This window comes from Nicotiana tomentosiformis, chromosome 5 (assembly GCF_000390325.3).
Source record: "Nicotiana tomentosiformis chromosome 5, ASM39032v3, whole genome shotgun sequence".
Classification (NCBI taxonomy): domain Eukaryota; kingdom Viridiplantae; phylum Streptophyta; class Magnoliopsida; order Solanales; family Solanaceae; genus Nicotiana; species Nicotiana tomentosiformis.
In genome coordinates, this window is record NC_090816.1 from 88,178,236 (window position 1) to 88,250,324 (window position 72,089).

General features: G+C 38.3%; 5 protein-coding genes across 8 annotated transcripts; 3 read left to right on the forward strand and 2 right to left on the reverse strand.

Moving 5' to 3' along the window:
• Window positions 1-5,385: 5,385 nt before the first annotated feature.
• On the forward strand, window positions 5,386-8,186 carry LOC104112666 (uncharacterized). Its single transcript, XM_018776545.3, has 2 exons — window positions 5,386-5,545; window positions 7,504-8,186. The coding sequence occupies exons 1-2, from the start codon at window positions 5,470-5,472 to the stop codon at window positions 8,007-8,009; spliced, it is 582 nt and encodes a 193-aa protein (XP_018632061.1). The 5' UTR covers window positions 5,386-5,469; the 3' UTR covers window positions 8,010-8,186.
• A 7,597-nt stretch (window positions 8,187-15,783) lies between these two features.
• LOC104112664 (pentatricopeptide repeat-containing protein At4g22760) lies at window positions 15,784-20,687 on the forward strand. Of its 3 annotated transcripts, none has more exons than XM_070175063.1 (2): window positions 15,784-18,048; window positions 19,712-20,687. In XM_070175063.1, the coding sequence occupies exon 1, from the start codon at window positions 15,841-15,843 to the stop codon at window positions 17,566-17,568; it is 1,728 nt and encodes a 575-aa protein (XP_070031164.1). In that variant the 5' UTR covers window positions 15,784-15,840; the 3' UTR covers window positions 17,569-18,048; window positions 19,712-20,687. The 3 variants fall into 3 exon arrangements, with proteins under 3 accessions (XP_070031164.1, XP_018632056.1, XP_009620944.1); XM_018776540.3 differs by having other exon boundaries at window positions 19,782-20,687; XM_009622649.4 differs by having other exon boundaries at window positions 19,785-20,687.
• A 329-nt stretch (window positions 20,688-21,016) lies between these two features.
• Window positions 21,017-27,734, reverse strand: LOC104112665 (ATPase GET3B-like). 2 transcript variants are annotated; one of them, XM_018776544.3, is made up of 12 exons: window positions 27,473-27,734; window positions 25,869-26,080; window positions 25,682-25,744; window positions 25,393-25,503; window positions 25,069-25,143; window positions 24,903-24,971; window positions 24,765-24,830; window positions 23,982-24,059; window positions 23,797-23,895; window positions 22,580-22,714; window positions 21,822-21,993; window positions 21,017-21,427 (listed from the first exon to the last, which is right to left on the reverse strand). In XM_018776544.3, the coding sequence occupies exons 1-11, from the start codon at window positions 27,630-27,632 to the stop codon at window positions 21,856-21,858; spliced, it is 1,206 nt and encodes a 401-aa protein (XP_018632060.1). In that variant the 5' UTR covers window positions 27,633-27,734; the 3' UTR covers window positions 21,017-21,427; window positions 21,822-21,855. The 2 variants fall into 2 exon arrangements, with proteins under 2 accessions (XP_018632060.1, XP_018632059.1); XM_018776543.3 differs by having other exon boundaries at window positions 21,017-21,436; window positions 27,473-27,733.
• A 17,360-nt stretch (window positions 27,735-45,094) lies between these two features.
• On the reverse strand, window positions 45,095-46,053 carry LOC138892740 (uncharacterized). The gene is made up of 3 exons (XM_070176476.1): window positions 46,036-46,053; window positions 45,524-45,955; window positions 45,095-45,478 (listed from the first exon to the last, which is right to left on the reverse strand). Exons 1-3 carry the CDS (start codon window positions 46,051-46,053, stop codon window positions 45,095-45,097), a joined length of 834 nt encoding a protein of 277 aa, XP_070032577.1.
• A 15,716-nt stretch (window positions 46,054-61,769) lies between these two features.
• LOC138892741 (uncharacterized) lies at window positions 61,770-63,447 on the forward strand. Its single transcript, XM_070176477.1, has 3 exons — window positions 61,770-62,011; window positions 62,832-63,126; window positions 63,223-63,447. The coding sequence occupies exons 1-3, from the start codon at window positions 61,770-61,772 to the stop codon at window positions 63,445-63,447; spliced, it is 762 nt and encodes a 253-aa protein (XP_070032578.1).
• Window positions 63,448-72,089: the final 8,642 nt, after the last annotated feature.

The window sequence follows — 72,089 nt, forward strand, 5'->3', positions numbered from 1 at the left end:
AAAATACATCCCTATACTCCTTGAGTAACTCAATATAATTGCTTTCTTCATCGACTGCTGGTAAAGCACTTAGATAAGTGGGCCTCGGTTCTTCGTCAGTGCCAAGGTTTACTTATTTCAAAGCATCAACTGTTGTCTTTACCCCTTCTTCAAGTTCAGGTGGATCATCCTTTGTATCTTCATTTTCTTGAGGGTCCCCCTCGTTGAAGGATATATGATAACACAGTGAAACATTCTCCAATTTCTCGTCATCCTCCATTAGAGATGAAACACCATGCTCGCCTTGTGCAATAACATAATATGAAGAACCCACACTTTCTTCATCTTCATCACGTTCCTTACTGTAGACCATAGTATATGGCTTTACCTTCAGTACCTCATCACATGAAACCACGAGTTTTTTCTGTCGCCTCATCCTAGAAGGAACCAGACTTTGGAAATCCTTAGAGATCTTCTTGATTCTAGGCGAAATGGGTGTTCTTGTATTTCAAAAATTTCTCTAAAAATTGTTTTCCTTCTTTAATGGAACCAATCTCTCAAATACGGAAGTCCTCACAGTTGATTTTCCAAGTTGATCAAAGACAAAATATCTGGTAGAAGCGGTAGATTCATCTTCTATAATGATATAATTTTTGCTTGCCCTTTTTACGGAGATGCACACTGGTGAGGGTTGTTTATATCCCAAACCTTCATGTGGTTGACTCATAGTAGCTTTTGATGGGAGCTTCCCTAACTTTGACGGCTCATTGGGATTGTATCCATCCTTTGTAAATAACTTGTAAACATTGGGATCAAAACCTTCACCCGTATGCTTCGTAATGAGTGCTATATCTTATGGAAAATTCTGAGACACAGACTTTCTAAGTAGCTTTGAGGACAACTTTGGCGCCTCAATCTGTTTGATCGGAAGAGTTAACCCATTTAGCATGTTTGTTTGGAGATTGGATGATTCAACTTCCTATTTCTTCTTTTTAGGGACATAGTGGAGCACATAAGTTACTTTCTTGCCATAAGACACAATATCCCCTCTATAAGATTTATTCGAGTTAGGGTGTACCTCCTCAGCAACAACTTTGGCTTTACCAGCAGTCACCTCTGCTCTTTTAGTCATGGACTCGTCATTTTTGCTCTTTATGACATCATCAGATTTTAGCTCCTTCACAATGTGGTTATTCAAGTAGAAATTTGCATCGGCGAAGTGTGACTCAACCTCGGTGAATGGCTTGTCATCAGCAACTATCTTCCTCTCGACTTCACCCTCGTAGCACTTCAAGCATTGATGGTAGGTATATAGAACCACTTTATTCTCATATATCCAAGGCCTCCCAAGCAAGACGTTGTATGAAGTCTTCACATCGATCACATGCAGCCATGCACTTGATTACATATCTTCAATGGTGATTCCCAACCTGCTCGCACCTATGGCTATTTTCCCCCCTTGGTTGAATCCTTGAATCATCAAATGACTTTTCGAGAGTTCGTTCAAAGGAATGCCAAGTTCTTTCATAGTTCAAATAGGCAAGATGTTCACTGAGGATCTTCTGTCAACCAAAATTCGGTTTACCCTTTCATCACGCATATAACCAATCTAGTATAATGGGGAGTGTCACCTAGTAGAAGATTGTCATTTGTGAACGTAACCTTTTCCTGGAAAGCATTAAATTCTTGAGGAATGGACTCGATGAGCTTTTCTGAATATGGTGCCAACAGTAGTTCATCACTCTTTTCTTCCTCTTTATCAGCATTGCAATAAGCGGCCTCAATACCATCATGGGAAATCTTCGTGCGGAACCAACTTGGCAAGAACTCCTCCAAGGTCACTGGATGTCGTGACTTTTGAGGATGGTGCACCTCCATATTTTCTTTCTTCAAATGCTTAACTAGATTCTGTTTCCTTGGTCGTTTTACCATCATTTTCCTTGTTGGTTGTTCTATTGATTCTTTTTGTGGGCTTATTTTGTGGCGCCTACGACGAGCCTCCAACGTCCAACCTTCGTCATCATCAGGCTGATCTACGTCGACTTTGTAATTCTCCAATAATTCTTCATCTTTGATTTTTTTTAAACTGCATAGCTCATCTGGACTGAATGAGCCAAAGGTGATAGAGACTTGGTTTGTACTTGCCTTCTCATCTTTAAGCACAATCTTCTTTTCACGAGCCAAGTCCATAACTTTGTTCTTAAAAATGAAGCACTTCTCAAGAGGTGACTCACAAGTCGATGAAATTTACAGTAATTTGGGTTATTTGTTTTCCCAGCTTCGTTTGTCTACTTCATTTTCGGAATCTCAATGAGCTTTAACTTGAGGAGTTCTTCAAAAATTGCAGGCACATTAGAATCCATAAACATGTACTCCTTCTCTTGCATTTCTTTTAGAGTCAACTTTCCACTTGGCTTATCTTGAAAAAAAGTGGATTTCGTACTCTGCTTCTTGCTCACCTTCATTGCGAACTTCACAGGTGACATGTTGGAATTCATAGCTTCTTTCCTTTCATAATTGGGTACAAACTTGCTCCATTTCCTGACTTCTTGGTTGTCATTCCCTTTGCGAGGCTCATAGATGGGCAACCTTTCATTTCCAGCGGAGGCCATGCTCAATTCCATGTCATGGGCACGAGTTGCAAGTTCTTCAAATGTGTTATACTTGATACCTTGCAAGATGTAGTGTAATCCCCAATGCATGCCTTGGATGCACATCTCTATGCCAGAAGATTCACTAAGCCTGTCTTTGTAGTTGAAGCTTGTATTCCTCCAACGATTGATGAAGTCGATCAAAGTAAGTTCACCCTTTTGTTGCCGAGTATTTGTAAGTTCCACCATGATCACAATGCGCTTTGTGCTATAAAAGCGATTGTGGAACTCTTGCTCTAGTTGATCCCATCTATCAATTGATTTGGCCTCGAGGTCTGTATACCGATAAAAAACATTTCTTTTTAGCAAGCAGACAAACTACTTGACGAGGTAACCTCCATAAGTCCCAATATTATTGCATGTCTCAACGAAGTGTGCCACATGTTACTTTGGATTGCCTTCGCCATCAAACTGTTGGAACTTTGGAGGTTGATAGCCAACAAGCATCTTCAACATATAGATCCTTGCAGTGTACGGCTTTGCGTATACAAGGGAGGACTGGGAAGCAACTTTATACTTATTTTTATAGTCCCTTCAATGAACTCCTTTAGTTGATCGATTGGGATCATCCCTTCAGATGAGACAGGGATAGCCTTAGAGGATGCTACGTGTCTTGGGGGAGGGTCATTCTCTGGAACTTATGGAAGCTTGCCAGGTGTATGGTTGGACTCTTCTTCCATCAAGATTCTCACTCTATTTGTCAACTTGTCAATTCTAGCATCTTGACTTTGCATGCACTTGGTCAAGCCAGCAATTGCTTCTGTCAAGTTTGCCAACTGCTCCTCCATAGATGAAGCATTTTTCACCATTTCTTGAGTTTGTTAACTTCACTTTCAATCATGGGAATCAAGTCTGGCCAAAAGTGCCTTTGAGATTGCTTAACAAGACGACCATTCCTGACTGCAAGGTGATGGTGCGACTGCTTTGTTGACTTCCTTTGCCTACATTGTTCCATCGACTAGAGGTTGTTCACCTTGGAGATCTGATGCTGTTATGAGTACGATGGGGCATGGATGGCAGCCTTCCAGCCACTGGACCCTACCTCCGACTGACTTATTTCTAGGGTGGGCCAGGTTGTTAAACAGAAAAGATACCTCGTCCCGAGGTCCCCACCGACATCTCCGAACTTCGTAACATTGTTGTTAACCGCCACGTTCCGATTCAGGAATATTAACCCGATTCCATTTAGGAGTACGCGCGAAATATGCTATCTGTCGGGGTTCCCCTGCCCTTAGGATCGACTAACCCATGTGCAAGTACCGTTCACATGGAACCTTTCCCCTCTTAGGCCTTCAAAGTTCTCATTTGAATATTTGCTACTACCACCAAGATCTGCACCGACGGCTGCTCCACCTAGGCTCACGCCCAAGATTTTGCAGTGACCGCCAAGCCCTTATACTCATCGGGGCCTGGCACTTGGCCCGACGGCCGGGTGTTGGTCGCGCGCTTAAGCTCCATCCATTTTTTGGGCTAATTGATTCGGCAGGTGAGTTGTTACACACTCCTTAGCGGATTTTGACTTCCATGACCACCGACCTACTATCTTAATCGACCAACACCCTTTGTGGGATCTAGGTAAGCGCGCAATTTGGCACCGTAACCCGGCTTTCGGTTCATCCCGTATCGCCAGTTCTGCTTATTAAAAATGGCCCACTTGGAGCTCTTGATTCTGTGGTGTGTCTCAACAAAGTAGCCGCACCATCCCACTAGGCATTCCAGAATTTGTAAACAATAAATTTGCGTCAAAAAAATAATCGAGATCGAAAAATATTGCAACAATCATAATATTTGATTTCAAATAGTTTGAGTGTTATAATCTTTATGATTCCTCTGATTACAAAAGTAAATAAATTCAAGGGCCTTTGAGCTTGATCTTGAATCTATGTTTGTTGTCACAAACGATGATCTTGAATTCAACTAGCTCGAACTTTGATTTGAACTCGTACTCCTTAAACCTTGATTTGTTCTTCGTTATTGAGCTTGGACTTGATTTCTTGAACTTGAACTTGATTGCTTGAAACTTGTAGAGAAATTTGCGGCGTTTGATCCACGAGCTCTTTCTTGATTCCTGTTATAACTTCTGGTGTCTTTTCTGAATTATAAAGACCCCTATTTATAATTGTGGAAGAGAAGAGTTGTGATAAGAATAGACTCTTTCCAACCAATCAGATTGAAATGTGACAAGACCGCATTTAATTAGCCAAAACATGTCACGTGCACATGTGGCACAGTTTCATTGGCCTTTTAATTTGACTTGGCATGTCTTGTCATTTTGACACGTGGCATGATCCTATTGGCTCTTCGGTTTGACTTGGTGTGCCACGTCATTTGACATGTGGCACCAATCTAGACCTCTAGGAAGATGACATCTCGGGCTTAATTTGTATTAACGAACCGCAAACGTCTTATTGCTTAAATTCTAGGGAAAAATAATTTTATCGTCTCCTTTGATCAAAATGGAATGGATCAAGAATCAAGATGGGTTAAGGAGTGGTCATAACCCAACCCTCTCCAAACTAAAACATCATTTTCTTTTTTCTTCTTTGTGTAATGTGAATTGCTAAAATATAATGTGTTTATATACTTGAAATAAAATTATATCATGCGTTATAAATATTTATACATTCTTTTTCCTTGTATTTTTTCAAAACTCTCTAATGAGTATTCAGTCCAAATTGACCCAACTTAGATTACACCCACTATTATAACCCTTATATGAAAAGTTTACAGTACACATATTACTGCCGTAAAAAATTGACACCCAATTTTAATTGTATGCAGTGACTTGACTTGTAAATTAAGAAATCTAGAAAACCCTGAACAAAGGAAAGAAATTGCGATGGCGGCTCGGCAAATGCAGAGGCGAATTCTGAGTCTTCTCGCTACTAAGCAACCTCAAACCTACATCTCTAAAGGTATGCGTCCCCTCTATATTTTACACAGAGCCCCAATTCTTGGACTATAGCATAGTTTGGGAACCTGTAATAATTTGCATATATCTTCTCATTCTTTACTCCAATATTCTTCGCAATTAATATACGCCCAGAAAGATTATATTTTTTTCTTTATATTTTTGAATATGACATGATAGCCTGAGCTAGGGAGGTATAGATGCAAAGGGCAATCAATTTGAGGTATCGTTTGAATTCATGCTTTGATGTCTTAATTATTCTATGATTGAGGTTTTGGATGTCTGAAACTGAAAACCAATGTTATTAAAAGCCCTTTAAAAGAACCCAAGGTTCATGGGTCTTGAAGCAAAAGGGAAGAAGTGAAGCGCACAATTTAGGGAAATTTACCAAACATATATACGTTTAGTACTATAATAACCAAATGGTAATTAAAACAATTTATCTCAGCATTCCGTATACAATAATACTGATATTAATCCAACTCATCAAAGCTGATATTTAAAGAATCATTGTTTGAAAGCGCACACGTCTCTGTAGCTTCATGCTTCATTGCTTTAAGCGACAAAGTGATAGTTTCTAATAACACTGGTGAAAGCATCGGGGATTTGGATTTGAAGAGAAGTGTAGAACTTAGTTTTATGGATGATTTCTGAATTGCAAATAATTTGAGATAGTGTCGATTTAGCAATCTGGAAGAGTCAGGGTACTTGAGATTGCCTAGGGGTTAAGCTCGAAGGCATCGATATTCTTCACCCAACCTTCTAGATACGATCACACTCCCCAACTACCACAAGTATCCATTCTTCAGTCTTCTTCTCATATGCAAGATAAAATGAATTCGTGTGATATGCGCACTGTAAAATCAAACCTGAGCTTCGTGAGAAGATATCCTGAGATATTGAAGAGTTTTGACTATCTTGTTATACATCCAGCATCCAAATTAAAGTTTCCTTATTGCTTTTCCTCTGCGCTTGCTTAGAGAACTTGAAATATCTGTTGAAATTTAGTTCTAGTCAAAATAAGGCACATGTGCTTTAAGAAAGTATAACACATAGGAAGCACTTGGGAAGGCAACTCAATGTTAAACTTGGGGAGTTTCTCTATCCATAGTTGGTCTGTTAATCTGTCAAGAAACTTTGAGAGTGACCTATGATTTAGCGGTGATTTTTTGATTAGCTGTTGTTTGAAATGTCATGTGCATTCAATTCATGATTTTTGGGGTTATTTCTGAGGGAAGTAGCCTCGTATAATCTGGAGAATTCCATGTGGCCTTTTTTCAGCTATGTGAGATTGTCTAATAGTTGTCATATGTGAAGGGAGAGGAGTTTCGTTATTCTTTTTCTTCTCAGAATGGTAATTGCTGTAGTTGCTCTTGGTCAGATTTTGTGTTCACGGATCTGAAAGAATGCAGTATTGACAATCATAAAGTTTCACAAGCCATTAAGTTGTATATCTTATAAAAAAAAAGCATCACTAAGTTGTATATGATTGTGAATCAGTGAAACGAAATACCACCCTGCTATCTGGTGAAAGGACATGCTTCTTTTGGCCCGGGGCTATTTAGGAAGTGGGGTAACTGTTCTGGCTATGAGCATTGAAGGAGAGTGAGGAAAGCTACTTTTTCTCTAAAAGAGTTTGCCTTTCCTACTTTTTTTAAATAGTTGTGAATACTGCTGTTTGTTCTAATGATTGATATAGTAACTAGAGTAACATGGCCTTTTCTTTTCAAGTTACAAAGAATCACCCAAGTATTGGTATTTTCTTATATAAACTTCTGTTTCTCTCTCACGCTCTCTCCCTCTCGCTCTGATATTATGAAGAACATCAGGCTATTCCTCTTTTGGGGGAAGGGCCCCCTAAACTTGCATTAAGCAGTTTACTACAATGGCTTTGGGACAAACTTCTCTTATATCAGAAGTTGTTTGTTATTGAGGTTCTACCGTGTTTCTTAATTATTCCAGGATCAGGATGGCATTCTGTTTCTCCTGCAAGGTCATTTTTTGGCACAGACGAAATATGTTCAAGAAGGTGCTTTCAAACAGTTGCAGAAACCACCAAGCAGGCTGTTGGAGTAGGGGAAGTTAGTAAAAATTGTGATTCTGCTGCTACAGCTGTCTCTAGTATCAAGAATGAGACCACATACAACAAGTATACTGTGCAATCTAATCTGAAAATCTCCCCAAGGCATGATATGGTGATGGTCTTCACATGCAAAGTATGCGAGACCAGAACAATGAAAACAACTTGCCGTGAGTCATACGAGAAAGGTGTAGTGGTGGCGAGATGTGATGGTTGTAACAACTTACACCTGATGGCTGATCGACTGGGGTGGTTCGGAGAACCTGGTAGCGTGGAAGACTTCCTGGCTGCTCGTGGAGAGGTAGTGAAAAAGGGTTGTGCTGAAACATTAAGTTTCACACCCGAAGATCTGGCGGGGAAGAACCTGGAAGAAATTGGGGAGAAGTAGAATCCAAATTTTAGATTTAGGGTGTGTTTGGAAAGCACTGTGTAATTACTAGGCAGTGTAAAGATGGCTAGAATTGAAAGCTGATTCTGTAATAAAGTCGAGCAACCCATCTTTAAGCTTAAATTTCGTCTATACTTCGATTTATAAGGAATAGAATGGAGAATTTATTGACTTTCAGTTTCAGTTCTATGGTCAGGTGATTGCTCTATATGTAGGAAGATACTGTTACGATTTTTGTGCTCAGCGGGAGGAGGAGAGGAAAGCACATGGTTTTAAGTTTACATAAGTACCAAATGATATATTTTTTTTTTCTTCAAATGAGATACTTTTAAAGTTACACAAATGTCATGGCATAATTTAGATCGCAAGTTTTAAATTTTTTTATTTTTTCCCTTAACATTATGCTCAGTCTAGTATTGCCATATTGAGTGAAGCAGAGGGAGAGTATCAAATGTCATATTTTTTTACTCTATTTCTTAATAATCATTTATATTAAAAACGAATGGAATTTAAAACAAGATAAAATATTTACTAAAGCAAGTGAAATAGGGAAGTAGTAGTTGAAAAGTTTAAAATTTTATATGGTAGAAAAAATTTAATCTCAATATTCTAATGAGCTCTAAGCTAAGTGACCTTGGTGTATGCGCGATTAGGAAGGTCCGTCATGATCTTATCATATTAAAGACGGAGGAAGTGATTTTTAACTAATGTCAATCTTCTACATAAATTATGGCACACTTTCTATGTGTCCCCGGTCTACCAGCTAAACAGCTTAGCTTAGAGCACAGCGTGTTTGCTATCACATTGGCTGGCTGGTGCATTGGCCATTACTTCTACATTTTTCACTTCACCTAATAAAGGGCTTCAATTTACTTCACCAAAAGTTTAAATTAGCCACAAAAGTTGTACTGATTGGCGGTTAAGGACAAAAATCTATAATAACCTTAATCCAGTTCCGGCTACCGGGGAAGCTGCTAAAACAATTGCTTTAAACTCCCAAGAATTGAAGAGCCCCAAAATTTTCAATATATATAACATATTAAATTATTAATAAAAGATACTAGATTTTATACTTTTTTCTGTAATGTGATAAATGTTATTCAAATAAATGAATATATGCAATTTGATGACGATTTTGATATCGAAGAACAAAGTCTCTTATAGTATCTTTTAGAATTGACTATTTCTTATAAAGAACTGATTGAGCCATTTGTCACTTCAAAATAGACTTGAACAATGTATGCAAATTATACTCACATCTATCTAATAATGCAAATTCGAGATTTTTAAATTGTGAGAATTTATAAAAATATTATCTTAATCGTCAATGTATGTTTCTCAAAAAAAAAATTTATCTAAGCTTTAGTGAGTCTAAGTTACCAAATATTTGCAATGGTGAGAACTGGTAGGTAAATGAATGAATAACCAATATACGTACAAGATGGTTGGTATACTATCCATACAAAAATAAATATAAAAATAATATATTAAATTTCATTAAATAAATTTAAGGCGTCAATACTTATTGGCGTTTGACTTTAGGCCACCAATATTGTCGAGTTGCTCCTGCCTTCGTCTTGACCCCAAATTCCTCAAACTGAATATACTGAATCACCCACCCTGCTACTATTCTCCATGGAATTGACGACGATACCTCCAAACTCCTTATTCCAATAGACTGTTTTAAAGATTTTCTTTTGGATCTTTTCGTTTTCTTCTTTCTTGGTAATTTCTTGGAACGATGCCAGTGAATGATGTGCTTGAGTATCCAAAAGAATAATTGAAACCAACTCGAAATTTTCTTGGAGGGATTTTATTGGTGATGTGAAGCAATTGGTTATCGACCCACAAGATTAGCTCATGGAATGGAATAGAAACCATTGTTTCCTAAGTGCACCATTGCTTATTTATTAGTACTAGCTTTTTACAAATAGGTTCTTGTTTGTACTTATCCTAGATATTTCATATCGTATGATATATTATATTATATTAAATTATATTATATTATATTAAATTATATCCTTTTGAGACATGCTTTCTTTGCTGGTTCAGTAAGACTTTTGCAGGCAGCTTAAAGTTGGTTATTCCTTGTATGAGGTAAAATTGATGAATTACATATGAACTCTTGTCGAGTTGACACGTGAAAGTAAAGATAAGTAAGATATGAGTCAGTGAATAGTTGACACCGATTACAAACATGTGACTGGTATTGAATAAATTCGAAGGCATTGGCACTAGGGGACGAAGATGTGAAAGGAAGATATCGGTTGGAAAATATAATATTCAATGAGCAACCGTTACACAGAATTTTTGCAATAACGCACAACCATTAAATAACCATCAAGAGGGATTTTATTTATATTAAAGAGGAGCTTGATTTGGATATCTTATCTCCCTAAATTGAGCTATAAATAGGAGAATTTGTATTCATTGTTGGATACGAAAAATCATCTGTACAAAAAATGCAAAATCTGCTCTTATTCTATTAAACAACATTCTCTCTTTTTGTTCTTCATATTGCTCTTGTTATTGCTACCGGAGAAACTGAGCCCACAGTCAGGTTTGTATTTTCTTCAAGTTTGTTTAATTAATTTATTTCTGTTCTTAGTTATTTATATCCTTGGATCAAATTCACGTGTCTATAAATCACGTTATAAATTTAACTGTACCATTTTACGGATAAACAGTTTGGCGCCCATCGTGGGGCATAGACAATTGTGTTATTACTTTGATCCATTCATCTGTTACTAACAGATTTTGACACTTTTCTTTAGTCAAAGAAAAATCAGATATGGCAACTAACGATGTGAACAACTCTTTCAATGTTGGAACAAACAACGAGCGTGAGGATATATTCCAGCGTCATGATTCAACCAGTGAAACTCGTAACGAAGGAGATGAGACAACTCCGGTATGCGAAGAACGAAATCCTCGGCATGTGAGAAGTCCAACTCCTGATGGATGATGAACTTGTCGTTGAAACGGTAAAAGTTTTGAGAGCGCAACAAAGGAAAATCATGAATCATCTCTCAAAACAAGACCGTGTAATGACGGAGCAGAAGCAAGCACTTTTGGTTGCTTCCAATAATTCCAATGGAGGGGTTCGAGCCCCTCCCGACATGCCTGCAAATCAAATAGCACAAAGAACCGATAACGTCACCTCGAGGGAGGAGTTTAGTTTTAATGAAAATCAAGCAGGTGGTGCAGGTAGTGGATCCGAAAAAAATGACAATACAAATAATCCTTTCAAAATCGAGCTCGTGATATTCATGAGGGAAATGAATAAACGAATGGATCAAAATGCTAAAGAATTTTATGCTCGGATGGATCAGATCCCGGGAGCACCACTAATATATTAAAGGGGCCTGATTCAAAGAAATATACACAGTTACCGTTCAAACCAAGTGCGGCCCCGGAGTTGATTCCAAAAAGATTCAAGATTACCGATATTCTGAAGTATGATGGAACTTCCGATCCACAAGAGCATATCACAACTTACACTACGTCTGTGAAGGGAAATGATTTGGCCCCCCATGAGTTGAATCCGTCCTACTAAAAATATTTGGCGAAACTCTAACAAAGGGTGCTTTAACATGGTACTCTCTTTTATCTGAGCATTCGATTGACTCTTTTGAAATACTTGTAGGTTCTTTCATTAAAGCTCATGCTGGGGCGAGGAAAGTCCAAGCTAGGAAAACAGACATATTCAGAATTGCTCAAGGAGAATCTAAATTATGGCGAGAGTTCATAATCCGATTTCAAAAGGAGAGGATGTTGTTGCCGGCAGTACCGGATGAGTGGGCAGCTGAAGCATTCACCAAAGGTCTCAATCCAGGAGTTCCGATATCTCCAGAAAATTGAAGGAAAGCCTGTTGGAGTTTCGGGCAACCACATGGGCAGATGTCCATAATCGTTATGAATCTAAAATCAGAATTGAAGATGATTAATTGAGTTCTCGGTGTCTTCCAAAGGTCGCAATCATGATCGGAATCATGAAAACTTCAAAACTGATTTTGATGTTGACCAAAGGTCTTCTAAGAGTCGTGTTTAGCCTCACGAAAGGACGGATGGGTGTGGAAATAAAGGTTTGCAGTCATCGGACATGTTTGTATCAGATAGAAGAGTGGATCGTGGTTGGAGTAACAAAACTTTGCAAGATAAGGAACCTTTAGGGTCTAGGGATTCAGGATATCCTCGGTTGTCGGATTACAAGTTCAACATTATCTTGGTAGAATTTGTTTCCGCTATGAGAAACATCAAGAAGGCAAGATTTCCGAAACCAATTCGGTCAGATCCTAGTCACAGGGATCCTAATCTATAGTGTGAATTCCACAGGACGCATGGCCACAGGACTGAAGACTGTCGGCATCTTCGTGAAGAGGTTGCAACGTTAGTGAAGAATGGTCATCTTAGATAATTTCTAAGTAATCGGGCCAAGAAAAATTATGGGAGGAATCGAGGTGCTGTGGAACCAGCCAAACCGGCTGCAGGGTCTCCTCGTCTAACAATAAGTATGATCATTGATGGTGTTGAAGTAAATGGAGTGACATTTTCGGCAGCAAAGAAGATAAAGATATCTGTAACTCATGGCAAGAGGATACGAGAAGCATCAGAATATGATGAAATCACCTTTACGGAAGAAGATGTTGATGGCCTTCTTTTACCATACAATGATGCTCTGGTAATATCACTTAATATTTTATATTTTAAAATTAAGCGTGTGTTGGTTGATACAGGTAGTTCAACTAATATCATCCAGTTGAGAGTTTTGGAACAAGAAAAGTTAACCAGGAACATAATTCTAGCAACAAAGCTTCTGGCCGGGTTAAATTTAACAAGTGTAATAACTCGAGGGGAGATTTTATTACCCACGCATCTCGAAGGCGTGATGAATACCACCTTGTTCAAGGTGGTGGATGACGATATGGGATATAACGGGATCCTTGGTAGGCCATGAATTCATGAAATAAAGGTTGTGCCATCAACATATCATCAGTTGGTAAAGTTCCCAATGCCAGAGAGGATCAAGCAGATCAGAGGTGATCAACCTGCAACAAGGAAAATTAATGTAGTAACTCCATCCAGCAGCAAGGCGGAGGAACAAGTAAATAATAACTACAAGATTCGGTGCCTGCTCCCATTCCGATTGAAGGTGATGGGGAAGAGGACAATCAGATTTTTATCAGGTACCTAGATCTTTCCAGGTACTGAAAGAAATGGATGTGACGAAGTCAACCGTAGAAGAGCTCGAATAAGTTGCTTTGTTCGCAGAATTCGTGGAAAGAAAGTTCCATTTGGGAATGGGGTTCAACCTCGAACTAAGACTTAAGATTATTGATTTTTTTTAAATTAACATTTATTGTTTTGCATGATTTCATAAAGATATGACAAGTATTCCGTTGGAAGTAGCTTTTCACAAGTTAAGTTTGGACCCTAACTTTCCTCCGGTAAAACAGAAGAAATGGCTAATAGCTGAGGTCAGGAACAAGTTTGTTAAAGAAAAGGTAACAGTTACTGAATATATGTTCAATTCGGGAGGTAAATTATCCTGATTGGCTAGCTAACGTAGTAATTGTTCCTAAAAATAGCCCCGGTAAGACACTATTCGGGCTTGAGTAGGTTTATTAGTGCATCATTAGTTTGGGAACTATAAAAATAGCCCTGGTAAGACACAAGAACGCGAGTATACTAGAAACTTAAGTTGTGTGGCACCACAGGAATAGGGCCTAGAAAATCGGGTTGGGTGGTACTTCTTCAAGAATCAGAATTATGTCAGAGTCCTTGGTATTCCCCAAAAAGAAAAGCAAGAAAGAAGAGTTTTTTCATTAAAAAAAAATTAAAGAAGGTTTTAGAAAGGAAACATGAGATGTTTTCTTCAACCGTTGATAATACATTTTTATTTAGAATAATACATGATCATGCATGCATAATTCTTTCAGAGTCTCATTCTAGCTTTAATGGGGGGATTGTCTTACTTATTGAGTGCCGCTATAGTGTACTAACGTTTCATTATTTTCTTTGGAACCTATATTGGCGTATGTCAATGTAGGCACAGGTTTTACAGATAAGCATGCTAAGAGCTAAGACCTCTTTCCATTCCAGCAGACTTTTGGCGAGCTTAGTTATAGGATATGGAGTTCATTACTTTGATTCCAGCCCTCTAATTTAATTTCATTATTTGTAGTTGAGGATTATATTATTGTTATTACTTTTTTTTTGCTTTCTGGTTATCATGTTGTTAGTGTTATCTGTCTGACTTCCTTTGATGTTACTGCTCCACTGTCCTTTACCATCGTCGTGACCCGATGGTCTATCGGAAATAACTCCTCTACTCCTCCGGAGTAGGGGTAAGGTTTGCGTACACACTACCCTTCCCAGATCCCACTTGTGGAATTCAACTGGGTCATTATTGTTGTTGTTGTTGTTGTTGTTGTTGTTGTTGTTTAGTTGAGGATTATCCAGTGAGTTATATCCCCCAATCCGCTCATATCCTTTAGAGGTTTTGTAGACATTTCAGAGTGAAAATTTAAAGTTAGATGTTTTATTGTTTTATCAAATGTTTGAAATTTTACGTTGCATTTATAAAGAATGTTTTCAAAGAAGTTTGTTTTATTTTTGAAGAAACAATAGAGGCTTTCTATATTTAAATGTTCTACCAGCATAATAAAATAGAAACAATAGACTAGAAGGTTCGCTTGGTCAAGTTAATGCACTGAGTGTTGGTTATGACTCAGTCAAAAATCAGGTAGTGATAATATTGTTGTAAAAATATTATTTACTTATATGATGATTTAAGTAGTTTAATTCGAAGTTATAAAATATTTTTATTGTTGAAGAGTATACAATCTTTCTTTCTTTCTTTTTTTAAGAAATTTTTGTACTTTTTTATTTTTTCTGCAAACTTTAATATTGTCTAAACCAAAGCGAAAAATATAAAATTCACTATTAAAAATTTTTGGGACTTCAACTTTTTGAGGGCCTAAATCAAGGCTTTATTAGCTCCCCCCTTAAGCCACCCATCCATCCATGATATTTTTAATCAAATTTTCTAGAATCTCAAATAAGATAAGACAATAAATGACAAGAACATTAAAGATAGCGAACGTGTCATTCAGTTATCAAATGTGAATGAAGTTAGTTGAACAACACGTTCGGGAGGCTGTGGTCTCAACATAACATGTGGTCTCAACATAACCTGTGGTCTAAAAACTAAAATATATTAAAAGATCCTTAAACTTCTTTTATAAAATTTACATAATAATGAAACACTAAAAATCATACATGGCCTTGATCTAGTCGTGAGAGCGTAATGCATTATGCGTGGGTTAGGAACACGTGATGATATTGAACTCTCTCTTGTACAAAATATGATACGAAATGAAAATGGTAAATTGGTGAGCCCGTAATTCATTGAGTTTTGTACCTTCGACACTTGACTAAGGGATTTCTTAGTTAAAAAATAAGAGACATAAAACTTTCTTTCTGATGTATGGATCAATCAAATGTGATAAAAAATAATTGCTAATTTAGAAAACTTAAGTTGAAATTAGAAAGTAAAATCGTGAGAAATATAAAAAAAAGGTTATACCTAGAGGAAGAAAAAATAGAATTGAAAGGTAAATATATTGTTTAATTTAATGAAAGAGAAAAATTTATCATATTAACTAACTCAATCCTATCTCTACCAACTTTTTAAAAAATATTAAAATTTGAATTTTTATTAATAAATATATATTATATAATAATATAGTAGTACTTCAAACCAAAGCTTAAATATTTGGGAATCTTAGAGGCAAGGACTTCACCTGCCTTACCCTAGAGCCGCCCTTGAATGCTGGCCTCTAAAGTTACTACCTTATTGGCTAAGCCTCTGTCTGTTAATCAAACAAAGCAAATCCATGCTGCAATACTTGTTAACGGTCTGTTGAATCTTGAGTCCTCACTAGTTCAGCACATAATTAACTCTACAAGCGATTACTCTTGGAATACCTCGCGGTATATTAAGCTAATCCTCAACCATGTGCAAAATTTAGATGTCTTCTCAGTTGCTTCCACCATCCGCTTCTTTTCTCGGCATTGTCAGTTCAGGGACGCCATTGATTTATATGGAAAGTTGCAGAGATGTGGGGTTAGTCCCAACACTTTTGCTGTATCATCTGCTTTAAAGGCTTGTGCTAGGATTTTGTACAGGTCTGGTGGGACATCTATTCATGCACAAGTTTACAAGTATGGCTTCTGTAATGCTGTCTATGTGCAGACAGCTCTAGTAGATTTTTATTCAAAAGTGGGTAATATGGACTTTGCCCATAATATCTTTAGGGAGATGGTCGGGAAAAATATAGTATCATGGAATTCAATACTAGGTGGATATGTAAAATCTGGTGACTTAGCAAAGGCACAAAGGGTTTTTGATGAAATGCCAGAGAAAGATGTCATTTCTTGGAACATAATCATTTCTGGGTATGCGAGGGTGGGGAATATGGAGCAAGCATATGCATTATTTCGAGAGATGCCAGAGAGAAGTCCTGCCTCATGGAATGCGATGATCAGCGGATATGTAGATTGTAGGAATGTAGAATTAGCTCGCAGTTTTTTTGAGGCAATGGACCAAAAGAATAATGTTTCATATATCATATTGATTTCTGGATACTCAAAGCGTGGAGATGTTGAATCAGCTGAGGAACTCTGTGGACGATTAAAGAAGAAAGACCATCTCGTATATAATGCCATGATAGCTTGTTATGCTCAAAACAGCCAGGCAAAAGAAGCTCTGCAGCTGTTCAATGAAATGCTTCAGTTAGATTTACAACCTGATAAAATGACCTTGGCAAGTGCACTTTCTGCTTGTTCTCAGCTGGGAGATCTAAAGTTTGGTTCTTGGATTGAGTCTTTCTTGAATGAAACTGGAATTCAAATGGATGACTACTTGGTTACCAGTTTGATCGACCTGTATGCAAAATGTGGAAGTGTCGATAAAGCTTACAAGCTTTTTCACGGCTTGAAAAAGAAGGATTTGGTAGCATATACTGCAATGATACTGGGATGTGGAATAAATGGTAGGGCTAATGATGCTATCAAATTGTTTGATGAGATGATGAATGCTGAAATTAACCCAAACATAGTCACAGTCACAGGGATATTGACTGCCTACAGTCACATTGGTATGGTAGAAGAAGCATACCGTTGCTTTATCTCCTTGCAAAAGTATGGACTTTCTCCCACAGTTGATCATTACGCTATAGTAGTTGACCTTTTAAGTAGGGCAGGGCGGTTAGAAGAAGCACATGGGTTGATCAAAAGCATGCCAATGCGGCCTCATGCTGGTGTCTGGGGAGCATTGCTTCTCGGTTGCAGTTTGCATAACAACTTAGAGCTTGGGGAGACTGCAGCCAGGCATTGTATTGAGTTGGAACCTGAGAGTTCGGGCTATCTTTCTCTTCTAGCAAATATCTATGCTTCTTCGGGAAGGTGGGATGATGCTGAGAGGTTGAGAAAAGGGGTTGAAGAGAAGGGATATGGCAAGCTGCCTGGTTGCAGTTGGATGGAAATAAAAGCTTAGAATGTCTTCTTTGCAAGGACATGATTCCAACTGTAGTACTTTGCTCATACTGTTAACAGTTTTCATCTTTTGCAGTTTCAATTCAAGATGAATGCTTTTGCACCCAAGGGTGTGGCCTAGTGGTCAATGAAGTGGGTGAGAGCCATGAGGTCTCAGGTTCAAATCCCAGCGGAGGCAAATACTAGATGATTTCTTCCCATCTATCCAAGCCTTGATGGATAGAGTTACCTGATACCTGATGCTGGTGGGAGGTGTCAGGTATCCCGTGGAATTAGTCGAGGTGTGCGCAAGCTGGTCCGGACACCACGGTTATCAAAAAAAAAAAAAAATTCAAGATGAATGCTTTTATGCAGCCTCTTCATTTTGGCCCTTACTGACTGCCTATCATATCCAGCTTCATAATTTTGGCTGTTAATGACTGGTTAAGATGTCTTTCCTTCCACCATGAAATAACTTGATTGAGATGACTGTTAATTGGAGGTATGTTTCTGATATATAGATCTTGAATTTGCATTTTTGATGTCCAAACTAGAATAGCTCAAATTTGCGGAGTTCAAATAACATGAGTGTCTAGTGATACTTTTGCCTCATAGATCTGCTTCACTGAATTTGATAGAACTCACTGGTTTAACCTGCACTTATCTTTGATTACAACAACAACAACAAGAAGCCCAGTAAGTTCCCACAAGTGGGGTTTGGAGAGGGTAAGATGTACGCAGCCTTACCCCTACCTTGGACGGGCAGATAAGCAGTTTCCGATAGACCCTCGGCCGGAGAACGGATGAAAAAAATGTAATGGCAACAAGTACGAATAACAACAAGATAAAATAAGACCCAAGTCAAGAAAATAGTTAAAGTATAGGTAGTAATAACAATCTACGAATAAAAAGATATCATACTAACACTAATGCTAGCGAACTGAGTAAGATAAAGAGAAACACTCGACTACCTACTTGTCTTCTACCCTAATCTTCGACTTCCACATCCTCCCATCTATGGCCAGCCGCACCATGGCCCGCCTAATAACCTCATCCCAAGACTTCTTAGGCGTACCTCTACCCCTCTTGATACCTACTGAGGCTAACCTCTCGCACCTTCTGACTGGGGCTTCTATACTTCTCCTCTTAACATGCTCGAACCATCTCAACCTCGCCTCCCACATCTTATCTTCCACAAGAGTCACTCTCACCTTATCTCGAATAACTTCATTTCTAATCTTATCTAACCTGGTATGCCCACACATCCACCTTAACATCCTCATCTCAGCTACTTTTATCTTCTGGAGATGAATGTTCTTGATAGGCCAACATTCCGCTCCATACAGCATAGTCGGTTTAACTACAACCTTGTAGAACTTACCTTTAAGTCTCAGCGGCATATTCTTATCACACAAGACACCGGAAGCGAGCCTTCACTTCATCCATCCTGCTTCGATACGGTACGTGACATCCTCATCAATCTCCCCGGTATCTTGTATTATAGATCCAAGATATTTGAAACTACCTCTCTTGGGATGACTTGTGTATCAAACCTCACCTCTATATCCGCTTCCTGGGTAACGTTGCTGAACTTGCACTCCAAATAATTCTGTCTTAGTCCTTCTCAACTTGAAAAACTTAGACCTGCACTTATCAATGATTAGGTGGCAAAAATTCCAGTTCTTATCTGGAAGTTTGTCTTCCGTAGTGGTTAGGATAGTTTTCAGTGCTCTGCCATTCCCTCGTACCCTTGAAAAGAGTAAAAGATGGGACTCTTTGATTTCAAGATTTGGAGACACCTAATTCTTTTTAACTGGTGAATCATTATTGAAAGAGAAGCCATCACTGAAATCTTAAATATAAATTTGTCTCCGTTGGTGCCATATTAACTACATACTATGAAAAAAGTGCCACATGGGCAAAAGTTCTTTGTTGGGCCCAATATGGGTAAGAAATGCTTTCTGTTGGAAAGATAGTGTGTCAAAACTTAAAACTAGCTGTTTGATGTGATAATACATGATATTAGCCATTACATATGCTTCACAGAGCTATAAACCGTGTCTGCCGATTACAACTTTTCGTTGCCATAATCAGCTATAATACCCAAACCTTTTTTAACAGTTACAATACCCAAACTCAACTGACTGTTCTATATTTCGTCATAGATTGCGAGGTTCTGGACATGAGTGATTGTATTAATTGTGCTAAGATGAGTTCAACCTTCTATGGCATTAGCAGGGAAACGTAAACAGTATCTCAAGTGATTCAGATACACAGTTTTGGCATAACACCAAAATTTTGGAATCTAAATGCACCTCCAAAGGCAAATTGTGGCTGTGGGAAAAGCCTTTGTGAAGCAAGAACTCCCGAACTTATGACCTCTTTAAACTATGCAGAGACCAATTCCTCAACCAAAAAAAGTGCAGAGACCACGATTAAATGTTGATCTGATGGCCAAATGCAGGCGTATTTTATTGCTCTAGCTTGTAAAAGAGCCTATGCTGCAGTTTGCATCTGTATGTAAGGCAGAGTGCGCAAACAGGTATGGAATCACAACTACAGTGAGTATCTAGCTCCGAAGTTACCATGTCAGTGTCGCAGATATTGGTACAAGTTACAACAAAGGGAGGGATGTGATATTGCCACCCCTGTGGATTAAGTGACTAAAGTTGAAATCTGATATTGCACGGATGGCTATGCCATGAGATGGATCTTGAATTGCCTGTACTTCAACAACATATTAAAAGTCATAGATGAGCTATAAAACATTCTCCTGATCCTACCAAGTCTGGTATTAGTGGAAGCAGACCTTGGCCATTTCATCTGCCCTGCCTCTGTTAGCGCGCTGGTGACATAGTAAATTGGTCTGCATGCATCTCGATAAATCTTCTGTCCTATTACAGGGCAGAGCAGTACAAATTCCATCATACTTTATCTCCTGGGAGATTACGAGAGATCTGTCTCATGTCAGTCGATAGAAATCGCATATGCTGCACATTCATCTTGAAGATATTTCTGTTTCTTTTAAAGTTTGAAAACACTTTTTGGTACCTCTGCTTCAAAAAGATAGACCAAGGTTATACTACCTCTGCTTGCAACTAATAACCTGGGAAAACTTATAAAATCTGGTTCTTGGGGATTGTCCTTGTTGCATATAAAATCTGTTCCGCAAAAAATCGCGTAAATTGGATGGGTGAATACAATTTTTATTATATTCTTTTGGAATAAATCTTACCGTATCCATTCGGCTTATGCAAGCGAGAGCTCACCTTCAACCAAACAAACTATCATTAATACATTTCTGCAAAAGGTTGAGGCAGAGGGCACGATATCTGGGTATAAGGCAAGCATTATAGTATATTATCGGTTATTGGAAGAATCTAGTAAACCAAGTTTGACAGAATATAAAAGCAAAGGCATACTTATACACGCACAAAGACAATTTCTTTGTAGTTATGGAATCAACAAAATAAAAAGCATGGTAAAGCTCATTTATACACAAAGCAAGTTCAATATGTATGAAAAAAAAGAAAAATATTACTAACAGGTAACTTTTTGTTTTCATTGGTACTAACAGGTAACTAACATCCATTTTACTTGTTACAGTAGTGCTTTGCCACATTTCTTTTTTACTTCAAATATCAATTCACTAAAATGAAAGAGTTATTCTTTTCATTCTCTTTTTGTTGGCTTGTCATTTGGAACAACCGCAACTCCTAGTGTATTTTCTTGATACCAATGTAGACGAGATAGTATTAACCTGTACCTCAGCAGCAAAAAGCACTTGTATTGAATGATTTTTTTGTTCACATGTTAGAGCAAGAGCATTAAAAGATGATAGACAACATAGTCCATGAACGCAGTTCGTTGACAAATGCCACCTGCAACATCTGTATCATTCAGAAAAAGGCTTGCATAAATCAAAGTGCAGATTACACCAAAAGACGTTAGGAAAAGAAAATGATCATGGTTGTAGCATATGTTCATTTACATTTCCACTATTCTAGAATATCATAATTTAGTTAATACTTTGTCTATGCAATAAAAGAAATGTCATCTCGGTCATCCCAAAGAAAGAAGAAAAGGACAAGATCCAACGCAATAGTTCTGTGTCGAACCAGTTAATCCCCAGAGGCAACTAAGGTAGAAAGCAGCGGAGATTATCAAAATGTCAGTGAAGGGATTTCTGGATACCACTAGAACTTCTAGAGTCCAAGTAACATAATGGATAAACAGGTAAATCGCATAACATGGATAGTCTATAGGAGAATGTACCTGATCAGTTGATGCAGTGTGAAGTTCTTTTTCTTCATTTCCACACGATATCCCCTAAAAACTGAAGAGCTGGAACACCTCTTATCTCAACATCAACAAGGGGTGCCTGGACCAACATCAGGCTAGAGAGCTCTTGGTCGTTCTGGATCATATCCAGAGCACGACTTTGGTCCTGTGATACTTCAACCATCAGTTTTTCCTAGCTAGAAATATGTCGAAGAGTCCAGGAAGGTGTCAATTCAAATGCATATTAAAGAAAAATAAAGTGATCTTCCGCATGGAGAAAATTCTCAGTAAGCATTTCATATTAGACTAAACTGGAAGTTGCTAATTAGTAATCTTTCAGCTGTAATTTTCAGCAGAAAACTTGAATGTAATTTTCAAACGAGAAAATTAACTGCATAAACTAAAAGAAAAAAGAAAGCAAAAAGAAAGAGACTTGGAATTTGCAAATTATGAATTGAAAAGAAAACAGGGAGAATGCCTGAAGAGGAGCGAAGTCAATGCTTTAACCACGTTGGACATCATATACGGAGACAGTTTCAAAACTATATGTAGAATAGGTATCTCGGCAACATATCAATGTATATTAATTTATATGAGTAATCTGCTGTGATGCATGACAATTCATATGATAAAATAGATAGCTTGAGTTCATAATTGCTTGTACATGGTATTGCAAGTCAACCTAGAAGTTTGGACCCAAGCTCATCCACAGTAACATGAAAAGGCAAACAGTAAAACTTGAGATGGAATACCTTTCTTTTCATTGCGCAGAACTTGCAATCTGAGGCTGATGGCGGAAGAATCTGGTTAACAATAAGCCTCTTTACAGGAACATCTTCCTTCTTTAAGGAAGCACACAACCTTGACGATTCACTAATTGCCATAACCTAAAGGGCATACAGTGATGCCCATGGGAAAAACAGTGAGAATCATGAGTCAACAAGCAGATCACTTTTTTTCATGTGGCCACAAAACCAAGGTATTTTGCACTTTAAAGAGTTTACACCAAGTGTATTTCTATAACATTTTCTAATTTCAGACTTTTCATATTCCAAAAGTTAGGTCTAGGCAATTTTTCAAAACTTTAATACTTGTTGTAGTTGGTAGATAATTCAGGAGAACAAGTTTTAGTTTCCTGTGGGGTAATTTAGAGTTTAGTTTGTTTTAGGCAGTACAGGAAACTGCCTGCTTTGCCTTGAAATCCTTTTGGATTCAGAAAAATGATTGAACTCTACAACATGCCATTAGAAAATATTACTTGCTACAAAATTTAATTGAGACTGATTCAAGAATTACACTACGGCTCTTTTTGATTTTTAATTTTAAGCTCATCTATGAGACCAAATATAATAGTTGCATGATGCAAACTTTGGAGACCAAGGTTCAAATCCCAGCGGAAGCAAAAAACGCTAGGTGATTTCTCCTCATCTATCTAAGCCTTGGTGAACAAAGTTATCCCATTCTTGTGTTGATGAGAAGTAACAGGTACCCAGTGGAATGGAATAGTCGAGGTGCGCTCAAGCTGGCCCGGACACCACCGTTATAGAAAAAAGTTGTGTGATGTTTGAGAGCATTTCTATTGTTTTTCCAGGAGTCCCAAGAAAAGGTCAGGAAACCCAGAAATCCATTTCAGCCGACCTGTCCAATTCCAGAGGAAGTCCCCATGCTTGTGCTACATGAGTTCACTTGTAAGTGGATTAGCTTTTGGTAAAAATATTAACTTTTTGGCTCAAAGAAAGAAGATATATAAAGCAAATTACTCGCTTATACAGTAAGATTTTGCTAGAAGGATATTCAAAAAATAAAATGATACATTGGCTTATACTAACACATTGGCTTATACTAACTTACATGAGAGCTATATATAACACGCTAGAAATCTACAGGAGTACAGGACAGATTTCAATCAGGCAAATTCTTAGGAAAACACGCACAACACCAGACAAACCAAATATTACTACATCATTACCGTGGGGATTGTTACTATGACAAATTCCGTTGAGGTTGTGTCACGAAAAAGCTCTCTTACTTTTATCATCCTCTCCCTTAACCGCTCTAATTTTTCTGCCTGCACACGGAAGGAAAATGTGACATTGACAGGAGTTATACGTATTAACTCCCTACACTACATATTCCTAACTATGTAAAGCTTACAGCATCTGGCTCGGGCGTTCCTTCCTGGCCAAAGACAGACTTTATTGCTGAAGTGGCTGAAGCTATCTTCTGTCTCAACTGAAAAGAGAGATTACAGAGTAGAACCAGATCAGTAGCACTTTAAATATGATGATAACAGGACAGCTGGAAGAGCAAAAGAAAATTAGAGCCTTCATTCAATTGCAGAAAGAAATAAGCTGTCCAAATGAGAAGCATAAATGAAAAAGTTGCCTCTAATTAGGAAGAGAAACTTTAAGCAGCAAACAATTTAAAAAGCATCACCAAGGAACCAAGTAATTTGGTCAACTCGGAAAACATAGGAAGAGAAGCTATAAGCACAATAGCAGAGTTCTTTCTGCTTCCAAGGTCTTTAATTACTTGAGCTGCTAGCATGAGATTAAGGAGCGGTGCTTCCCACATCATTAATGCAATGTTACCACATTCTTAAGGATGCACAGTATGCCATCTTGGTTTTGCTTCTATACCTTGGTGGTGAGAGCCAAGAGGGGGGAGGGAGTTCTTTTAAGAATGGCCAAAAATATATCACCCCAGTATTTACATACATCTATTCTGATAGAAGACCACATTGGTCAGTAATTACATGATAAAGAAAGATATTTCCAATTTATTGTTGTATTGCTCAAATACCTGCATCAACTTGGTGTATCTTAATGATATCATCTTATATCTAGGAGAGAAAATTCTCTCTCCATATCATCTTTCTCATTCATGATATTTTCTTTTCCAATCAAAAGCAGATATGGAATTGAACAGATTTTGTACCTTCAATATCTTTCCAATTGATTTATCCAAGAAATCTGGCAAGGACAAGAGCCGCAGAGTATGTCCCTGAGAGGAACCAATAACTATTACGAACGTCTTCCCAAAATATAGTTACAGGATATATCATGTCTTTCTCACCGTCGGGGCTGTGTCAAACACTATACGAGTAAACATATTGTATTCCTGTGATTCAAGGAATTGGATAACCTGGCAAGAAGATCTGTAATCAGTGAGGTTGCAGGAAAATATTAACACTTTCCACGGGGAATATGAACAAACACTAAAAGTTAGAATGTTGTGGCACCTTTGAAATTGCAATTGCTTCATCTAGACCAGGAGGGGGTGTATCCAGTAGTTCTCCAAGCTTTAATTCCCCAAGCTTGCTCATATTTGATCAAGAATAGGAATAGATTAGTAGTGAAACAAGTGAAATTAACTCCATCTTTAGTAAATAAAGTCGAAGGTCAAAACTAAAACATGCAAGTCAGGAAGCAGAGGGAGTCAGACAGAAAGAAAAGGCAAGTTAAGATTTATGTTGCTAGCTAAAAGACTTATTTTCCAACACCCGTCACTCTTATTAAAGAAGAGAACTCACAAATATTTGTTTTAATTTAGGAATTTTTTTTACCTGTTCAGCAAACACCCCGAGTCCCATGCCATCCATAAAGTCTTTGATACCAGATCCTTCACTTGTCTGGGTTGCACTTCGAAACTCTTCCTTTGCCTTTTCAGGATTTAACTGACATATTGACAATAGTGTTCTAATGAGCCTCAAACATGAAACAATCGAATTCAGTTACGAACCCCCAGCCACCCACCCACCCCACCCACCCCTCCAGCTAGTAGAAAACAGCAATACTGGTTACTAATTCAAGGTTGGATATCACCAAAACAAGTAGGAAGAGGCTTTTCACAACCTCAAGGGCAAATAATGGAGAATAGGGTCCTTCAACTGGAACTAGAGTGCCGCCAGTCAAATCCTACAGACAGAACATGCAGACTGAATGAATCTGACTGGACACCCAAAAAAAAAATCCAAAAATGAAGACAAAAATATGAATTCAGAAATCTGCCTGAAATTCATTAAAAAACACTATGTTATACCTGAGCAAAAGAATCACTCAAGGAATGTGCTGGATCAGTTGAAACTACTAAAGTGGGATGACCACTATTTGCAAATTTTACAGCAAGTGAAGCAGCACAACTTGTCTTCCCAACTCCTCCTTTACCGCCTAGCATGTAATACTTACGCTGGGTCCCAGAAACCATTTCATCAAATCCAGCAGTGGCTTCTGCAGGAGCAGCTACTGCTCTCACTGCCATTAAGCACAAGGATTTAGCAACATTAACGAGGCCATAACAATGGTCATGGATCATGGTGGAAGTGAATCACTCTTGAGTTACAGCTTTCTAATTGAGTTCTAGTCCACTAGTTCTAGAAGAGTACGCGATGAAAATATGCCTCCTCAATATTCTTATTACTCAGGGCTGCCTTCACTGATCGCATCTCTTCATTCTTATTCCTTCAAGCATTCAACTAAAATAAGTGATCTAAATCATTTTAAGCTTGTAGCTTATATCACTGCCATAGGCTGCAAATTAGCTTAGTTTTCTCTGGCTTCCAGATATACTACTAAATTCGATGATTATAAAGATAAAGATAATATTTTCAATAAGTAATTGGTCGTAAATGATGAGGAATGTAGTACAGTCACCTCTAGCCATATATGCTAATTATATAGCCTACAACTTCACACCTTTTTTCCCAATATATACCAAAGAAAAAGTAAGAACAAATGTGTTTCTCTGGCTGCACATTAGTCACACAGCAACTTCTAGGCACGATTATAAGCAAGGGGCAGTAACAAGTTTCTAATGAACCAAAGACAATATGGAAACTTTTTCTTTTTCCTCTTCCCCTTCATCATAAGCACATTGTTAGAATGTTACCTCTAAGATTATTCGTAATAGCACGAGATGTTAAACACCAAAGCCTATAAAATTTTCAGCACTCTACCCAAAAAATTTACATATTAGACAAGCTAAGTTTACTGTAGAAGAGATGTATCAGCCGTGGAGATAATTTCTAATCAACAGAAACAACATGGGCATCAGAGCTATTAAGGATATCTTACATTCCCATTTTAAGGGCAACTGATGGTTACCAGACATTCTCCAACCATTTTAATCTTCTACATTTCTCACATCAATAATATTTTCAAATGAGAAATTTGTAGTGGCTAAATTTTAAAGTTTTGAATAGCTGGAGCCTATGACTCCGACAGTCGTTATCCATTTGTTAGACATCAGTTGTAATATTTTTTAAGCCTGAACTGGGAATTGGAATCATTTAAAACGGAGAAGGAAAATGTTATCATTCAATTTAGGACACCCTATAAAATTCTATGTTAGCAAATAGAATACTAACTCTAACTCTAATAGCATACTTTCAGGTGTTTTTTTTTTAATGCTTTAGATAAATAATAGCATATCTTCCTGTACCTGGCTCAATTTTAGCAAAGCATACGGTTAAATCCCCAATTTTTTTAAACACAAAAAGATTAGGTAAAAATTGAAAGAAACGAGTTAACAGTTAGAAAAAGGCTAGTAATTGACAGGCAGAGTAAGAATACAACAACAAAAGCAGAAATTTCACAGATAATCTTCTGTCTTTAGTACACAGAACGTAACAGCATCAAGAAATTCACCTTGCAAAGATTTCATGGGCTGTTTCTTTAAAGAAATGAAAGTAGTGGAGCTGAAGCTTGGTCTGAATTTGAAGAAAGAAAGTGGGTGTCGGAAAGAATTGAAAGAATGGGCATAACCCACAACTTCCATTGGCTTTGTTGAATATGAAATTGAATACATGACAGTCGTGCGCTATCTTCTCTTCCTTTCTGAAGCAATAGAGTGCCTTCTTTGTGAGCGTTTACTCTTTTTTCCCCTTCCAAGAAGGGGGAGGACGAAGGGCCACTTTGCTTTTTTAATCTCTAAATCTGAATACTCAATAATTAAAATGTTATAAAATAAAGACTATAAAAGAAATAATACTAAGACGAAATATAGAGATAAATTGATATTTTATTCAATTTTTAAATTTATGTTCATAATGAACTGAAAATTACTCTATTTATAGAAGAAAGGAAGCAGCTACGAGACTTTTCAGGAAGCAGCTGCAAGGCTTTTCTTTAGCTGTTTGTAAGACTTTTGCATGAGCTGCTTGGAACCTGCCTGTTTAATAAGAAGCTGCTGCAAATTATTTCATTGAGTTACTTGCAACCTGCCTACATCAGTTGCTTGTAAGTTGTCTGTATGAGCTGCTTGCAACCTGCCTGTTTAATAAGAAGTTGCTGCAAATCATTTCATTGAGTTGCTTGCAACCTGCCTGGATCAACTGCTTGTAGATAAACTTCAACAGAGTACTAAATGGATAATCTTCTTCAGGAAGATTATCTATAACGGAGTAATGAATGGACATCCACAATATAATATTTTCATAACACTCTCCCTTGGATGTTCATTAAAAGATAATGTGCCTCGTTAAAACCTTACTAGGAAAAACCCAATGAGAAAAAATCTAGTGAAGGAAAAAGAGTACACATATTTAGTAATACGCATTTCTAGCTGCCTCATTAAAAACCTTACAAGAAAAACCCCCATGGAAAAAAATTTTAGTAAGAAAAAAAGAGTACAGTGCGTATTTCACTCCCGCTAATGAAAACCTTGTTTCAAATATTTGAGTCTCCGCATTCCAATCTTGTATATCATCTTCTCAAAAGTTGAAGTTGGCAAAGACTTAGTGAACAAATCTGCCGGATTGTCACTTGAACGGATTTGTTGCACATCAATGTCACCATTTTTCTGAAGATCATGTGTGTAGAATAATTTTGGTGAAATGTGCTTCGTTCTATCTCCTTTTATAAATCCTCTCTTTCATTGGTCTATGCATGCAACATTGTCTTCGTATAAAATTGTGGATCTTTTATCACATTCCAAACCACATTTTTCTCGAATGAAATGAATCACCGATCTCAACCATACGCATTCCCTACTTGCTTCATGAATAACTATTATCTCAGCATGATTTGAAGAAGTAGCAATAATAGATTGCTTTGTGGAGCGTCATGATATGATAATACCTCCACATGTAAACACGTACCCGGTTTGAGATCGAGCTTTATGGGGATCAGATAAATAACCTGCATCTACATAACCAACAAGATCTGCACTACCTTTGTTAGCATAAAACAAACCCATATCAAGAGTTCCCTTTAAATATCACAATATATGCTTAATCCCATTCCAATGTCTCTGTATAGGAGAAGAGCTATATCTTGCTAGTAAATTAATAGAAAATGCTATGTGAGGCCTTGTAGCATTAGCAAGATACATAAGTGCACCAATTGCACAGAGATAAGGTGTTTCAAGACCAAGGAGTTCCTCATCCTCTTCTGGAGGTCGGAACGGGTCCTTATTCACTTCAAGTGATCGAACAATCATTGGTGTACTCAATGGGTGCGCTTTGTCCATGTAAAAGTATTTTAAGACCCTTTATGTATAGGCAGATTGATGGATAAAGATCCCGTCTGCTAAATATTGAATTTGCAGACCAAGACAAAGTTTTGTCTTTCTAAGATCTTTCATCTCAAATTCTTTCTTAATATATTCAATTGCCTTTTGGAGCTCTTCTAGAGTTCTAACAAGATTTATGTCATCAACATAAACAGCAAGTATAACAAATTCTGATGCCATTTTCTTTATAAAAATACATAGACAAATAACATTATTTATGTAACGTTCTTTTAACAAATATTCACTAAGGCGATTATACCACATGCGCCCAAATTGCTTTAAACCGTACAAAGATCTTTGTAATCTGATTGAATACATTTTTCGAGATTTTGAATTTGCTTCAGGCATTTTAAATCCTTCAGGGGTCTTCATATAGAATTAATCAAATGAGTCATATAGGTTATGACTTACATTTAAATGGCATGACATATTCATGTATCTGGACTACAGGTCCGATCCTCACAATCTTTTACAATATTGTGAACTATATTGTATCAAATATATTGTCGACGATCATTTCGTATCAGTTCGCAAGTGACATAACTTGTTGAGATCTCATCACTTTCTTTATTTTCATTTACCTGAACTTCTTCTGGAGTTTCATGAAATGTTATGTCGTGGGCTCTTCCAGAGCTTATTTTCTCCTTATTATGATCATTTTGATCATTTGCTCCTATTCTTTTCAAGGATTGTTACCTTTGGAACCGATTGGTCTATCACGCTTTATCCGTACAATAAACTTTATCCTTCATAGACTTTAATTTTAATAGGAGCATTTACAGCTGAAATATGATATTTAATTTTGGATCAGCAAATGCTTCTGGCATTTGACTTGAATTATCTTCTAAGCGAGGATCATATTAATGATAATTCGATTCATATAGCATATTTTTTAGCTGTTTTATTCCATCCCCCCAAATGTTAGAAAAACTAACTCATATCCCCAATCTTCTTTGGGAAACATATCTTTGTGCATTGTGATAGAGAAATTAATCATATACCACACATCAAAAGTTATTAGATAGTAAAAATATTTGGTTTCTGATCCTAAACCAATTGTGAGGGGATGACTTATCATATTTTGTTGGTGTGATGCATACAAGTGTTGCTGTATGCAATTCAGAAAATCTTAGACCAACACATGAGGTTTTGTTATCATAAGCAATAGTTTAGCCATTAATAGGAGGTATTAAATGCTAAACTAGCTTGGATATAAACCAGCATCATCAAGATGAACTATCTTGATTTCATAATCTGAAAATTATGCTCTTAATTGAGAAAGACAATTTCAAATGTCAAACTGCAGGTTGACAATAAACATACATGTAACCATCTTATATATGCATCTATAAGTGATTCACATTATAGGTGAATGGGCCCATATTCACCTTTTATATATTCCAGAATTCAGGAATTTTAGTCCCAACTTTAGCTGCTATAATCAAGTTATTATGAGAACAAGCAACACAAGAGAATTCTTGAAGAATCTTCTAGTTCTTCAGTATATGCTTATCTGAATTCTCAAATAGCTCATTTAAAAATGGCAGATGAAAACTTCAAGTTTGTCATGACATGTGCTATCTCTAAGTAAACTTCTGGTTTACTATGGCATAAGCTTTTGCATCAGTAAACTTCTGATTTATTGGGCTACTTTTGTATTAGTAAATTTCTGATTTACTGTGACTGCTTTTGCATCAGTAAACTTCTGGTATACTGTGATACATGATACAATACAAATTCGAAGAATAAGGCGGGTAACTTCTCACATACATATTTACACCATATGATTGTGGAAACATGAAGATTTTCAATCTATCAATCATTTGTAGTCTCAGTATGATAGTCATATGTATTAGTAAACTTCGGTTTATCATAACATATGTTTTGACCACAATAATGACAAATAAGCTCTTCGGGAGCTTTTCATTTATTGTCCATAATCAAATATTATTCAGACACTACTTGTGTCATGTGTCTTCTAGACAAACAGTTAGCTCTTCAGGAGCTTTGGTTGTACTACCAAATATTGCTCAGACACTTCTGGTGTCATGAGAGAAAATTATAATCAAATGAACAATATAAAGCTAATTCTAAATTTATAAATGACGAAAACTAAGAATTTTAATATTTCTACCACTAACTTTGTGACAAATATCTCCTTCAAGGAGAAATATCATTATCATCTAAATATTTTGTATCAATACGACAACCACTTAGTCATTGCATCTTTTAAGGAAAGATACACGAGTTGTTATTTCTTTCGGGGAACTCAATAACTAACCATAATATATTAATGTGGTTGTAGTAGAAATCATTCTACAAGAATGCTTTTGCCTTAGAATGATATTTAATAAAATTATCCAAGATGTTTTACATACAACAGGTACGTGCGGCAACGATTTTTATGCCACAAAAATAATATTTATATCCTCTATTATTCTACCTCTTCAGGAGGTGAGTTGTGGTATTTCTTCATTCACTCCAGGGAATGAAAATATGTTTCAAAAATAATTTTGAATAGCTCATTATTTTATTTAAGCACAGAAAGACACAACTTCAAAATATTTTCCTATTTCAGGAGGAAATTTCATTTGTGTTACTTATTCAGGAACAAATTTAAAATACGAAATATTGAGTATATATTCTCTCAATCATATTAACTCTTCTGGAGGTGAATTGTAATATATTTACAATAAGAGCGCGTTCATATTTATGACTTTATTAATATTATCGCATTCATTTCAGGGAATAGATTAATATTTATCAAAAATTCTCATCCTTCAGGAAATCGAACATAGTTATCAGAACACGCATTAATCATATCAAATTGTGATGTTTCAACCTCTTTTAAAATATTTACTACTTCAAGAGCAAATCGAGGCGTGCATGTAATATAGAAAATATTTCTCTAGCTTATCTTTAATTGTAACCATAGAAAGCCTATTATCACTTCTGGTGGTCATAGGCATATACCACTTCTGGTGGTTAACAAAATTTAGTTACAATGAGATATACGAAATATAACCACTTCTGGTGGTTGTATATTTCTTGCAAACTCTCCTGGAGTTTAAGTGAATCTAACAATGCTATCCACTTTGTAATCCTTTATTAAGATAATAATGATGAAAACAAATACCAAAATAGGTACTATATATGTAACATATAACCAAGCAAGCGATAATAAAGATATTAAAATATAAGCAAAAGGCTCAAATTAAATTACGTAAATTTGGCCACTCCATATGTAAGTGATATCTACATCATTACTGCTAAGAAAAAAAACTCACCACCTCAAGGATATAATCTGCCTTATGATGCTCGGAATGAACAAAATTTGACCACGGACATAAGAGTGTCGCCTTACATCGGAGATGAACACTGAAATAGAAATTAAATTCGATGTAAGTGCTCAAAATGGCAGAGTCTCGTGCTGATAACGTGTTATAAAATAAAGACTATAAAAGAAATAAACTGAAGACAAGTATAGAGGGAGATTGATATTTTATTCAACTTTCAAACTTATGTTCATAATGAATTGAAACTCCTCTATTTATAGAAGAAAGGAAGCAGTTACGAGGCTTTTCAGGAAGCAACTGCAAGGCTTTTCTTTAGCTGCTTGTAAGTTGTCTGCATGAGCTGCTTGCAACCTGCCTGTTAAATAAGAAGCTGCTGCAAATCATTTCATTGAGTTGCTTGCAACCTGCCTGCATGAGCTGCTTGTAAGTTGTCTGCATGGGCTGCTTGCAACCTGCCTGTTTAATAAGAAGTTGCTGCAAATCATTTCATTGAGTTGTTTGCAACCTGCATGCATCAACTGCTTGTAGATAAACTTCAACAGAGTACCAAATGGATTATTTATAGCGGAGTAATGAATGGACATCCACAATATAATATTTTCATAACACAAAATGATTTTTTCCGTCAATATAAACTGGGCACGAAGTTTAAGCAACAGAAAATTTTGAACTTGTAGCGTAAAATGAGACACTTATATTTTGTGTGGCTCTGACCCAATACTAGTTTTGATGCCAAACGTTATTTTAGTATAAGATTTGATGTTTTGGTACTCCAACCCAATAACATTTCTTACACCATTTTGGTGTGTGAATAGTGTTACACCAAATCTGACGTAACACTATTCATCAACACCATTACTATTCATCAATATTTTATTATATAATACTTTTAATTTAACATACTATAAATTTTGTAATTACTTATACTTTTTATGGAATATCATTATAATATTAATTTTATATTTTAATTTTGGTGTATAATTTTTACAAATTAATTTTCATATATATTATTTTTATAGACAAAGATGTCTATTTTGCACTTCGTAATGCATTAATAGAGCATTTATGGGAGCAACATACTAATCCTGGAAGTTAAATATTTATGTAGAAATTTAACTAAATTTTACAATAATGTAATATTTATTTAATTATATCTTATCAATGATTTTATTTTTATTTGAATTATCCATTAATATGTATAATGTATAATATTTTCTTACAATTTATATTATTTAAAAATTTATGGTATAAAATAATTTTATATTAAATGGTTATATAAGAAAGAAATATGAATTATATGGGATGAATATGTAAAAAAGAAAAAAAGAAAGGATTTATTTTATGAAATGAAAAAATAAATTTAAATAAAAGAAAATAATATAATATGGAAGAAAGAGAAAAATATAAAAGGAATATTCTTTTTTTGTGTAAAAACTAGTGTAATAGTTTGGAGTTATTTGCACCATTTTGGTGTTTACACCATTTTAGTGTAAAATAATGGTGCAAGGGTCGGAGATGCCCTAAATCATTGCATAAAGATAAATTTTTTCTAAATACGGTAAGGGGTGATTCTTTTTGGCACGGACTAAAAGGAAATAAATTCACATAAATTAAAATATGTATAGAGTAAAATATGCTATGACACATGGCCGTCCAAAAAAGAGACACGTGGAACCCAAGACGGGGATGGCCAAAGACCGAAGGCGACTGTTTCGCTTGTCACCGGAAAGAATAACACTCATAAAGATGTAATAAATACTTTTCGCCCAGTAGCATTTAATAGAGAATATTTCATGGCATTAAGAGCAATTACCCGTTACAGGAAATTTGATATTTATGTTCACCATTACATCTTCATCAATGTCCCTCATAATTGACATTAAAGAAGGGCACGATCCTAGGACCTCCTTCATAGCTATAAATATTGAGCTCAGATATCATTGTAAAGAACACAAATTTTCTGGAAAACTTACGCTACATTCTATACAAAGCTCAATACAATCTTATCTCCTTACTTTTTTATTTCATTGTTGTTGTGCCAGGAAATCATGTTCCCGGAACTGTTGCTTCTGCTGTTTCGTCTATATCCTAAGGCTAAGTATTGCATAATTTTTCGATTATTTTATTATTTCAGGATCAAATTAATTCATTTATTTAGAAACCAAGTATAAATTCAACTGTACCGTTTTACAGGTAAAAGGTTTGACGCCCACCATGGGGCTTAGACAGCCGTGTAATTAAATTGATCCTTGCCTTTTTTACTAACATGTTTTGGTTATTTTGTCTTAGAAAAAATCATAAGAAATGGCAGATAACACTGTTAACGACATGCACAATCCCGAGATTCGAGGGGATCAACCTCATTTCGAGGACTCAATTAGTGACACCCATAATGAGGGTAATGACGTGACACCGGTGCATGACATGCAATATCCTCGATATGTTCGGGAGACCACTCCTGATGATGCTGATGAGGAATATGTCGTTGACGCGGTAAGGGTCTTGCAAGAGCAACATGCGATCATTCTAGGCCACCTCACGCGACAAGATAAGGTCATGGTAGAGTTGAAGCAGGCGCTGTCGGTAGCTTCAAATAATATAATCAGACGAGATCCTATTCCTCTCGGGGTCCCCACGAATCAAACAACGCAGAGGGTCGTCAACAACACTCCCAGGGGTGAAATTGACTCAGAAGGGGCAGGGGGAGCGAATCTGGCCTCAACAACGAGAATGATCCTTTCAAGAATGAACATTTATGGTTTATGAGGGAAGTGAACGCCCGCATGGACCAGATCCCGGGTGCGCCACCAGTGCTAAAAAGAAATTGCCACTACTTTTGGCTAACTTGTTTCTACGGGGCTGGCCGCGCAGTCTCCGGTCCCGATGATGCAATTATATTTTCGGTTTTTCGTTTCCCAGTCGACGTGGCAATCATTGTTACCATATCCTCATATCATCCCCCTCCGAGTGTGAAAGGTTCGGACTCGAAAAAGTATACTCAATTGCCATACAAGCTAAGTGCGGCACGAGAGTTAATCCCGAAGCAGTTCAAGATGACTGAAGTGCCAAAGTATGACAGAACTTCAGACCCCCAGGAGCATATTACCACCTACACAATGACGGTAACAGGAAATGATTTAGCTCCTCACAAAATTGAATCTGTGTTGCTAAAGAAATTTGGAGAAACCCTTACGAGGGGAGCCTTGACATGGTATTCACTGTTACCCGAGCATTCCATAGACTCTTTTGAAATGCTCACGGATTCTTTTATCAAGGCTCATGCTGGGGCTAGAAAAGTACATGACCGAAGGATGGTGTATTAAGGATTGAGCAAGGAGAGTCCTAGAAGGAGAGAATGTTGCTCCCGACTGTCCCAGATAAATGGGCGGCAGAAGCATTTACCAAGGGATTGAATCCGAAGAGTTCAAACGCTTTTCGAAAATTGAAGGAAAGCCTATTTGAGTTTCAAGCAACGACCTGGGCGGATGTCCACAACCGGTACGAATCAAAAATAAGGATCGAAGATGATCATGTTGGTTTTCCATCATCAACCAAAGGACTAGAAAAGAGAGAGAAAAATCAAAGGATGATTATGACGCGGACAAACAGACTTCGAGGGGTTGGTTTTTGCCCTACGACAGGACCGAAGGTCGTAGCAGAGGTTTCCGGACAGCGGACAGGTTCGCCTTTGATAGGAGGACTGATCGTGGTCGGAACAATCGATCACTACAGGATGAAGAAGTGTCAGGATCGCGGGATCCTTCTTACCCCAAGTTATCAGAATACAATTTCAACGTCAGTATAGTGGAGTTGGTGTCGGCCATGAGAAACATCAAAGAAGCATGGTTCCCGAAACCGATGAGATCTAATCCCAGCCAGAGGGATCCCAACTTGTGGTGTGAATACCACGGGATGAATGGCCACCGGACCAGGGACTATCGACACCTCCGAGATGAAGTGGAAACATTATTGAAGAATGGTCACCTCAGAGAATTCTTGAGTGACCGAGCTAAGAACAATTATGGTCATAACCGAGACAATGTGGAACCCGCGAAAGTAGGAGAAGACCTCCGCGTCAAACAATCAACATGATCTTCGGAGGGAACGAGATTAACGGGGTCACCTTTTCAGCAGAAAAGAAGATTAAAGTATCAATAACGCATAGCAAAAGCCTTCGGGAAGTCAATATCACTTTTACGGAGAAGGACACATACGGATTGCTGCTACCACATAACGATGCACTAGTAATTTCTTTAAATGTGCTAGATTTTAAGATTAAACGTGTTCTAGTGGATTGAGGAAGCTCAGCTAATATCATACAATGGAGAGTATTGGAGAAAGCTAAACTCACCAGAAGCATTATTCCGGCCACAAAGCTTCTCGTCGGATTCAACCTCGCAAGTGTGACAACCCGGGGATAAATTTTATTACTCACAAACGCTGAAAGAGTAATGAAAATAACTCTTTTCGAAGTAGTAGATAGTGATATGGGAAAGTTATACCATCAACGTATCATCAATTGCTAAAGTTTCCAGCGCCTAAAGAAATTAAGAAGATAAGGGGTGATGAACTGGCGGCAAGGGAGATGAATGCAATTTCGGCCTCCAGTAGCACAGGAAAGGAACAAGTGGCATAGCAATTACCAGGACCGACACCTACTCCCGAACTAGATGATGTTAGCTCGGGGCAGAGGCGTCAGAATGTTATCAGGTCCTGAGATATTTCCAAGTTCCATAAGAGACCGATGTAACGAAGTCCACAGCGGAAGAGCTGGAGCAAGTGGCATTGTTCGAAGAATTCCTAGAAAGGAAATTCCACCTAGGGACAGGATTGCACCCAGAACTCAAGTCCGACTTTATTAAATTCCTTAAGTCTAACGCCGATTGTTTTGTATGGTCGCATGAGTATATGACAGGCATCCCGATAGAGGTAGCCGTACACAAGTTAAGCTTGAATCCCAACATACATCCGGTAAGACAAAATAAACGCCTGATTGCCGAAGTCAGGAATAAATTCGTGAAAGAAGAGGTAACCCGCTTACTTAATATCAGTTTGATTCAAGAGGCAAGATATCCAGTCTGGCTAGCCAATGTAGTGGTAGTTCCTAAGAAGAATAATAAGTTTTGCATGTGTGTAGATTATAAAAATCTTAACAAGGCGTGCCCAAAAGACTCGTTCCCACTGCCAAATATCGATCAAATGATTGATGCTACGGCTGGGCACGAGTTAATGAGTTTCCTCGATGCTTGTTCCGGGTACAACCAAATTAAGATGAACCCGAAGGATCAGGAAAAAACTTTATTTATAAGGAATTTAGGTATATATTGATACAATGTGATGTCCTTCGGTTGAAAAACGCCGGAGCCACTTACCAACGGCTCGTGAACAAGATGTTTGAAAATCAAATAGGATAAACTATGGAAGCTTATATAGATGATATGCTCGTTAAGTCTTTAAATGTAGGTGTCATTTCAAACATCTGCAAGAAACTTTCGACATCCTAAGGAAGCATAATATGAAACTTAATCCCGCGAAATGCATATTTGGGGTGAGCTCTAGTAAGTTTCTGGGATTTCTGGTATCACAAAAGGGAATTGAGGTAAGCCCAAATAAGATCAAGGCCATAGAAGACATCCCTGACCAACTATCAAACGTGAAGGAAGTCCAAAGGCTTACGGGGAGATTGGCAGCTTTGAGCAAGTTCATTTCCCGGTCATCGGAAATGTGTCATCGTTTCTTCGCATTGCTCAAAAAGTAAAATAATTTCGAATGGACCCCGGAGTGCCAGCAGGCTTTGAGGGATTTAAAGAAATACTTGTCAAGCCCTCCATTGCTTTCAAAACCAAAAGAAGGTGAAACGTTGTTGGTTTATCTCGTGGTTTCGGAAGTTGCGGTAAGTGCAGTTTTAGTATGAGAGAATGAAGGTACGCAATCTCTTATTTATTATGTTAGTAAAACTTTAATGGAGCAGAAATTCGTTACCCATATTTGGAGAAACTGGCCTTAGCTCTCATAGTCGCTGCTCGAAAACTGAGGCTCTACTTCCAATGCCACCCGATAGCCGTGGTGACTACTTTCCCTTTGCAGAACATCCTTCAAAACCCCAAGCTATCGGGTAGATTGGCCAAATGGGCCGTCAAAATGGGTGAATTCGGCATAGAATATAACCAAGGACTGCAATTAAGTCGCAAGTCTTGGCTGACTTCGTGGCCGATTTTAGTCTGAGATTATTTCCTCTGGTAACCAAGGAGGTAGTAATGGTGTCAGAATCGATATCAGAGGTTTGGACCTTATTTATGGACGGAGTTTCCAACATAAAAGGGTTCGGGCACAGTATAGTCTTAATCATGCCTTCGGGGGAAACCCTAAGGCAAGCCATCAGGACGATCCATTTAATTAGCAATGAAGTAGAGTATGAAGCTTTAATTGCAGGGCTCGAATTAGCCCGGGGACTTGACTCTGAGGTCATCGAAATCAAATGTGACTCACAACTGGTGGTAAATCAGGTCTACGGGATCTTCGAGACCAAAGAGGAGCACATGCAACAATACGTGGTAAAGGTTCAGGCTCTATTGGCGCGATTCGAGGAGTGGTCAATTATTAGCCTCATATGGAACAAGATGCCAAAGACTTCATACGAAAATGTGATAAGTGTCAATGCTATGCATCACTGGTGCATCAACCAGCAGAACCCTTACATTCGGTTCTGTCCCCGTAGCCATTCATGAAATGAGGGATGGACAACGTCGGACCCCTACCACCGGATCCTGAAAAAGTAAGAGTTCTTTTAATTTTGATTGACTATTTTTCTAAGGCACCGTGGGATGCCTGAAGCACTAAATGAAATGGCCTGGGAGGATGGCCTCTACCAAATGTACTCCTGCCTCTAGATGAGGTACCGCTGAACTCACCAGAATGACGAGGTCTCTTGTCAGATCCCTGACCTCCCTAAGTAAGAACCATTTCGACTCGTCTGGCGACATTAGCAGCCGCCTGAAAAGAAATATCACTTCCAGTCTCCTTAGCCATCTACAATCTGATAGGCTGAGCAAGTCCATCAATAAACCTCCTCACCCTCTATCTCTCGGTGGGAAGCAGAAGAATAGCATGACGAGCCAAATCCACAAAACGGGTCTCATACTGAGTAACAGTCATACTGCCATGCTGAAGACGCTCAAACTGACGGCGACGCTACTCTCTCAATGTGATAGGCAAAAACTTCTCTATGAAGAGCCGAGAGAACTGGTCCCAAGTAAGAGTAGGCGACCCAGCTGGTCTGGTCAACAAGTAATCTCTCCACCATTTCTTGGCGGAACCAGTCATCTGAAATGCAGCAAAATCGACCCCATTGGTCTCCACTATACCCATGTTTCGTAGAACCTCGTGACAGTTATCAAGATACTCCTGGGGATCCTCTGAAGGAGCACCACTGAAGTGAACATGAAAGAGCTTGGTAAACCTTTCCAATCTCCATAAAGCCTCAGAAGACATAGTTGGCCCATCTCCGACCTGTGCTGCAATAACCGACTGAACTAATCCGACTGGATGAGCTGCTGGAGCCTGATACTGGGGAGCTATTTGCTCCGGAGCGGGAGTGGTGGGAGTCTGGGCTCCTCCTCCAGCCTGAGAGACTGCTGGTGCCATGGGAAATGCGCCAGTCTAGGCCACACTCTCCATAAGGCCCACCAAACGGATCAAAGCGTCCTGAAGTATTGGGGTAGCAATGAACCCCTCCGGAACCTAAGCTGGTCCGGCAGGAACAGTCTGGACTGGAACCTCGTCAAGCTCTATCTGAGGATCCACTGCTGGGGCTGCTGTTCGGGCTTTAGGCTGCGCCCTGCCCCTGCCTCGCCTTTGGCACGGCCTCGTCCTCGACCTCTGCCCGCGTAGGAGCTGCCACTGGAGGCTCTGGCTGGTGCTCAGCTGAGGAAGCGGTATGTGTTCTCGCCATCTATGAGAGAATAAGAGTAAAAGAGTTCAATCAACATTGAGAAAGCAAAATCGCACGACAAAGAAGAAAAGAAGTGAAACCTATTCCTAAACTTCATAGCCTCTGGAAGATCAGCACAGACGTCTCCGTACCGATCCTCCAGACTCTACTAAGCTTGCTCGTGAATCATGAAACCTAGGCAACCTAGGGCTCTGATACCAACTGTCACGACCTGAAATTTTCTACCGACGAGATCGTGATGGCGCCTAACATTTCACTTGCCAGACAAGCCAACGTTAGAGAATCATTAAACCAATTCCTTATTTCTATTTAGTAAGTAACAATAATTAACTAAGATAAAATATAATAAGTGCGGAATATCATAAAACTGTATTAATTACTACCACCCGGATCTGGAGTCACAATTCACGAGAATTCTAGAATTTGCTACAAGTAATAGTCAGAAAGAAATACAACTGTCTGAATGAAAGAAACAGTAGAACAGAAAATATAGACGGGGACTTCAAGGTCTGTGAACGCCGATAGATCTACCTTGAGTCTCCAGACAGTGGACCAATAGCAAAATCTCGATCAACCCGAGTCGGTATCAAAATCTACACAGAAAGTGCAGAGTGCAGTATCAGTACAACTGACCCCATCTACTGGTAAGTGTCGAGCCTAACCTCGACGAAGTAGTGACGAGGCTAACCCAAGACACCTACAAATCAACCTGTACAATTTAACAGTGTATATGCCAATAACAGAAATGAAGAACTAAACAGGAAATGTCGGGAGGGGAACATACTGAGGGGAATACAAGATAAAGAGCTACAACAAAATGATCACCGGAGCAGTCAATATACCATGAATCAATAGGAATAGTGAATACAGTAAGGAAAAATGCACGGCATCACCCTTCGTGCTTTTACTCTCAATCTCACCATAAAATTAATAGAAACGGCACGGCATCACCTTTGGTGCATTAACTCACACATCATGGCATGACATCACCCTTCATGTTTTAACACTCATAATATGGCACGGCATCACCCTTCGTGCATTAACACTTACAATATGGCACAACATCACCCTTCGTGCATTAACACTCACAATATGGCACGACATCAACCTTAGTGTATTAACACTCACAATATGGAACGGCATCACCCTTCGTGCATTAACACTCTCCCTTACCATAATGCAATGCATAAATAACAACAGGGAGATAGAATAACAAGTACAAACCTTACTTCAATATTTGGTTCTATAATATCAATCTCAACTTTGAAATAAAAACTCAATTATCAACAGAAAATCCGTAAACATGATAAGAATGTTAAATTAAACAACACTAGTATAACACGTAGCAATTTGGTATAGGAATGAGACAATATAAGAAAAACAGAGAAACATGGAAAACAGGTAAATTGGCGGCGCATAAGTACTCGTCACCTCACATATACACACTTAGCAAGTAATCTAAGGTTCCTAATTCCCTCAAGTCAGGGTTAGACACAACACTTACCTCGCTCTGAAAGCCACTTAATTCTCAATCACAACTTTTCCTTTGGAATTCATCTCCAAACCACTCGTATTTATTCAAAATGACTCAATAATATCAAATATCGCTAAAGGAATCAATTATATTGCATAAATTAAATTTTCCAAATTTTCCTCCAAAAAGTCAAAAAAAGACCCCGGGCCCGCTTGGTAAAAACCCGAGGTTCGGACCAAAATTCATTTACCTATTCATCTCCGAGCTCGAATATATAATTGGTTTTGGAATCCGACCTCAAATTGAGGTCTAAATCCCCAAATTTCCGAAATTCCTAGTTTCTACCCTAACCCCTAATTCTACCATAAAAACTCTAGATTTTAGGTTGAAACTCAAGAAATGTAATGGGTAATTGAAAGAAAATAGTTTAGAATCACTTACCAACACTTTGGGGAATAAATGACTCTTGAAAAATTATCTCTCACCGTTTGGTTTTTGAGAAAAAAGAATTTTTGGCTAAAATCCCGTTTTTGGGTTCTGTTAAGTGCTGGGCGACAGTGTTCATCGCGTTCGTGAGAGCACTGTCGCGTTCACGAAGAGTATGGGCTGCCAAGCCTTCGCGTTCGCGAGACAGTGCTCGCGTTCGCGTAGGCTACCCTTCCCTGGTCTTCGCGTTCGCGATGAAGAAAAAGTTGTCTGCCCCTCCCCAGTGCCTAACACTACGCGTTTGCGATGGGCTTGTCATGTTCGCGAAGGGTAACGCCCCCATTGCTTCGCGTTCGCGAAGAAGAAATCCCTGCCTCATCAGTTTACTCTTCGCGTTCGCGAGGAGACCTTCGCGAACGCGAAGAAGGATATGCCAGACACCAGAATCTGCAGAAAACCAGATTTTCCCCAAGTCCAAAACACACCGTGGCCTATCCGAAACTCACCCGAGCCCTCGGGGCTCCTAACTAAACATGCACACAAGTCTAAAAATATCATACGAACTTGCTCACATGATCAAATCGCCAAAATAACACCTAGAACTACGAATTTAGCACCAAATCAAAGGAAGTTCTCAAGAACACTTTAAAATTTCTATTTTCTCAATTGGACGTCTGAATCGCGTCAAATCAACTCCGTTTCTCACCAAATTTCACAGACAGGTCCTAAATATCATAACAAACCTGTACCGGGCTCCAGAACCAAAATATGGAACCGATACTAACAATGCCAAATATCAATCAACTCTTAAAAACAAATAATTTCCAAAATTTTATTTTTTATCAAAAATTCATAACTTGAGCTAGGGACCTCCGAATTCGATTCCGGGCATACGCCCAGGTCCCATAATTCGATATGGGCCCAACGGGACCGTCAAAGCACAGATCCGGGCCCGTTTATCAAAAATATTGACCGAAGTCAACTAAAATTAACTTTTAAGGCAAAAATTCTTATTTTTATTTTTTTCAACATAAAAGCTTTTCGGAAACCTGCCCGGATTGCACACACAAATCGAGGAGGTTAAAAATGAGATTTTTAAGGTTTAAGAGCGCAGATTCGAGTTCTAAAACATAAGATGACCTTTTGGGTCATCACATTGGCGCATGTAAGTATGATAGCTCAAAAGTAGAAAATGGAGTGGTATTATAATCGAAGAGCCAACCTCCGTTATATCAAAGTAGGAGACTTGGTCCTAAGGAACATAACTCAAAACACTCGGGAGCTCAACACGGGGAAACTAGGTCCAAAGTGGGAAGGCCCCTACCGGGTTTCAGCTATCACCGAGAAGGGTTCATATAAGTTAGAAAATCAAAATGGAGAAAAGTTACCTAGCAATTTGAACGTGGCACACCTCAAAAGATATTATTGCTGATGAACATTATCCGATTAGAAAGTATGTGCTGCACTCTTTTTCCCTTCGTTCAAATTTTGTCCCAATTGGGTTTTTCTGGCAAGGTTTTTAATGAGGCAGCAACAGAAAGCATACTACGAAGACAACAACAATAAGACCTTTAATAGCAAGGCACACAAGCAAAGATCCACTCGGGGATGGTTAGATAATCTTTTTCTCTATAGCAAATTTCCACCGGGAAGTTAAGTTTGCTATTGAGCAAAGGTTACCTGATCGTTCACGAACACAAACCACTAGATGGTTGTTAGATAGTCCTTCGCCCGATAGCATAAATTTCTAAGGGAAAGTAAAGTGTGTTACAAAGTTAAGGATTATCTAGCAATGAATTAGTGGAATCTTCGAAGATACAAGATTTCTAGTATTCCAATGCGCAATCTTCACATTTGAACACTGGGAGGGGGAATGATATGAGGATACGGCAACAATGACTACCACGTCGACCGGGAAACGAAAAGCAAAAATATAATTGCATCATCGGGATCGGGGACTGCGCGGCCAGCCCCGGAGAAACAAGTTGTACAAGTTAGCCACAAGTAGTCGCAATTTCTTTTCAGCATAGCAAATGCTTATGTACATTTTGAAAATAGAAGGAATAAAATAAAATCCTTTTGTTTTTAACTTGTTTCTTGTATGAACGATAAATTAACTTTGTCATTTGAAAGTTAAACAAGTACTTCAAATGCTAGTGACATAATGAACAGGAGACGTCCTCTTCAAGAGCACCATAAACATAAGAGGGCCTTCTCTTATAAAAACCCTCACGTTAAAGGTTTGGTTCCGGAAGAATTTATGCCCGGAATCAAAATACCTTCGGGGAAAGATACACCTGAAGCCATATACGAAAGGATGCAAAAAGTATACTTGCGCAAATACTTATCAAAGCCCTCACGCAAAAGGGCTGATACTCTGAGCCAAAAATGCTTTCGGGGAGAATACACCCAAGGTTTCACATAATAAGATGCAAAACAGAAAAGCTTGCACAAAATTTTTAAGCAAAAGGAAGAAAATGCAAAGATTAAAGACTTGCATGAATATTCAAATGAAAGGAAGACTCAAACAGTACCTGAGAAAAATATGTTTTTATTTACAAAAGCACGTTAAAACGGCACATGTGCAAGAATTGGAAAAAGAAAAGAAAAGCTAAACTGCAGTATCTCCAGAACCAGGAGGAAGAGAAGTGTATGCAACCCCGGGAGAAGTAGACGGACCCACCAATGGCTTAACATTTTCACCAGTTTGGCCTTCAGCATTATTAGCCTCCAATGCTTCTTCAGTTGCCGAGAACTCGGAACTGGAACCAGAAGGACCACGTGCATCAGACCTCGCTGGGAGTCCACTTTTAGCAGCTAACTCAAGCTCACAGGCCTTAGCAATTTCGGTATCAAAATCAATGACACCAGCTTTGGCCTCTTCCAAGGTTTTTCTCCTTATGCTGTACATAGAGTAAGTTTTCTCAACAACGAGGGAAGCCGCTCGACGCTTAAGTTCTTCTTTGAGTTGGGTTACACCGGCAGAAAGGTTTTCCTAGGCGGACTTAGCAGATTTGAGGCTAACATCAAGTTCACATACAGTTGAACTAAAAAGCCTATTATGCTCGATAGTTTTCCTATACTTCTCTTCCAGCTGGGCGTATTTCGCCCCCATAGAAGCAAGCTCTTCAATTTTAGAGTTCAAGGCTCCCTCTAATTTGATCACTCTTTCAGCGGAGGCAGCCTCGCGTTCGATTGCATCAAGAATGGCGTTATGGACTTCAACCAATTTGGCCCTAAATTCGTCAAATCTAACCCTCAACGGTCTAATTTCTTGGCTACGAGTTACCACTCTTTGCTCTCTTTGTCGCAAACGAGCCTCCAATACAACAGCCTCAACAACATTGGCTTCCAGTTCTGAAAGGCGAGCGACATGTTGCTCCTGCTCTGCCAAAAGTTGATCCTGTGCGGAGGTAATCTCTTCCTTTTTATGAATCAACCCATGAAGGCCCTCGGAAGCAAGAAAGTTTGCCTACAAAGTAAGAAGGGTAAAATTCAGGATATGTTCATACCCAAAAATAGAAGGAGTAATAAAGGAAGAAAGGAACTTACCGCTGTGGCATTGTGCATGGTGTTGTTCAACAAACACTCTCCCGAGAGTGCATGAATCTTTTCCTAGTCTTTCTCTAAAGCTAGAGGCTTCAGATAATTAGCAAGCTCCACCAGTGGGGATAGCAAGTTGCATCCTATAGAGATCGATCGACTAATATTCCTCCTCCTTTGCAAATCTTCAGAAGGGGCATCATAATTTTGCCCTAAATTCCCATGAACTGGGGACTGTGGAAGAGGAACACCTTCTTCATGGTCAGGTGCGGCCGGTGGACATGATGTAGTAGTTGATGGTGGAAAAGTGGATGAAGATGGAAGTGATGTAGTAGTTGCTGGTGTTGGTGAAGATGGAGATGAAGCTGATAGAGTTGAAGAGTGAGAAGTAACTACATCAAATGCAGTGTTGATTATTAGATGCTCCCCAATCAGAGACACCAGGGATCTGGTACTCAGCCCCGCAGTACTGGGCACAACAATTGGGGATCGAAAATATGAGTTGACATTATCTACCAAATTAAACTCTCCCCAAAGTGTCGAGGCATCATCCTCGGTTGGTGTAACTATCTCAACAGGTCGAGCATCCTGTTAAGATGATGAGGATCATCGTCTTCTATGTAGAGAATCTCCCTCATCACTAGCTTCTTCATCATCGTCGATCATCACGGTTTCTATGACCGGCCCGGAAGGAGGGCCAGTCACCATCATTACCAGAGATGACTTGGGAGCATCGGTCCTCGCCCTCTTATTCTTTTCCCCTGCTACGGAGGAGATTCTTCTCTTTGGTTGTTTGTCTTCTGGCCGGGGACTCAGTAAAGAAACATTTGCTCCTGAAGCAGGCCCAGATACACCTGTTTGAGTAAGCGCCTCCTGAAGTAGCCTCGCCGCATCAGCAGGATCAGCCAAGACATCCTCCTCGAGAATAACAACAGAACCCGCGGGTAGACCTAATTTGATAGGCTGGTTAGAAGGGATCAATCAAGTTCTTCACATGAAAAATTGAAACAAGGTGAGTTTGAATTATCACGATTCTTGGCCTTCCACCCGTATTTATGGGCCAGTTCTTTCCACAAGCAAGTCTCGGGCATCATAACATCTAAGATCGTTTGTACCCACCGATCCAAACCTTCAACCACTGGTAGGATCCATCGAGTTACTGAACCGGGCGAAGGATAGAGGATCAATACAGATATAGAAAAATATTTAGTAAAATAAAATACTAAATAAAGAGCTTACGAGTGTGGTTCCAAGCTACCGAAAAGGATGGAGCCGTTGCTGGAATGGCGTCATTGGTTGAAGCTGCAACGAACTATTCCATCCACCCACGGTCATTGTTATCATCCATGCTAGACAACTAATCATGGTGGCCACATTTGCAGAGGTTTATCATTCCCCGCGCAAGATTTTGGGAGAATAGAGATTCTTCATATGAGCTAAGGTTAGCTCATCTCTAGTCTCCTGGCACAAACATCGAAGGCAAGAAACCGTCCTCCACATAAAAGGACTTACTTGTGCCAAACACACTTGGTAGCGGAGGCAAAACTCCGCAATCATGGAGTCAAGCTCTCTGCTCATATGTAAAACCCTTTTTGGGTAGGGTGACTCGCTCTGATAGATCAGGAGCAATAATATCCAAGTCATGGAAGCTACAGTCTTTCTTCACAACAGGAATGCTAGAAGGACGTATGGAAGAAGAGTACCTACTAACGACCTATGTACGAGAGTTAGCAGTAGGGAATTTCTCTTCGAAGTCTTTTGTGGTAATAAGACTTCTAGATATGATGGAGCCCACTGTTGGAGGAGCAGAGTCCTCGGCCTTATTCTTGCTCTTTGAAAAATCGGTACGCTTTGAGGAAGAAGCCATTGTATGGAAGAAGGAGAAGGTTTTTTGTTTGAAGAGAATTAGAGAAAAGATGAAGTGCAAGATGCAAGTTAGATAAGGGAAGCTTGAAGAATTATGAAGCATAAGGGAGAAGGTTGACACGTATAAGTAAAAGTTTTGGCAGCTAAATTCATGGCCATGATTACCTCGATAATCGGCAAAAGTTGTGCTGAATCATGGGATGACGCGCGTTCAGGGCATTAAATGTGGAGAGACATGCGTCTAATCAACCGTGAAAAGCCTTCAGAGGGAATTATAGTAATTCTCCCCAAAAGAGTATTTCTACCAACTTCCCGGTAACACAAAGTTATGTCACTGGAAAGCAGAGAGACTATCCGTATAGGGTAAAATATACTATGACACATGGCTGTCCAAAAAAGGGACACGTGGAACCCAAGACGGGGGGATGACCAAAGACCGAAGGCAATTGTTTTGTTTATCACCGGAAAGAATAACGCTCATAAAGATGTGATAAATGCTCTTCGCTCAATAGCATTTAATTGATAATATTCCATGGCATTAAGAGCAATTACCCGTTATAGGGCATTTGGCATTTATGTTCACCGTTACATCTTCATCAATGTCCCTCATAATTGACATTAAATAAGGGCACGATCCTAGAACTTCCTCCATAGCTTAAATAGTGAGCTCAGTTATCATTGTAAAAGACACGAATTTTCTGGCAAACTTATGCTACATTCTATACAAAGCTCAATAAAATCTTATCTCCTTACTTTTTGATTTCATTGTTGTTGTGCCCGAAAATCCTGTTCCTGGAACTGTTGCTTATGTTGTTTCGTCTATATCCTAAGGCTATGTATTGCATAATGTCACGACCCAAAATCACACCACAAGCGTCGTGATGGAACTTAGTCTCTGAGACTAAGTAAGCCGATTATAATAACAATTTAAGCCATTTTTTTAATGCAAGTGTCAACACTAACAGCGAAAATATTCAACAAACAACCTCCCAAGACTGGTAATACTGAGTCACGAACTCTAACTGAATACATGGAATGATCTCGAAGACCGAATGTACAATACTGTTCGGATAAGAAATTAACAGTACAATAAAAATGGAAAGATTCCAAGGGACTGCGACGACCAAGCAGCTCTACATTGAATCCTTGCGACCACACTCTAACTTTGTCCGAGTCCGATATCTCAAATACCTGGCTCTGCACAAAAATGTGCAGAAGTGTAGTATGAGTACACCATAGTCGGTACGAAAATAATAGAAAATAAATAACAATGATGGCAACACTAATCAACCAGTGATATACACAGCAGGGCAACAAGAACACCATTAATATTGTTCAACAAATAATGAGTACAAGTACAACCAATTAATCAAGTCCTTCAAAATATACATCTTTTATCTATAAGTTTTTCAATAAAAGCCCATAGAATATAATCCTTTTCAATAAATATATTTCGAATATACTTCCTTCAAATAAATATTTTTTCATTATAATTCTTTCAAATAAATACCTTTCGAATATAATTCTTTCAAATAAATATCTTCCGAATATAATTCTTTCAAGTAAATATCTTTCAAATTTAATTCTTTCAAGTAAATATCTTTAAAATATATTTCTTTCAAGTAAATATCTTTCTAATTTAATTCTTTCAAATAAATATCTTTCAAACACAATTCTTTCAAATAACAATCATCATGTGACACCTCATTTAACTTTCCTGGCGTGAGAAATATATTCAACTTATCACATCAAATGGCACGGCAATACCTTCATGCACTTGTCTCATTCTCACCAATATAGATATGTAGATAAAATCAATTGGCACGGCAACACCCTTCGTGTATTTATATCTTTCTCACCGTGCATACATATAACAATACCAACTAGGTTGGAGAAATGCCAATAACAATAAAAGAAATAAAGTGGAGGCACACAGGAATCAACAACGACTACAAGTCATATGGAAAGCATAGATGCACAATAACATCTCAAGATAAAGGCATGAATGTATACACAACAAAACGATATCACAATATAATTAACCTCATATTAACCAAAACCTCGTTTCGAATTTTCACAAAACTGAACACAAAATGTGAGGCATGAAGACTTCATAACTGTTTACCCGATTTAACGAGTTACATTTAACGCCGCCTGGGCACTCACCTCGTGGGCTAAAACTCAATATTTTCCTCACAATTATGGATAAATATGCACAGAAATACATAAAAGAATTATCAAATAAGCCTAACAGGCATGACTCCTTATTAATACTATAGTACAAAATTTAATTTCATAAAAAGAGAATTTAAAATCATAAAAATTTTCACCACAAGGACCTCGTCCTTACATAACTTTCATCGCGGCTCGTAGCCCAGTTTAAATATTTCACCTCATATACAAATGCGAGGATCTCGTCCTCAACTCCGAATCACAAATATTTTGTACATTGTGCCAGCTGAAATTTTTTAATTTCCTTTCTTTCTTCTTTTCAATAAATTCCGTAAACAAATTCATAACACATAATGAACCCTTATACCAATAGGGCATATAATTCATAAAATTGAGATCAATTATTCCAAAATCACATCAAAACCCCATGTAGTGAATAATATAAAGTCACTTTTGGACTTATAGCCCTCAGTAGTGTACAAAATGAAAATGATAGACACGGACTAACATCTTCAAATCTCCCAACAGGGATAAAAACGGGAGTGGGGTACAAATTCACTAATCCACCATATATAAGGAGCATGAAAGGAGTTCTCACCTCGATAATCGGAATCAAATCAAAATAAGAATGATGCTCCTTTTATTAGAAATTAAATCATACCTGTAACTACACCATCTGGTGTATCGGCCTCAGCCAATTCATAACAATTATATCAATGGGTCGGGCCTCTACCTCTTAGGCGCCCTCTACCCGCCTTTCCTCCACCCCTAACTGGTTATGCACGTGGAGTATTAACTGGAGTAAAGCTTGTAGCCTGAGTGTTCTGATGAAATCCACCCCTTCCAAGTCTAGGACAATTTCTCTTGATGTGTCTAGTATCACCACTCTCATAACAACCCCTCTGCGGGCGCGGATGCTCATACTGAATCTCTGTCGGATAACTGGAATAACCACTGTAAGAACCCCATGCCGGTGATGCACTAAAAGTATTAACTGAAGCACTACGAGTATTCTGACTTGCGGACTGGGCTGACCGACTGCCCGAGCTTCCGCCATGATGAGTCATAGTTGCAGAGTGGAATCCACTAAATCCTCTAGAGTTACGAGACTTTTTGGCCTCCTTAGCCTCCTTCTCCTCACTTCGAACACGTTCTAGCATCCTAGCAATCTCTACTACTAGCTGAAATGGAATGTCAGTCTGCAACTCTCGAGCCATACATATTTTAAAATCATAATCGAGCCCTTCAATGAATTTGCGAACTCGCTCTCTAACTATACAAACCAAGATAGGTGCATGACGGGCTAACTCACTGAACCTGATGTCATATTCCGACACTATCATGGTGCCCTGACGCAACCCTTCAAACTATGTGCGCCACGCATCCCGAAGAGTTTGGGGAACAAACTCTTTCAAAACTTCTCTGAAAATTGAGTCCAAGTTGGTGGTGTTGCATCGACTAGTCTATCCATATCATAAACTTGCCACCATACGCTTTTCCTGACAGCTGAAATATAGTAAAGGAAATTCCGCTCACTTCTACAATACCCATGGCGCAGAGAATATGGTGGCACTTTCCTAGAAATTCCTGGGCATTCTCGGTAGTTGTGCCACTAAAGTAGGTTGGCTATATCTCTTAAACCTCTCAAGCCCCTTTTGTTCTTTTAATGTCTCTGACCCGACCTCAGACATGACCGGAATAACAGGTTGTACAGGCACCACACCAGAACCTGACCAATGTAGACATGCTGCTCTGGAGTACGGGCGGTAGAAGTCTAAGCTCCTCCCAAATCTGTGAAATATTTGGTGCAACGGAGATCAACCATGCTTGAGTTAATATACCAAACAAGTTCACGAACTGTGCTAAAGTCTCCTGAAATCCTGGGGTAACAACAGGTGCTTCCGGTACCTGTCCCCCGACCGGAGCTACTGGCGGCTCCTCAATTGTTACTCTGACAGGTGCTCTACATGCGACACGTGCCCTTAATCGGCCTCTACCCCGACTTCTACCTCGGCCCCGGCCTCTTGCGGCTTTAGCAGTATGTGCGGGGGTTTGCTCAGTTGACCCGGTAGCACGTGTCCTCACCATTTGTGAGAGAATAGAGATACAAAGTCTCAAATTCCAAAATCAACAAATTCCGCACGACAGGAATAAAAGAAGTGAAAATTTCCTAACAGTTCTGTAGCCTCTCGAAGATAAGTACAGACGTCTCCGTACCGATCCACAAGACTCTACTAGACTCGTTCGTGACTCATAGAACCTATGAACTTAGAGCTCTGATACCAACTTGTCACGACCCAAAATCCCACCACAGGCGTCGTGATGGCACTTAGTCTCTGAGACTAAGTAAGCCGATTATAATAACAATTCAAGCCATTTTTCATTTCAATGCAAGTGTCAACACTAACAGCAGAAATATTCAACAAACAACCTCCCAAGACTGGTAATACTGAGTCACGAACTCTAACTGAATACATGGAATGATCTCGAAGACCGAATGTACAATACTGTTCGGATAAGAAATTAACAGTACAATAAAAATGGAAAGACTCCAAGGGACTACGATGACCAAGTAGCTCTACCTTGAATCCTTGCGATCACACTCTAACTTTATCCGAGTCCGATATCTCCAATACCTGGCTCTGCACAAAAATGTGCAGAAGTGTAGTATGAGTACACCACAGTCGGTACCCAGTAAGTATCAAGGCTAACTTCAGTGGAGTAGTGACGAGGTGCAGTCAAGACACTCACTAGTCTAATAACCTATGCAAAATAGTATACGAAAATAATAGGAAATAAATAACAATGATGGCAACACTAATCAACCGGTGATATACACAGCAGGGCAACAAGAACACTATTAATATTGTTCAACAAATAATGAGTATAAGTACAATCAATTAATCAAGTCCTTCAAAATATACATCTTTTATCTATAAGTTTTTCAATAAAAGTCCATAGAATATAATCCTTTTCAATAAATATATTTTGAATATACTTCCTTCAAATAAATATTTTTTCATTATAATTCTTTTAAATTATCTTTCGAATATAATTCTTTCAAATAAATATCTTTCGAATATAATTTTTTCAAGTAAATATCTTTCAAATTTAATTCTTTCAAGTAAATATCTTTAAAATATACTTCTTTCAAGTAAATATCTTTCTAATATAATTCTTTCAAATAAATATCTTTCAAACATAATTCTTTCAAATAACAGTCATCATGTAATACCTCATTTAACTTTCCTGGCGTGAGAAATATATTCAACTTATCACATCAAATGGCACGACAATACCTTCATGTACTTGTCTCATTCTCACCAATATAGATATGTAGATAAAATCAATTGGCACGGCAATACCCTTCGTGTATTTATATCTTTCTCACCGTGCATACATATAATAGTACCAACTAGGTTGGAGAAATGCCAATAACAATAAAAGAAATAAAGTGGAGGCACACAGGAATCAACAACGACTACAAGTCACATGGAAAGCATAGGTGCACAATAACATCTCAAGATAAAGGCATGAATGTATACACAACAAAACGATATCACAATATAATGTATGTCTTTCGTCCTTGCCTGCACGATAACGCCCTTCGTGCCATGAATATATGATAATATAAAAATAATGGCACGGCATCACCCCTCGTACTTTTACTCTCATCCTCACATGATAATATAAATGAAATGGCACGGCATCACCCTTTGTGCTTTACACTCTCAATGGCACGGCATCACCCTTCATGCTTTACACTCTCAAATGGTACGGCATCACCTTTCGTGCTTTACACTCTCCCTCACATGATAATATAATTTAAATGGCACGGCATCACCCTTCGTGCTTTATACTCTTCCTTACCAAGCACATGTATATCATTAACAAGTAAGGTAGGAAGCATAAATAACATCAAGAAGAGTGTTTAAATCACAACACAATACAACAATTCATATCACAACTTGCCGCTGACCACAACCAAATTCCAAATACGTAGCAGAATCAATAAATTTCTCAACAAATAGCCCAAGGCTCCACAAAACGTATATAAAACCCCAAAACAATCAACAGAGGTGAAAAATACTCAGTATAGGGCAACACCTTCATTAATCCAAATTCTTGATAATTATATTAACTCCTCAATTTAAACTTATTTAATAAATATTTACAGGTAAGGATTCCATCATGAATTTAATTCTAAGAAAAATATCAAATTAACAAATACACGGAATTCACATAAAATCCAAGTGACAATAACACCAAATTATTATATAAAATACAAACTTGACAAATAAGGAATGAGGCGTGATAATTCAAGAATTTACCAAATGCCAACAATTATCCAAATTAATACATAAAGATGCCTAAAACTTTAAACCAATAAAATCTGCATATATAAGCCCTAGTATGTATTCGTCACCTCGCGTACACGGCTTTCAATCACACAATTTCCACATAAGACTCAATGCCTAAGGGGTAATTCCCCCACTGAAGGTTAGGCAAGATACTTACCTTTTTAAAGTTATGTCAATATTCTAAAATCGCCTTCTTGCTTGAATTGACCTCCGGACAGCTCAAATCTATTCAAATTAATTGTACAACTTCATTTAAATTCATCGAAAATAATTCCGGATAATAAAACGTCGACTTATAATTTTTGTTCTAAAAACTCAACCAAAGTCAACGCGGGGCCCGCCTCTCGGAACCCGATATAATTTTTACGAAATCCGAACACCCATTCCGATACGAGTTTAGCCATACCAATTTTATCGAATTCTAATAACAAATCGTCCTCTAAATCTTGAATTTTCGGTTTTTGAAAGATTTTGCAAAAATCTTGATTTCTTCCATTTAAATCCGAAATAAATGATGAATATAACCATAGATTCATGAAATATAATCACTTTAGGATATAGAACAATTACCCCAACCAAGCTTGTGAAAAATTCCTCCAGAATCGCCTAAATCCGAGCTCCAAAAATCCAAAACGAAAATGAAAAAATGATCAAGTTCAATCCTTATGTTTCTGCTCAGTTTCGCACTTGCGGACACGTTTGTCGCACTTGCGAGCTCGCTTTTGCGAGAAAATTCTCGCTTCTGCGACGTCAACATGCCACTGTCCTCTCATACCTGCGGAAGAGCTTCCGCTTCTGCGGCCACGCAGGTGCGAAAAATGCATCGCACCTGCGACCTCTGCCCATTCCAGTCTAGGCCGCATCTGCGACCTTGTTGTCGCTTTTGCGGTCGCGCACCTGCGAACCTTTCCATCGCAGGTGCGATTGCACCAGAACTGAAAGAATTCCAGAATTCCTTCAAGCACAATTTTGGTCCGTTTAACTATTCGAAACTCGCCCGAGACCCCCGGGACTTTAACCAAATATACCAACATGTCCCAAAATAAAATATGAACCTAGTCGAGGCTTTAAACTACGTCAAACAATGCCGAAATTACGAATTGCGCATTGAATCGAATTATGAGTTTTTAAATCTTCCAACTTCTATAATTTGCGCCAAAACGTATCAAATCAATTCGGAATTACTTCAATTTTTGTACACAAGTCATAAATAATGTAATAGAGCTGTTCCAATTTTCGGAATCGAAATCCGACCTCGTTATCAAAAATTCAACCTTCGGTCGAACTTTTCAAAAATCTTCTATTTTTTAACTTTCGCCAAAATGCGTCGAATTGTCCTACGGGCTTCTAAATCCAAATTCGGACATACGCCTAAGTCCGAAATCACCATACGAAGTTATTGACATCATCAAAATTCTATTACGGGGTCGTTTGCTCAAAAGTCAACTCTCCAGTCAACCCTTTCCATTTAAACTTTAAAAATGAGAATTGTTCTTTAAATTTATTTTCGAATCTTCCGAAAAATTAAACTCGACCACTCCTGCGGGTCATAATATATATTGCGAAACTGCTCGAGACCTTAAGTTACTGAACGGGGTGTTAATTCTTAAAACGACAAGTCGGGTCGTTACACATAATTCTTTGATTATTTTTTTATTTCGGGATCAAATTAATTTATTTGTCTAGAAACTACGTATAAATTCAACTGTACCGTTTTACGGGTAAACAAAATGGAAGGAGTATATAATTATATTCACAAAATATTAAAGAAAATCTTCAATTTACATGCAACAACAACAACAACAACCCAGTATAATCGCACTAGTAGGGTTTGGGGAGGGTAGTGTGTACGCAGACCTTACCCCTAGCTTGGGGTTGAGAGGCTGTTTCCGATAGACCCTCGGCTTCCTCCCTCCAAGAACTCCCCACCTTGCTCTTGGAGTGACTCGAACTCACAACCTCTTGGTTGGAAGTTGAGAGTGTTTACCACTAGAGCAACCAACTCGAAATCAATTTACATGGTGTTATAAAATTATTTGTATCAAAACGATTTGTTCCCTCAACATATGAAAGCAAGATAGTGATATAGTGACAGCTAGCGGTGATAGACAGTACTTATTATTTGTGCAATCTCCTCTCTTTTGGTGGTGGTTGGATGATAACCAATAGAAAGCACAAACAAAAAATTGAAAACATAAGGAAAGTATAGATAGAAAGACAAAAAGTTCTAATAAAGAGCTAATCATATCATATCCATATTATTATAAAAACAAAAAACCCCTAAATTAAAAAGTTGAATTACCTAAATGCCATTTTTAATAATTTGAATTATTTTAAATAAATACATAAGAACATCAAATTTATTCGAAGGGGTGTAACCTTTCATTATTAGTTGCCATCAGAATTAACTAACATCTTCTATTTATTTTTTTGTCTTTTGGTTTCACCCATTGTGCCTTATCAATCAAGATAAAAAATCTGTTGAGTTGCTTCTTAAAATGAGAGTAAAACCTTCTCCATAATGGCTATCTTCAGAAGCCTTTAAAAACGTCAGTGGTAACAGGAATTGAATACACTTTCTTAGCCCTTCTATCTTCATTGTTGTAATATCTAAAAAGGTCCTTCTTCATGCTCACCTTCTTTCAAGGTAATGTTCATTTTAAATTCAAGGCTGCTTGTTAAAAATCTTGAAACATGTATACAAAATTCTTTAGATTGCGGTAATGATATAATTGAAAAATATTAGGTCTAATATCATTCATCTTTTTTCCTTTTGGGTGTGTAAATGCAGATATATAATACTTATCATTTGTTTGTATAAAATTTCGTGATTTTTCTTTCATGAGTGTGATTTGGTTATTGTAATTGAAGACATACTATTATCATTTCTTCCCTAAAAAATACTTTTTCACTATCGTTCTTTGGTCATTCAATTACAGTATAGGATATCCTTTTTGTTTAGTGTTTTTTCTATTTTTTTAAATATTATATTTTTATTGTAGAAGTTTTAAGACAGGACTATATGGACTACTGTTGTTACATTTTTACGATAGATGATGTTTTCTTCTGCTGTACTCGTGGTTTAGTGTTGTAAGATATAAATTATGTTTTACGGAAGTCAAACACTTAGTTGGAAAACAAAAAGGAAAAATAGGTTTTTTCCCCTCGAAGATAGGGCTTAATGGTTAACTAGACAAAGTAGAGGTGTTACGGACTAACTGGTCTCATGTTCAAATTCGTTAAAAGATATATTTGTGGCTAACTTATATAATATGTTGATAGTATATTTTCTTTCTGTTATGTGTACCGCACAGAACTAATTAGAACATATACCCGAATACGTATGTTAATTGAACCTCGACGAGATGTTAATCAAAAGAGTATTTTCGTACAGATACAATTCGTTTTTGTTTCACACATTTATTTTATGAAAACATTATTAATGAACTTATGCTTCTTCTGTTTAGGCATCAGACATTGACAGATTATGTTGTTGTTTAGCTTACGTTAATTGTTTGCTTGTAAAGTTCGGTGTTTATTTGTTACGAGCTTTTAAGGTATGGTATTTGTTTGGAACGAATTTTCATTTGAACCCATTATGCCATTTACGTTTCGCTTATTCTCTTTCTTTCCTCTATATATATGCATTATATTCTAAAAATACCAACAAAAAGTTAGATATATTTATATTTCCTTAAATATGATAGTTTTGAAAGAAAATGCACCAATCGTGCTACTTGAAATTTGAACCTTCAAATTGGATTATGCAACAAAACAAAGATGATTCGTACAACAATGGCGAAATCAAAAATTTCACTAAGGATATATATATATATATATATATATATATATATATATATATATATATATATATATATATATATATATATATATATTTTATCGATATACTCAATATAATTTTCTATATACATATTATACTTTTTTCTACACATTATAATTTTTTCGATAAAGGGTGTTTAACTGACCACCCTTCACTATACGTGGTTACACCAATCATCATTGCTTCAGAGGATTAAACAACAATGTTATACATGCATATTTTAAAATGAATCAATATGTTGGAAAAATATATTTATCCGAGGAATTCAGCTATTTTCCCTTGAAAATGAAGGATATCTTTTTAGATTAGTCCAATATATATATCACAATGACAACAAATGAAGCACATGACCAAATAATCCACAATGTTGGACTTTACAACCACAACATATTTTCTCACAAGGCCTCAACAAATAAGTTATGATACAACTATATCGCCACATTGATCATTCACAAAAACTTGTATACATATTTTAATAGATAATTATTTATTTAATTTTTTTTAATAAAATTTAAATTTATTTCATGAATGGTGTGCACTATGACTCGACATACACGTGCAACACACGTGCCGAGAAACTAGTTATACTAAAAGTATGAAGCTCCTACCTTCAAAGTTAGTTTACAATAATATCCTTTAAAATTGTGTTACCATTTTGTCCGTGAAGAAAAATAATAAACTTTAAATTAAATAATTACTACATCCGATCCATTTTTTGGTCTTTTTTTTGTGGTCCATAATATTTAATTTTTTAGATATAAAGAAGTAATTAACTTTTTTTTTTCAAAGTTACCATTGGAGTAAAGAGCCTAGGAGTATTGTTATATTGTTAATGAACAAATTAAGGTTAATATGGTCAATTTTATTGTTAATTAATTCTAAAAGGTAAATTTCATAATATGTGTTAAAATAACTAAAAAATCAATTAAAATAGACCAGAGGGAGTAATTAATTACATTAGAAGTGAACCAAGTGAGTTAGAATGAAGCAGCGGTACTTAAATGCTTTGTTCATGACATTTTACAATAATAAATAACATTCATGCACAGGAGTCTCTTCGTTTCCTTATTAATTATGTGTTTGTAACGATCTGATCGGTCGTTTTGCTTTCTAGATCTCCGTTCCCCTAAATAAGGCTCACCATATGTGCTTTTATTATTTTATGACTTGCGAGGATGGATAGTTCGGGTTTAAAAGGGTTCGGATTGAAATCGAAACACTTAGTTTCTTGTTATTGGCTTTAAAGGAGCTAAGTTTGACTTGGGTCAACATTTCTAGTAAACGACCTCGAAATCGGGATTTGACAGTCCCAATAGGTTTGAATAATGATTTTGGACTTGGGCAGGCGTTCGGATCAGGTTTTGGGTGACCCGGGAGCGTTTCAGTGCCTAAAAGTTGAAAGTTGGTTTATTGAAGGTTTTAAAGTTCTTTAAATTTGGTTTGGAGTAGATTTTGGTGTTATCGAAATCCGTTTGGGATTCTGAGCCCAGTAATAGTTCCGTATGGTGATTTAAGACTTGCATGCAAATTTTAGTATCATTCCGAGTAGTTTAAATATGATTCGGCTTGTTCGGAGCAAGAAGGAAGAACTTGAAGTTCATAAGTTGATTCGATTTGGGTTGGGGTGCGATTCTTAGTTTTGATATTATTTTTCACGTTCCGAGGATTTGAGCGAGTCCGTCTCATGTTTACAAACTTGTTGGTATGTTTGGACGAGGCCTCGGGGGCCTCGGGTGCTACTCGGACGTTGCATGGATCGAGTTATAGCTCAAAAGGGGCTGTTGGTACACCAGTTCTGGTGTGCCCGCACCTGCGAGCTTTTGGCCAGAGGTGCGATCCCGCAAGTGCGAGATCTTGGACGCAGAAGCGGTTTTGGCCATTTGTCCAGTGGTCCGCAGAAGCGGAGGAGCATGCATAGAAGTGGCCTCGCTTCTGCGATGAGAAGTCCCGGGGATAAATTTTAGGGGTTGGGTAATCACTCTAATAGTTAGATTATGAACTTTTGAACATGTATTGATTAATTTACACAACCTTTAACTAGTTTTGGATTGTTCGACACCGAGTTGAGTCTTTAGAGTGAATTTGAGGTCGGAAAGCGAGCTTTGAGACAAGGTAAGTCTCTTGCCTAACCTTATAAGAGGGAATTTACTTCATAGGTGATTTAAATTACTACTTGCTTTAAATTGTTGGGTCTACATACGCACGAGGTGACGAGAGTCCGTGCGTAGCTACTAATTATGCTTATGTCTAGGTAGTGTAGGACCCAAATCATGAAATATTTGTAATATTTGCACCCTACTTGTTAATTAAAGTGCCTAAATTATATTGGAACTTGATAGAGGAACTGTAAAAGACCGAATTTCACTTACTTGAGCTTTGGCGGGTTACTTGACCGTTAATAAAAATTGTGCTTCTTCGTGTATTAGCCTTGTAATAGCTTTTAAATTGAATGTTCATAAAGTATCCTCTCTTCTTGTGGAGCGGGCCGAACGTCTCGGCAGTAGAATAGATGCATCTATGGTTCGTGCCGCTCGACCCTCGGCAGTGTACACATTATTCTGGATCGGGCCGTACGACCTCGGCATAATAGTGCGTAATAATACTCGAAACTTAATTATATTTGATATTATTTTATGGTCTGAGAGGTTAAAAATTATATATGTCATAAACTGACTTGGGATTTACCATTTGTGAAAGAATTATTTATTTCCTGCTTGTTATTGAGATATTATTATTATTTACATAAACCATGCTCATTTAGAATTTTTGTATTTTTATTATTATCCCCCTCGTCACTACTTCTTCGAGGTTAGACTAGATACTTATTGGCTATATGTTGTTTATATACTCATACTACACTTCTGCACTAACCGTGCAGGATCTGAGGCAGGTGCATCTGGCAGTCATACCGGCGCGTACCCCCGTTACCCTGAGGCCTAATGGTGAGCTGCTTCCTGAGCCGTCCCGCAGCACCTAGAGTCTCCCTTTTGCACTTATTTTTCTATCTACTTTTATTTCAGACAGTAGTTAGAGTTTTGTATATTCTACTAGTTGCTCATACACTTATGACACCAGGTCTTGGTACACATACTAGTGGACTTTATGGTTTGGAGTATTTATATCGCTTTGATTGCCACTCAGTTGCCTTCATTTTATTTATTAAATTTTTTACTCCTTAATTTCTTAATAAACAAAATCTAATTATTTGGTAACTTATTAAAAAGAGCAATCATATGGTTAGTTTACCATTGGCTTGCCTAGCAGCGACGTTGGGCGCCATCACGGCCTATAGGAGAAATTCGGTCATGACAATATGGTATCAGAGTACTAGGTTCACATTGGTCTCACAAGTTATGAGCATGCCTAATAGAGTGTTGCGGATCGGTACAGAGACGTCCGTACTTATCTTTGAGAGGCTATAGGGTGTTAGGAAATTACTATTTCTTCATCTCCTATTGTGCAGTTGATGTTGTGCTAAATATCTTTCTCTTATTCTCTCACAGATGGTGAGAACGCGTGCGGCAGATGTAACCGATCATGGAGGAGCTGCTCCCCATATTGCTAGAGGCCGAGGCAGAGGCCAAGGGAGGGCTCCAGCTCGTGGTAGAGGACGACGACATCCTAGAGTTGTTCCAGTCATGCCACCAGTGGATCTACTAGAGGATCCTATTATTGAGGAGCAGGGCGAGGTGCCTGTAGCAAAGCCAGCCCCGGTGGATTTCGGGATTCGGATACTCCAAAGATGGTTTTTCGGACTAGATATGGCCATTATGAGTTTCTAGTGATGTCCTTCGGTTTGACTAATGCCCCGACGATGTTTATGGATTTGATGAATCAGGTGTTCAGGCCATATATTGATTAGTTTGTCATTGTCTTCATTGATGACATTTTGATCTACTCGCGTGTCATGGAGGAGCACGAGCAACATTTAAGAGTGGTGCTTCAGACCTTGCGGGAATAGAAGCTATATGCTAAGTTCTCCAAGTACGACTTCTGGTTTGATTCTGTGGCATTCTTGGGACATGTTGTATCAGGAGAGGGTATTAAGGTAGATCCCAAGAAGATCGAGGTAGTTTAGAGTTGGCCTCGTCCTACCATAACGACCGAGATTAGGATCTTCTTGGGGTTAGCAAGTTATTATCGTCGGTTTGTGAAGGGCTTTTCATCTATTGCAGCACCTCTGACTAGATTGACCTAGAAGGGTGCTCCATTCCGATGGTCCTATGATTGCGAGGCGAGCTTTCAGAAGCTCAAGACCGCATTGACTTCATCACCGGTATTAGTGTTGCCTTCTGGTTCAGGGATATATACTGTGTATTGCGATGCTTCACGTGTTAGTTTGGGTTGTATCTTGATGCAGCAGGGGCGAGTTATTGCATATGCTTCACGCCAGCTAAGCCCTATGAGAAGAATTACAATGTACATGATTTGGAGTTGGCCGCGATTGTTCATGCTCTAAAGATCTGGAGGCATTATCTTTATGGGGTGTCCTGTGAGGTTTACACCTATCATCATAGCTTGCAGCATTTGTTCAAGTAGAGGGATCTCCATTTGAATCAGCGCAGGTGGCTTGAGTTACTAAAAGATTATGATATTACCATCCTTTATCATCTAGGCAAGGTGAATGTAGTTGCGGATGCCTTGAGCAGGAAGGCAGAGAGTATGGGTAGTTTGGCATTCATTTCAGTAGAGGAGAGGCCACTAGATTTAGACATTCAGTCCTTGGCTAACAGACTTGTGAGGTTGGATATTTTAGAGCCCAGTCAAGTTCTTGCATGCATCGTCGCCCAGTCTTCACAATTCGACCAGATCAAGGCTCATGAGTTTGATGATCCGTACTTGTTGGTTCTCCGAGAAACGGTACTACCAGGTGGTGCCAAAGAGGTTGTTATCAGTGAGGATGGTGTTCTGCGACTCTTGGATGCTGTCAGTGAGGATGGTGTTTTGTGACTCCAGGGTCGCCTATGTGTCCCTAATGTTGATGGATTGAGGGAAAGGATTCTAGAGGAGGCATACAATTCTCAGCATTCTATTCATCCAAGTTCTATGAAGATGTATCATGACCTGAGGCAGCATTATTGGTGGCGGCGGATAAATGACATAGTTGAGTATGTAGCGAGGTGCCTTAATTGCCAGCGGGTTAAGTACGAGCATCAGAGGCCAGGTGTCCTACTCCAGTAGATTGTTATACCTGAGTGGAAATTGGAGCACATTATTATGGATTTTGTAGTTGGGTTGCCACGGACCTTGCGGAAGTTTGATGCAGTTTGGGTCATTGTCGACAAGTTAACCAAGTCGACATACTTCATTTCGGTAGTGACCATGTATTCTTCAGAGACATTGGCCCAGATTTACATTCAGGAGATTGTTCGGTTGCACGGTGTGCCTATCTCCATTATATCAGATAGAGGCCCTCAGTTTACTTCGTATTTCTGGAGGGCAGTACAGAGTGAGTTGGGGACCCGGGTAGAGCTCAACACAACCTTTCATCTGCAGACCGATGGATAGTCAGAGCGGATAGTTCAGATCTTGGAGGATATGCTTAGAGCATGTGTGATTGACTTTGGAGGGTAGTGGGATCGATTCTTGCCTTTGGCCGAGTTTGCGTACAACAACAGTTATCAGTCCAGCATCGAGATGGCTCCATTTGAGGCTTTATATGGTCGGCGATGTCGTTCGCCCATCGGATGGTTTGAGCCTGGCGAGGCTAAGTTATATGGTACTGATTTAGTGAAGGATGCCTTAGAAAAGGTAAAGTTGATTCAGGAGCGACTTCGCACAACACAGTCTAGACAGAAAAGTTACGCGGATCAGAAGGCACGTGACTTATCATATATGGTGGACGAGAAGGTTCTCTTGAAAGTATCGCTGATAAAGGGAATCATGAGGTTCGGGAAGAAGGGAAAGTTGAGCCCAAGGTTTATAGGTCCATTTGAGGTGTTGAGACGGGTTGGGGAGGTTGCTTATGAGCTTGCTTTGCCTCCCTGTCTATCGGGAGTTCATCCGGTCTTCCACGTGTCTATGCGCTGGAAGTATCATACCGACAGGTCGCATGTGTTAGACTACATCACAGTTCAGTTAGATGAGAGCCTAGGTTATGAGGAGGAGCCAGTTGCCATTGTTGGCAGGTAGGTTCGCCAGTTGAGGTCCAAGAAGATTTCTACGGTAAAGGTTAAGTGGAAGGGTCAACCAGTCAAGGAGGCCGACTTGGGAGGCCGAGGAGGACATGCGGAACAGATACCCACACTTATTCGAAACTCCAGGTATGATTCTAGACCCGTTCGAGGACGAACGTTTGTTTAAGAGGTGGAGAATGTAACGACTCGACAGGTCGTTTTACTTTCTAGATCCCTGTTCCCCTAAATAATACTCTCTGTATGTGCTTTTACTATTTTATGACTTGCGGGGATGGATAGTTCATATTTGGAAGGGCCTGGGTTGAAATCGAAACACTTAGTTCCTTGTTATTGGCTTTAAAGGAGCCAAGTTTGACTTGGGTCAACATTTCTAGTAAACGACCTCGAAACTGGGATTTGACGGTCCCAATAGGTTTGTATGATGATTTTGTACTTGAGAGTGCGTTCGGATCGGGTTTTGGGTAACCCGGGAGCGTTTCGGAGCCTAAAAGTTGAAAGTTGGTATAATGAAGGTTTTAAAGTTCTTTAAATTTAGTTTGGAGTAGGTTTTGGTGTTATCTAGGTCCGTTTGGGATTCCGAGCCCAGAAATAGTTCCGTATGGTGATTTAAGACTTTCACGCAAATTTTGGTATCATTCCGAGTAGTTTAAGTATAATTCGGCGCGTTCGGAGCAAGTTGGAAGAACTTGAAGTTCATAAGTTGATTTGATTTGGTTTGGGGTGCGATTCTTAGTTTTGGTATTGTTTTCCACGTCCCGAGGGTTCGAGCTAGTCTGTCTCATGTTTACAAAATTGTTTGTATATTTGGACGAGGCCTTGGGGGGCCTCGGGTGCTACTCGGACGTTGCACGGATCGAGTTAGAGCTCAAAAGGGGATGCTGGTGCACCAGTTCTGGTGTGCCCGCACCTGTGAGCTTTTGGCCACAGGTGCGAGCCTGCAGGTGCAAGCTCTTGGACGCATAAGCGGTTTTGGCCATTTGGCCAGTGGTCCGCAGAAGCGGAGGAGCATGCGCAGAAGCGGCCTCGCTTCTGCGATGAGAAGTCCGCAGGTGAGAGAAGACCGCAGATGCACTCCACCCTCCGCAGAAGCGGGAGCCCATCTGCAGAAGCGGAGTAAGCCAGCCTGGGCTAGGACCGCACCTGGGATGACTTTTCAGCAGGTGCGACGCCACAGATGCGTCCCCAGGTCCGCAGAAGCGGAAATGCTGGAGGCAGTGAGGTCCTTTTAATACAGGACTTAGGCCATTTTGGAGCTCTTAGAGAGAGAGCTTTACCTAGCTATTGGAGATAAGTAATTTCTATCTAATGTAAGTTAAATACATAGATTATGGGTAGATTTTAACATGAAAAATTGTGAAAATTTTGGGTTTAGATGAAAAACCTAGGTTTTGTTAAAAAATGGGATTTAACCACGAAAATAGTTATGGAATTGGGTGAAAATTATATATTTGAGTTCGTGAGGTTATGTGTAATAATTATCTTCAAATATTTCCGAAATCCGGGCCCGTGGATAAATTTTAGGAATCTTCCAATTGGGGTTGGGTAGTCACTCTAATAGTTAGATTATGAACTTTTGAACATGTATTGATTAATTTACACAACCTTTGACTAGTTTTGGATTGTTCGGCACCAAGTTGAGGCTTTAGAGTGAATTTGAGGCCGGAAAGCAAGCTTTGAGACAAAGTAAGTCTCTTGCCTAACCTTGTAAGAGGGAATTTACCCCATATGTGATTTAAATTACTATTTGCTTCAAATTGTGGGGGCTACGTACGCACGAGGTGAAGAGAGTCCGTGCGTAGCTACTAATTATGCTTATGTCCGGGTAGTGTAGGACCCATATCATGAAATATTTGTAATGTTTGTACCCTACTTATTAATTAAAATACCTAAATTATATTGGAACTTGATAGAGGAACTGTACAAGACCGAATTTCACTTATTTGAGCTTTGGAAGGCTACTTGACCGTTAATAGAAATTGTGCTTCTTTGTGTATTAGCCTTGTAATTGCTTTTAAATCGGATGTTCATAAAACATGCTCTCTTCTTGTGGAGCGGGTCGAACGCCTCGGCAGTAGAACATATGCATCTATGGTTCGTGCCGCTCGACCCTCGGTAGTGTATACATTATTGTGGATCGGGCCGTACGACCTCGACATAATCGTGCGTAATAATACTTGGAGCTTAATTATATTTGATATTATTTTATGGTCTGAGAGGTTAAAAATTATATATGACAGAAACTGACGTGGGATTTACCATTTGTGAAAGAATTATTTATTTCCTGCTCGTTATTGAGATATTATTATTATCTACATAAACCATGCTCATTTAGAATTTCTGTATTTTTATTGTTAGCCTATAGTAAGTGTCGATGTCGACCCCTCGTCACTACTTCTTCGAGGTTAGACTAGATACTCACTGGGTACATGTTGTTTATGTACTCATGCTATACTTTTGCACTAACCGTGTAGGATCTGAGGCAGGTGCATCTGGCAGTCATACTGCCACGCACCCCCGTTACCCTGAGGCCTAGTGGTGAGCTGCTTTCTGAGCCGTCCCGCAGCAGCTAGAGTCTCCCTTTTGCACTTATTTTTCTGTCTACTTTTATTTCAGACAATAGTTAGAGTTTTGTATATTATACTAGTTGCTCATACACTTGTGACACCAGGTCTTGACACACATACTAGTGGATTTTATGGTTTGGAGTATTTATATAGTTTTGATTGTCAATCAGTTGCCTTCGTTTTATTTATTAAATTTTCTACTCCTTAATTTCTTAAGAAATGGAATCTAATTACTTAGAAACTTATTAAAAAGAGCAATCATATGGTTAGTTTACCGTTGGCTTTTCTAGAGGCGACATTGGGCGCAATCACGGCCTATAGGATAAATTGGGTTGTGACAGTGTCTTGCACTAGTTTTTACATGAATATATAAGGAGCAGTGTATATGAAGAGTTGTATTCTGGAAACTTGTAATAACTCCTTGTATTCTCAGCCAAATCATAGTATATTAATATATTTTCACGAATTCTTCCCAACGATGGATCTCCTCTACAGTTTTCTTGAGTGATTTAAGTCTAAACAAAAAAATACAAAATAAAAATTAAAATGAGAAAATAGAAAAATTCAAAAACATATCTTTTATTTTCCTTAGGTAGTAATAATCCCCCGTGATTTTTCTTCGTACCTCGGTTCTTTTACATGGGGTATAACTTGAACCAGGTAGTAGTAGTAATTTTTATTTTGTTTTTATTTTATTTTTAGAGTAGTACTTAGGAAATACAACACCAACAACAACCCCGTATAATCCCACTAGTGGAGTCTGGGGAGGGTAGTGTGTACGCAGACCTTACCCCTACCCTGGGGTAGAGAGGTTGTTTCCGATAGACCCTCGGGTCCCTCCTTCCAAGAACTCCCCCACCTTGCTCTTGGGGTGACTTGAACTCACAACCTCTTGGTTGTAAATGGAGGGTTCTAACCACTAGAGCAACCCAAGGAGAAGAAATGATGTGATTCACATCTTTTGACTTGTTTGATGGTTGTATACTTAGGTTTTGGCATGTGTTTCACCTTCCTTTAATTTTAAATATATAATGATACCTTGGTAAAAATGAATATCATGTGTTATGATTCTTATGTATTGTTTGCTTGACTTGTGTTCACTTTGTGCTTTATGCTTAATATATCACTTGACTTTGTGAATACTTGTTTGATTGAGAGTCCGAATGAAACTGTCATTAAGGAGTCATGTGCCATGTGTGAAGTGAGTAATTTGCATAGTCCATGTTATTGCAATTGAGTGTAGAACTTTCATAGAATGTGAACTGAATCGAAATCTTAGGTGTTGCTCGGTTTGAAAAGTGATGTTAGGCTTTCTTTGATCTTTTTGAGTTTTGTTGCCTATCACAAATAAAATCATCCTTAGTTACCCTTTTGAGCCTATAAGTCTTTCTTTTGACACCCACATTACAAGCCTATCCCTATTTATTCTTAATTAAAACATTTTGTTTCTTAGACCTCTTAAAGCACTTGAATTGTAAAGAGAGCGCTAGAAAGAAGTAATGATGATACTCGGGGTAGCTTTTGAGTGGAACCAATAGAAGGAAGAAATGTGAACTTGTGCTGTAAATAAAAAACCATTAGCGGCAAGGCAAAAACACAAAAAGAAAAAAAAGCAAAAAAATGAATAAATAAAGATTTCTTATTTTTGCTAGTGGATGTGATCTGAAGCAGTGCGTAAAAAAGAAGGAAATATATTCTGGGGTGAGCAATCTTGTGATGATTGAAGTGGATTGAAGGAATTTTGCGCTAAAAGTTAAATACGTGATGTGTTAAAGTACTTAAGAGGGTTAACCACTATATCCTAAATATATCATAGCCGCCCGTTAGTCCACATTACAACCATAACAAAATCCTAGTTGATTTTGGACTGAGCGTGCCTATATTAATAGAGGTTTACATAATGGGCAAGCCTATGGTACCTTTTGCGTGCATATGACTTCTTTGAGAGAGTGAGTGATTTTCTTCATCTGTGTGAGTCCTTAAAATATATTCGATCATGTGGTTTGGATGTGTAGACTGCTTACTCTTTTGTTTTATTGTGAGGCACATGGTTTCACAAAGGATAGGTAACATTTTTAGACGTCTCTGTTAGATTAAGTATTCAAGCCTCGAGTGCATTATGACATTGAGTTAGTTTCCGAGGTTAGGATTGTTATAATCATGTTGTTCCTGTGTTGGATATTTTGAAATTGGGCATAAGTACGGGAAGTGTATTCTGACAACATATGCTAAAGCTCAATTGTTGCTATCAACCATGGTCATAGGTGTAGTGTGTTATGAATGTGTGGCTTGTGGGGTAGTTGAAGAGAAAATGTGTAGTTGGTTGATTCGAAGGCGAGCAACATTTAAGTGTGGAGTGTTGAAATCGTGCTATAATTTCATATATTTTAATGTTATTTACCTTACTTGTTTGTTGTTTGGATGCTAATTTGTGCGACAATTGAGCTTAATTGAATTTATTTTATGTGTAGAAACATGAAATGGAGAAATGTTGTACGAAATAATACCTCAAAGCTACAAAATAGAGCAATAAAAGAAGATGTGCAAGGCAATGAAAAGTCATGGCCATAGACAGTGCACGGCTTTGTCCAGGGCACTATCATTGGCGCCTCTGATAGTGCCTCGTAGGGAAATGTTGGCGGCTCCGATAGTGCCTCGCGAGGTAATGTTGGCGCCTCTGATAATGCCCCGCACTGACGATGCTTATCCGAGCCACTTTTATTTCTTCATTATGTTTGGATGTGTAGACCTCAACCCTACCTTATAAATACCTCCTAAACATAGTTTTTAGGGGAGAGATGATTAGGGGAGGACATGATTGGAGAGGCAAAAGGCTACGGAATACTTGGAAGCAACGAATCACAAGAGTTTTCTCTTATGTTCTTCCATAATATGTATTTTAGTGCTTTCAATTATTATCATGATTGTTAGTATGATTATGAGTAGCTAAACTTTGTCATCTAGGGTTTGATGAACCTCTTAGAGGATGACTTTTAATTACGTTTAATATGATCTAGCCTTTGGATTTCTATCCTTATTTAACTACATGCTTATTTCAGTTGATTGAATAACCATCGATTGACTGTGCCTATTTAGTGTGTATTACTCAAGAAAGGATACATATTTTGGTAGTTGTTGAAAAACATCACTCCTAACGTATGTGAGAAATCAATACGGAGGGTATAAAAGCGGGATTAGAGATAATGAAGCTTTGACGTGATCATAATGAGTGGTGAAAAAGTGCGAGCTAGCGTAATTCGAGAGAATATGACTAGTAAATTATTGTAGTTGCTCGAGAGAGTATTACGATAAGTCGAGTGCTCATGATCAGTAGATAATACATAGGCAAAATTGTAGGAGACATAGCGGAAAGGATTCCGACAATTGGAAAAATCATAACTCTAGGCTTTTCCAATTTTGTCTCCAACCCTTAGTATCCCTATTTATTAATTTACTACTTTAATTTGTTAGTTAATTAGTTAGACATAAGAATCTTAATATTTATAACTTAAAAATTGTTCGAGCTTGTCTTCTGAGTGATATTGAATAATTTTAGCTAAACCTTAGTTCTCCGTGGGATTCGACTCTAGACTTTTTGACCGGATTATATTTGCAGCGACTGCTTATCCCTTTTAGGACTAGAATTGGGCGTGATCAAATTTTGGCGCCATTGCCGGGGAACTAACATTGTAGTTGTAGCTGTATATATATCTAGGTTTCAGGTTTGAACTTTTATTTTGTTTTGTTTTGTTTTTTTTTAATTTTATTTTATTCTAACTGTTGATTTGAGAAACATGACATCTTGAAATTACGGGAGTTCAGGTATCGATAATTCTACTATTGATCCTCATATATATATTGTGAAGGAAATCACCTGTGGCAAGAATATCAAAATATTCCCGAGAGCGAGTTATGTGCACCAACTCAATCTTATTTGTGAAATGTGTGTGATATGTGTGGTGGTCAAGATGGCCACTTTCATGGTTGTACTTATATTATCCTTCCCCACCCCTTATTATGGTTCTACTTGTGAAGTTCATAAGAACAAAGAACCTGGGGATGCAGACCTGAAAGAGATCAAGGATATGCTAAGGTGCCTTATGGAACAAAATGATGAGAAGCAACTGCTCATACAAAAGCAAGATGCTACTATTCACAACCTGGAGGCACAAATAAGTCAATTGGTCGAAGCATTTAATGCTCAACAAGACAATATTGGGGATAGTAGCCAAAAAGAGCATGAAGTAGATACTAAAATTGAGGTGCTAATGGAGGAGGTCAGAGTAGAACACCAACAATCTATCCAACTAGAATTTGAGGATGCCGATGTTGAAAAAGTAATACTAGAGTCGGCCAAGGACATTAAAGATACAAATATAGTTGACTTTAGTGTGATTGGTGTTGAGAAGGTCAAAAATTTTGAAGTTCAGGTATTTGAGCGTGTCAGACCTCATTCCAAACACTTATCTACATTATGTTTGGATGGTGAAATGAGAATTGATCCTTATGATCATAAATAGGAGTCAAGGGAAGAGGTAGATGAGCCTTATATTTAAAAATTTTCAAGACCGTCTAGGCAAGGTGACACTCGGTCGAGAGCCAAAAGGTACACGATAATTTACTTACTTTTTGGCTCACAAGAATTTGTACCGCCACAGGAGCATAATCATAAGCTTGAAGCAAAACTTGGGGTTTAGTTCATAAGCTCGAGGTGGAGGCAGAAAGTGGTTCAGGTGGTGCCGCGATGTCAAATCAGGCGCTTGTTGGGAGGAGCATGGAATGCAAAGCCATTGGAAGGATGCAACAACAAGATAGATGGTTAGAACAAAGTGTGGGGTGCCCGCACAAAGAAAAATTCTCGGGGAGAAGTCTGAGTACCCCATGAGCTGCTAGTGCTTCTTCCTTTGGCCTACCGGGGAGTTTCTTTTACCCTCTTATTATTTATGTTGTGCATTGGGGACAATGCACAATTTTAAGTTTGGGGTGAGGAGAATGTCTGGGTGACTTTTTATGCTATTTTAGTTGTATTAGTTTAATTGATGATTTTTAGGGAAAAAGAAGTTTTGAGTTTTCCCAACAATGGATCTCCTATTGTAACGCCCCGACCTCGGGGATTGCGACC

Excerpts from the sequence above, each read along its gene's own strand:
- LOC104112666 (XM_018776545.3), top strand. The coding sequence starts at position 5,470 with ATGGCGGCTCGGCAAATGCAGAGGCGAATTCTGAGTCTTCTCGCTACT. Across the intron at positions 5,546-7,503 it reads TCAAACCTACATCTCTAAAG|GATCAGGATGGCATTCTGTT; the intron begins GTATGCGTCCCC and ends TAATTATTCCAG.
- LOC104112664 (XM_070175063.1), top strand. The coding sequence starts at position 15,841 with ATGCTGGCCTCTAAAGTTACTACCTTATTGGCTAAGCCTCTGTCTGTT.
- LOC104112665 (XM_018776544.3), bottom strand. The coding sequence starts at position 27,632 with ATGTATTCAATTTCATATTCAACAAAGCCAATGGAAGTTGTGGGTTAT. Across the intron at positions 25,745-25,868 it reads TGAGTGATTCTTTTGCTCAG|GATTTGACTGGCGGCACTCT; the intron begins GTATAACATAGT and ends TTCTGTCTGTAG. Across the intron at positions 24,060-24,764 it reads CAATTGGAAAGATATTGAAG|TTGAGACAGAAGATAGCTTC; the intron begins GTACAAAATCTG and ends CTCTCTTTTCAG.
- LOC138892740 (XM_070176476.1), bottom strand. Across the intron at positions 45,479-45,523 it reads ATAGGCTTTTTAGTTCAACT|GAAAACCTTTCTGCCGGTGT; the intron begins GTATGTGAACTT and ends AAGTCCGCCTAG.
- LOC138892741 (XM_070176477.1), top strand. The coding sequence starts at position 61,770 with ATGGTGAGAACGCGTGCGGCAGATGTAACCGATCATGGAGGAGCTGCT. Across the intron at positions 62,012-62,831 it reads ATTCGGATACTCCAAAGATG|GTGGCTTGAGTTACTAAAAG; the intron begins GTTTTTCGGACT and ends GAATCAGCGCAG. Across the intron at positions 63,127-63,222 it reads TGTTGGTTCTCCGAGAAACG|GGTCGCCTATGTGTCCCTAA; the intron begins GTACTACCAGGT and ends TTGTGACTCCAG.